At 44.6% G+C, this 71,403-nt stretch overlaps 4 protein-coding genes across 4 annotated transcripts; 1 reads left to right on the forward strand and 3 right to left on the reverse strand.

Moving 5' to 3' along the window:
- Positions 1-4,924: 4,924 nt before the first annotated feature.
- On the forward strand, positions 4,925-8,894 carry LOC310781661 (G2/mitotic-specific cyclin-B2-like; the record flags this gene model as incomplete). Its single annotated transcript, XM_083642260.1, has 9 exons — positions 4,925-5,008; positions 6,144-6,224; positions 6,691-6,816; positions 7,363-7,536; positions 7,682-7,840; positions 7,924-8,157; positions 8,284-8,424; positions 8,533-8,643; positions 8,781-8,894. 9 exons carry the CDS (start codon positions 4,925-4,927, stop codon positions 8,892-8,894), a joined length of 1,224 nt encoding a protein of 407 aa, XP_083498386.1.
- Positions 8,895-12,684: 3,790 nt separating this feature from the next.
- Positions 12,685-40,795, reverse strand: rif1 (replication timing regulatory factor 1). Its single transcript, XM_083641645.1, has 34 exons — positions 40,678-40,795; positions 40,466-40,544; positions 40,239-40,335; positions 39,996-40,126; positions 39,764-39,858; positions 39,007-39,196; positions 38,727-38,819; positions 36,676-36,814; positions 34,723-34,874; positions 34,239-34,326; positions 33,917-34,093; positions 31,708-31,818; positions 31,213-31,275; positions 30,355-30,458; positions 28,444-28,530; positions 27,882-27,955; positions 27,483-27,663; positions 26,993-27,100; positions 26,672-26,821; positions 25,849-25,948; positions 25,306-25,601; positions 24,269-24,471; positions 23,538-23,631; positions 22,112-22,246; positions 21,649-21,794; positions 21,446-21,535; positions 21,253-21,307; positions 15,102-18,356; positions 14,839-14,970; positions 14,567-14,653; positions 14,313-14,428; positions 14,013-14,166; positions 13,774-13,903; positions 12,685-13,637 (listed from the first exon to the last, which is right to left on the reverse strand). The coding sequence occupies exons 1-34, from the start codon at positions 40,791-40,793 to the stop codon at positions 13,360-13,362; spliced, it is 7,506 nt and encodes a 2,501-aa protein (XP_083497771.1). The 5' UTR covers positions 40,794-40,795; the 3' UTR covers positions 12,685-13,359.
- Positions 40,796-45,852: 5,057 nt separating this feature from the next.
- On the reverse strand, positions 45,853-58,759 carry tnfaip6 (tumor necrosis factor, alpha-induced protein 6). The gene is made up of 6 exons (XM_083642169.1): positions 58,614-58,759; positions 54,956-55,093; positions 53,730-53,891; positions 48,150-48,381; positions 47,670-47,710; positions 45,853-46,093 (listed from the first exon to the last, which is right to left on the reverse strand). The coding sequence occupies exons 1-6, from the start codon at positions 58,711-58,713 to the stop codon at positions 45,972-45,974; spliced, it is 795 nt and encodes a 264-aa protein (XP_083498295.1). The 5' UTR covers positions 58,714-58,759; the 3' UTR covers positions 45,853-45,971.
- Positions 58,760-63,874: 5,115 nt separating this feature from the next.
- LOC310781663 (uncharacterized protein) lies at positions 63,875-69,865 on the reverse strand (the record flags this gene model as incomplete). Its single annotated transcript, XM_083642262.1, has 6 exons — positions 63,875-65,059; positions 65,880-66,148; positions 66,283-66,396; positions 67,878-68,059; positions 69,332-69,495; positions 69,860-69,865. The coding sequence occupies 6 exons, from the start codon at positions 69,863-69,865 to the stop codon at positions 65,048-65,050; spliced, it is 747 nt and encodes a 248-aa protein (XP_083498388.1). The 3' UTR covers positions 63,875-65,047.
- Between the last annotated feature and the right edge of the window lie 1,538 nt (positions 69,866-71,403).

Genomic DNA, 71,403 nt, shown 5'->3' on the forward strand with positions numbered 1-71,403 from the left:
TTAGGGGGTCGCCCGCTTTTCTCGTTAGTCAGCACGTCGTCTGAGTATATATATATTTTATATGTTTGTCTGGTGGGCAGTCTTTGTGCAGGTGGTAAATGGTGTGCATGGAGCCGAGGAAGCTCATGGTGGTAAAGCTGGTGGAGATGTTTGTTGGAGGAGGAGCCGGTCAGAGGGGACCAGTAAGACTGAGGAGGGGCGTGACAAGGCAGGGCCGTCAGTAGCACCGTTTCTCCTCTTTCTGTGTAGACTATGCTACCCTACAAGAGTCCCGTCTCCGTACATAGACTTGCCTGTGACTCTGACTCCCAAGCCGTCTAAATCAGTGATACAGACGTATTTACAAGTGTCACAGAAACATTTCAAAGCCACATATTGAGAAGGGTTCATCGCTTCTCGACGTCGGAGTTAGAAAGCTCGACGCTGCTCATAAATGCCTCTTCATCTGAAGTCTGTGCTGGTGATATTTTTTCCAGGTTAGAGCTCTCAGCCGTCACAGCGCCACTCTGGCCAAAGGCTCGGTAAAAAATATCACCAGTACAGACTTCAGATGAAAAGAGGCATTTATGAGCAGCGTCGAGCTTTCTAACCCCGACGTCGAGAAGCTATGAACTCTTCTTCTCAATATGTGGCTTTGAAATGTTTCTGTGACACTTGTAAATACGTCTGTATCGCTGATTTAGATGGCTTGGGAGTCAGAGTGACAGGCAAGTCTATGTACGGAGACTCTTGTAGGGTAGCAGTCTACACAGAAAGGAGAAACGGTGCTACTGACGGCCCTGCCTTGTCACGCCCCTCCTCAGTCTTACTGGTCCCCTCTGACCGGCTCCTCCTCCAACAAACATCTCCACCAGCTTTACCACCATGAGCTTCCTCAGCTCCATGCAAAGCCACCTTGACTAACACCATTTACCACCTGCACAAAGACTGCCCACCAGACAAACATAAAATATATATATACACACACACACACGACGTGCTGACGAATGAGAAAAGCAGACGAGCACCCAATTATGTTAGGAACCGGCCTCGGGGAACGGGACCGCAACACAAAAGTGCCCCCACTCTTCCCACTCCCAAGGATGATCAGCCAAACCACCATCACAAGTTCACAAGTAGCAGGTTTAGTTTCAGAGCACAGCATGGCCCCAACACAACTAACCAATCAAACTAATCCCCAACCTTAAATTTACCTAAGAAAAGAAAATGATGGATTAAATAAGAGACACAGCTCTTACCTATAAGCTCCTACAAAATAAACATGAGAAAATGTTACAAAAAACTAAAGGGCTTCTCCCCCTACTTTCTGCTACTTGGGTAAGTGTTATTTACAGTGTACAAAAGTGTAGATCTGGAAGGTAACTATTTACAGTTTAGACTGCACAGGTCTACCAAGATAAAGACACATCTTAATAAAGTTCTGCAGAACTACTAAAGTAGGTCTACACACAGTTCCTACCTGACAGAACACAGCAGTCAGCACAGCAGCCATCATCGTTGGGAATGAGGAGAGCAAGGGGCGACAGGATGGCATCAGCTGGCTTAAATGCTCTCCACCAGCCAATCAGCCAGCAGCAATCTGACACCTGACCAGGCCAATTAGGATGAACACCACCTGCATCTCATTTCTCAATCACACACACACAGAGGAGGAAAGGAATGATGAACACATGAGAGAAATATACAAGGACTGAATGTGAACATTAGCTTCTGTAGCTAATTGAGTTTATAATGACTCAGAGCTTGGGACACCTTGTATATTAGCCTGTATTATCCCATACATGTAAAAAGCAGCTGTGATGGCAAAAATTAGGCTTACAACATATACAGTATATAAAATATGTGACTGTGTGTGTGTTTTGTACATGATTAGTTCATTAACTATGGGCTTAATTATAAATGAGTTCTGACTGAACGTTACTATAAAGCACACATGGGCAACATACTGTGTGGCGGGTCCACACACTGGCGGGTCCACTGTGTGGCGGGCCCTGTGTGGCGGGTATGTGTTAGAGGGTACACACAGGAAAATACTGTCACAGAGGACTAAGAGATGATTTACCATCTAAGGCTTAGATGGTAAATCATCTCTTAGTCCTCTGTGAAAGCGCAAGTTTGAAGTCGATCCAACAAACGGTTCTCGAGATATGCGAAGAAAATACATACAAACAGTCCTGGAATAAGTACAAATTGCATGAAATGCTGCACTGCACACCATCCCGAGCAGCACACTCCCCAAGTTTGAAGTCGATCGGACGAATGGTTCTCAAGATAAACCACTTTTTGTGTGGCCAGTAGGTGGCGCAATGCCAAATTGCACGGAATTCAGCTCCCTGCACTCCCTTGAGTCCCCCTAAGCCCACTCCCCAAAGTTGAAGTCGATCGGACGAACGGTTCTTGAGATAAACAGCATTCTTTATGTTGCCAGTAGGTGGCGCTATGCCGATTTGCACGAAAACAGGGCACTGCACTGCACAATAGGGCACACTCCCAACCCTACTTACTCAGGATGGGGGTTCCCGGAAGTGGCGTGGCCAAAAGAAGATTGTTACGCCTATTTCCACTTTTATTCAAATACAAATAACTTTGCTGCCTCAAAAAGGACAGATGAAAGTTCAGTCTGTGCACATCCCAGGTTAGAACTCACAACCTCTCTCTCTGAAGGCAGCTGACATACACAGTGAACCACAAAGGCACTGTCACTGATGCTGTATTTCTCTTTTGAAGTGACTGCCTATAGGTCAAAGGATATATTTTAGCTTTTAGTCAATTTAGAAATAGTTAAGTAGCTATTCTGCACTACTGAGTACTTTGAGTCTAAAGCATGGATTAAAAACTACTGGCACTACTCAGTAGTCTAAAGCATGGATTAAAACCTCTATAAAAAAAACAGTCAACATTTTTTACACTGTTGACTGAGGCCCCTAGTAGTGATTAGTTTGGGTGTGTGGTTGAAAAACAGATTAAAAACTATCAAAAGGAACACACACACACACACACACACACACACACACACACACACACACACACACACACACACACACACACACACACCTGCCAGTTCCATCAAGCCTAAACAAACACATATTTAAACCAACAAATACATAAATAAAAGTGGATGTTTAAGAACATGAGATAGTATAGGAGGGAAATCTTTTAATTTGACATGGTGCAAAAGAAGAGGTGAGAGGTTACTGTATTTGGCCCATGTAATTTGATATCAGCAGTGCGCCCTCGCCCGGGAGGAAAGTGTTACTGCATTGGACGAGGAGACAACGGTGATGTATGCAGCTGCAGAATATCATCAAAATGCTATAAAAACGCATAAATCGAGATCTTGGAGCCCACGCATGAAGCCCATAACCGACGGTTTGAGACATGCAAACAAACCGTCCGGCCGCTCAACAGCATCCTTCTTCCCTCGGGACAGCAGCATCTTGGGTAGCAGCAGTGCGACGCACAGCACCACACACATCCCCAGCGTCACTTTCTGATGCCAGGCTGCTCTGTTAGGTCACAGCTACAGCCTCCTCCTTGATGGCGCAGGCCAGCTTTATTTTCAGTGAAGCTATTAAAACCTCTTAAATGGCCCCGTGACGCCGGCGTTACGTTTCAGATGTTTCGCACAGTTCATTCATCATTCATTCACTCATAACGTGCTGAATCCTGATCTCATGACTCGTCATGGTTTTTTGGATCAGATAAACACAGCGGAGGATATAGCCGTCCATGTACAAAGAGTGCAGACAATGTTGAATGAGTTCTATGGGGAAAATAGAGAGGTCATAGAGCAAGATATCGGAACATGGACAGCGCTCTGACATCCGGTAACAGTCAAAGTAAGCAGCACCTGAGAGCAGAGAGCTGTTTCACTGTGGTTCTGAAATGACTGCTGACTTGAACATGTTTAATGTTGATGATTGTTGATTTGATGTTGAATAAGCATATCATTTTGTTATAGATTGCTACTGACTATTTTACAAAAAATAAAACCATGGCAGAAACGGTTTTTGCCTTTGAACACAGGCGTGTTTCTGGGGTGGCAATTTGAGTCAGTTGCAAGGGCGGGTTCTCTGCCCAATACCTTGATGGAGAGTCTGCTCTCTCCAGGGGCCCCAGTTCTACCCCAGGGGTGCACTGTCTATATCTACGCCCCTGTGCGCTCTCTCTGTCGCTCTCTCTCCCAATTTTCAATTCAAAGAGGCTTTATTGGCACAACCATAGTGAATTACAGTGTTGCCAAAGCACATAGTACAAGTAGCCTACTACAAACATGGGAAAATACAGTTTTAAACATAAAAACAATAAAACATACTGCAACAGAGTTCAAAAACAGCAACCAACCACTATTGATAGGTGTGTGTGTGTGTGTGTGTGTGTGTGTGTGTGTGTGTGTGTGTGTGTGTGTGTGTGTGTGTGTGTGTGTGTGTGTGTGTGTGTGTGTGTGTGTGTGTGTGTGTGTGTGTGTGTGTGTGTGTGTGTGTGTGTGCGTGTGTATAGTAGTCTGTCTAAACTTCTGGACAGTATGGATAGGACGGAGTCTTAAGACCAGCAGTTCAAAAACCACCAAAACGCACACAAAACCGCCCAAAAACAAATACAGATATATGGGAACAAGTTGCCATGTAAACCCGCACGCACAATGCACCCCAAACCAACCTAATTGGGCGGAAATCCCGCCAATCTGGCAACCCTGTGGGTAGCCGGATTTTCCCGGGGTCAAGTGAGTTTGAATTTGAGGGTCGGCCTCTGTGATTGGCTTAGCTACTTGAGTTAAGTTACAGTGAGAGGCTTGACGCAGTCATTGATCACCAGGCATTCAAACTGAGCGGACGCTCCAACGAATCGTTATCACCCTTTGCCAAAGTCTGCAGTGTAGTGAGCACATTCACTTACTCCCATCGCTTTGCTATCATCAGCAGCAATGTACGCTGGACTCATCAACCCACTATGGAGACCACGACCACCAGTCAAGCCAGCCTATCGACGCTGCCTGCAGTACCCCGACGTGAGTTTTACAGTGCTTAGAACAAGCACAGCAGGCCATCTTTGCATACCTACATCAGTCGTTGCCGTTACAGAGTGGACGCTTTCAACTCGTTTGAAACTAGGGCAGTTAGCGACACTACGCTTGTTGTTGAACTCACCTAGCTATAGCTAAACTAATCTAACTCGTCTAGCTAGCTAAACCCAAGTCCGTATTTTTCGTCCGAAATTGTGTTTAAAAATAACAGTCTAGAGAAGCGGCCGAGCGAGAGTCCGCCGTAGACTGAGCGGAGGAGAGGCAGCGCCGCGGCTCTCTCCACCTTGGCCGCGCTCTGTTGCCTCTCCCCGGCGAGCGGTGCACAGCGCCGGTGTTGTCATGCCGAGTTTTGCACCCCGCCACCGCCAAATGCATCCCCATCTCACGGGAGCGTATTGTAATGATTTATACGGAAACTTAACTGTTTACAAATGATATAATTGTCGGTAGACGTGATCTCAAGGCCAGGGGTCTGTCCTGGCTCATGGAGACCGACTTTGATGCATAAAATCCGCATCGAGGTGACTTCCATGCTTGGGGCTCTCTTCTGGCTCATGGAGGCCGAGTTTGTTGCTTAAAATCCGGCTACAGGTGACCTCGATGCCTGGGGTCTTTCCTAGCTTTATGGAGGGGGAGGCAAGTCTCGGCGGTTTGTACCTGCCGAGACTTGCATCCCTGTTTTTAAGTTAAAACAGCCCCAAAATGTGGTGGGGATGCAATTCTCGGCGGGGGTGCAAAACTCGGCATGACACCGGCTTGGTGAAGGTGAGCACAAAGGCGGAGTAGCAGTGTCAGTTGGATGTTACCATCCACGACACGACCTGTCGTCTGCTTCAGTCCACATCACCGCTGCTGCACACCAGCCACTGCTGCCTGGCTGTCTGTCATGTTGTCATGTGGATGCATGACGAATATTTGTCTCGTATTGACAAATCAGATCCTGTGCGTGACGATTTATTTCCGGATGACTGATTAAAAAAACGAAGGAAAAACGAATAGGAAAAAAGCTGACTGTGCGCAAACCATGCATGTAGGATATTTAGGTGCAAACTCCACTGTGTAATGTAGCCTCTGGTCAGCTAGCCTTTGCTTAATCCCTGCTTTGTTTTATAACTTCCAGACTCCAATCTCGCAGGAGGACTTGGAGGACTTTGATAAGTTCTTGAAGACGCTCCCCTCCCCAGGACCGATCATACTGACTGTGAGTATATGACTCAGAGATATTTACATATTCCAATGAAAACATTAGCAGATGTTAGCTAAACTCTTTCTTGCTAGCACCGGCTAGCACAGCATGATGTAGCCTACATTGTACATCATACAACAGTGGTTCTCAACCTGGGGTCTGGGGACCACCATGGCTCATCAGGGAGTTCCAGGGCGTCCCCAGCAAATTGATGTAGAAGAATGACTACTAGGCTATTTTGTTATCTCTATATCTAAATAGAGATATTTTTATGCAAATCTAAGAATAAAAATAGTATTAGTGTAATATTAGCTACTTTCATGTATTTTATTTTGAGTGATTTAAATTTATTTAGGCTAAATTAACTTATGTATGGCCTCTCTGTGTATAGGCTACTATGGATGTATGTAGCCTACATGTAAAAAGTATAAATGGAGTGGAGTTGTTTGTCATTGTCTATGCTGCTGTTTTTCCTCATCAGAGACGGGCTGTGCCTGTGGTCCCCTCCATCAGCTCATCTGGGCCCCCTAAACAGGCCATGAAGAGACGCAGGGATGACTCAGCTGACCAACCTGAACCTGCTCAGAAGAAAGCTCGCAAAAGCCAGGTAGAGAACACACACACAGAGACACTGCAGGAAATAGGCCACACCCCTCGCTGGGGAAAGCTCTCCATACACCAGCGTAATTTTCCTTGAATTAAACATGGATAAAAGCTGTTGTGTGGTGGGCTGCGCAGACAACAAATGTAAAATTAAAGTTTTTTGACACTCCTGAGCAAAACAGGAAAGCCATTGAGAAGAAAAATGTGGAGCTAGGCTGCAAGGAGAGAGGACTGAGCCAGTTCCTCTATAAAACAGATGAGTTGCGTTCATGTGTGATGAGTTTCAGGATATGTTGCTCTGTATTGACTGCCAGTAGGCTAACAAGGTGCAAAAGTAATGTGAAATCTCACTGAATTGTTATCTAACATAATATATGAGAGTTAATTTGGCATCAATCCATACAATCAGTCAGTCACACTAGTCTGAAAAGCATATTGCATTTCTCATATACCGTAATATGGTATGTGTGTAGAACAGCTGTCACATCCTCCTTACAGTGTTTATAAACAGCCTGACTGAGTGACAATCAATTGAACTGTGTTCCTTCAGCAGCCTGGACAGGAGGAGGAGACTGATGAAGCCATGATGATGGAGGAGGAGGAGGAGGAAACGTGCCCGGCTTTCTCAGAGGAGGAGGAGGACATTGATGAGTGGGATGGGGACTTCCCAGAGCTCTGCTCTGAATATGTAAAAGACATATATGCCTATCTGTACCTCCTTGAGGTAATACATGTTCTTTATTTGCCCTTACTATGCTTTTGATTGATTCATTAATATAATAATAATTACAATTATATTAAAAAAAAAATCTGTAGCTGGTATGCTCGAGTGTGTATTTGATATGACAAGGTGTTCTGTGTCTCCACAGGCGCAGCAGGCAGTGCGACCCGACTACCTGCAGGGGTACAAAATCACAGGACAGATGCGAGCTCGTCTCATCGATTGGATGATCCGGGTTCACTCACGTTCCCCACTGGTGCAGGAGACACTGTACCTCTCCATCGCCATCTTGGACCGTTTTCTCCAGGTACAAACTTGTTTTAAATGTTATCTTGTTCATCTTCTGTGAACTAGCAGCTTAGCTAACACTCTTCTTATTATGTGCTGCAGGTCCAGGAGGTGCCTCGTAGCAAGCTGCAGCTAGTTGGCGTCACTGCCTTGTTTCTGGCCTCAAAGTATGAGGAGATCTGGAGTCCAGGGGTTGGAGGATTTGCCAGCAGCACAAAAAGATGCACAAAGGCCCAGATTCTGGAAATGGAGCAGGTGATCCTAAGGAGCCTCAATTTCGACTTGGGACGCCCTACGCCACTGGACTTCTTCAGGAGGGCTTCAAAGGTTGCAAGCGTGAGTATATATATATGCCAACTGCCTACATATGTCTACATATTATTATGTCTATATATTTGTCTACTGTCTTCATGTAGTTGATGTCATCAAGGCTATCAAAGTGACCGTCTTCTGTCTGTCTAGTCCTATTTAGAGACAGACAGGTTGGCCGAGTACCTGATGGAGGTGACGCTGATCGACTACAACATGGTCCAGTACCGTCCCTCTGAGGTTGCCGCTGCTGCCCTCTGTCTCTCCCAGCGCCTGCTGGATGGACTCTCCTGGGTGAGTTGACTGAGGTCTATAGGCCTACAGATGGATTCAAAGGTTAACTGAAGAAAGTCAACAGGAGTTCATCAGGCAAATGACAGTACTCTGATCTCTCTGTTGCAGTCTCCTCTACAACAGTGCCACTCCAGGTATAGTGAGGCCCACCTCAGGCCCATCATGCAGCTCATTGCTAAAAATGTGGTGAAGATGAATGAGGGCAAAACCAAGTACCTGGTGAGTTGGTTTCCTAACAGTGAAGTCTCAATAAGATTAATGTTGTTTTTAGCATGAGCTAATAATACCTTGTGTTAGCATGAGCTAATAATACCTTGTGTTAGCATGAGCTAATAATACCTTGTGTTTCCCTCCAGGCTGTGAAGAGGAAGTACGGCAGCAACAAGTTGATGCAGATCAGCCGTCATCCTGAACTCCGGTCTGAAGTCATGAAGAACATGGCTGCTAATCAAAAACCACTTCGCCCGTAGTTGCGGTCCTCCCCAGGAGCCCCCCCCAGGAGTCCCCCCAAGACGGCGAGCGATCCTGAGCGAGCGGATCCTGGCACGTGGACGCGCTTCTAGAAAGACGTGACGACTGTAGGCTTCAGAAATGGCACGGCTCCACTACCGCTCAAGCTATCAGGCTGGCCCTTTAGCTTGAGCGGTTAAGGTGTTGAGCAGTGCATGGTCTGTGCCAGAGGTCCCGAGTTCGTAGCCGGCCTAACGCTACAATAGTGGTTTTAAAGTGTAATAATAACACTCTTTCATGGAACAGATACACGTACTGCATCTCATCCAGAATGTACAATACTTGTAGAACCATGAAGTTGCACTGTAACAAATCCATTTGGGAAGAGAAGTCCCATCATGACCCTTGACACAGTACTAGTAGGATCCTCAAAGTACAGCATTTACACTATGTAAACTATCTTGTACTGCACAGTCATTTTTGCCAGTCAGTATACACGATTAATGTTGCAATAGATATATAACATAATCATCTACCTTTTCGACCGGTTTCAACTGTAGAGATCTAGTGAAGTTCAACATCACTTGTCATTGAGTAAGAACATCGCCATTACCAGTGGATTGTTTTTGATGTTGGAATATTTGTTCTCAAATGCTCTTACTTTTTTCTTGACGTTGTTTTCTGTCTCTTCTTTGGTGCCTGTTTTAAGATGTGTCTAATTCGATCATCATTTGCTGAAAAGAAAGCGGTACAATAAATGGTGTATTGAAGTAATGTAATTTCTTTCAGACATGCCTGTGCAACGGTTTTGACATTTTCGTTAACAAGGGCTTATGTTTGAATAGGCTTGAATTGTAGTCTGACATTGACAATATATTTTGCCTAGAGCTGAGCTCTTTCTGTTGTTTGAGAGAGACAATGTAATGTTTGCTATGAATGTAAATGCATATTTTTTCCAAATTTTGTAATACCATAGTTCTATTTATGAAAGGTGTTGTGTTGGACTTGTACTCGTCATTGCCATGCACAAAAGGAAAAGTATTTCGTGAAACAGCCGAATGTATCTTTTGGCGTATGTCTGCTGTGCTGTTACCATTTGGTCAATCCTGTGATTGAGTGGGATTTCAAATGCGCTCCACATCATAGCAGTTAGGCTGTAACATGGAACATGTCTTCATATCGCCTTAGTATTCCACTGCATACTTGAAAAGAGGTTAGAATACCTGCGTGTTTACATTAGTGTCTTATCAGTTTCTTGTGATTTACCGTGTGCACCACTTGATTCACGAGAACAACCACATCAATGTAAATGTTGTCACTTAATATTCATGTATGGAGTATCAAAGCCATAGGCAGGAGTGGCGATCTTATTATAAATGTGTACAATATGTCGACACGCACGCGGGAAAAATGTGTTGTGTGTATTTTCTCAATGTTGAATGCACGTATTTTTAAGGCATAGAAATAAATGTGTTTTGTACTAAAAAAAAAAAACCCAATGCTCTTTTTGATACATTTATTTAAGTTATTCAGTGTTTTAACTGGGAGTACTTGCCTTGACAGACAACTCCTTCAGCCAATGCGGCATCACCAAATCCAATCCAAACGGTGAAAATGTGTTTTCAGCTGAGAAACTCAGCTACTATACCTACTTCAGGCCTACTTCAGGCCTACTTCACCTACTTCAGGCCTACTTCACCTACTTCAGGCCTACTTCACCTCATTGTGCGGATCTTTGCGCTTGGCCAGCCAAACTGACGAACACGTGCAACATGTGAAAAAGAGATTATGCTTGGATATTATAGCTGTTTCTGCATGTGTGTCTTCTGTGTTGTCATGCACCAAAGAAAAACATGAATTGCAGTATCGGTATCAGTTGGATTTCTCGAGTGAAAAGCGAAAGGTTAGAGACTTCTATAAGTCTTTTAAGCACCTGCAGGTGGAAGCGGTGACCAACAAAGAGTTCCAAATGTATTCCAAATGTATCAAAAATAAGTCACAACAGACAGGTGTCATGACATTTATTCAATTAAAATCTATGTAAATTTAGATTTTCAAAATACAATAAATGCAATGAATAATAAATACTGGCTTTCAGGTGAAAACTGTAAACACACACCTGTGACCACAATGTAGCAACTGAAAAAAAGACACATTGGCAGCAGCAGTAGGATTTTGATCGACGTTGAACTGCACTTGTCTTGACTGTAGTACCCTTTCTAGACCAGCAGCTGGCCCCGTTGATTACTTTAAACCTCATGTGTTTGACCTGCGCTGTCCTTCCTGACCCTGTGGCTCATACTATCACTGTCTGTAACACACTGACCATGTTTCAAAATGAGAGTGATGTGCAAATCAAACAACTCCAACCACCCCAAAAATAGTCTTCTTTGTTTCAGAATTATGGACTTTAATATGTTTCTCATTGCTATGGTGCCCTATATCATTTTTCTGATGGGTTTTTCAGATTCAAAGGATGTGAAGGGTCCTGTTGGGATGTGAAGGGATCCTGTTGATTTGCTCCTGGTTTGTGTGGTGTCCAGCTCCGCCACGGCCACCAGCGGTCACTGGCGGTTCTGTGTAATCTTGCCGGCTGTATTAACTATTGTGAGCTTGCATTTTGCTCCTAGCCCCTAAATCTCCGTAGCAGCAGGTGCTGTGTAGGAATTTAATACTTCCCATAGACTACTGTAAACCATCCTCAGGACTTCTTTGCTCACATCAAAGCTACTTAATTTCCTTTAGAAGGAACAATCTGCATCGCCTTCTTAAAAATCTAGTCTGAAGTGTTCATTAAAATTTTAATTAAATAAATATCTACAGCTTGGCCATCAATTGTAATTGGCTCATTGGTTGCCCACATTGGTTGTACAGAGACTCTTTGAGGGTGGTCAGATAAAAAGTCTTGCACAGTGCAAGTTGTCCATTGGTATCCAGTTTAAAAAAGTCGACTTAATAAAATGTCAGTCCTGATCATATTCAAATCTGAACTCAAATCAACAAATACAATTCTGGCATAAGCCTCGGGATGCTGGATGTGTTTGTTAGCATCCTCAGTACCTCTCCGTGCTTTATAGGCAAATTGGAGGTTGTCTCTAGCTGACCATGGGGAGATGTTAGGCACCCCACTATAACCCTCTCCGTGCACGTGCATAAGATACTGGTAAGAGAGCAATGGGTCTGAAGGCATTACCCAGAGTCAGATGATGACGCTGATTCTCATTCTGATTAAGATCAAGTGAGGAAGGGCAACTCTTTTCAGGCACTGGACTGATTGTGGATCTCTTCCATGAAAGGGGCCACAACATATGAATAATAATTAATAATGAATAAGGGCACCCTGCAATGGCTCTACTTCTGAGACCATCTGGGCCCGGAGCTTTGTGTGGCCTTATCTTAGCGAGACTGCCTGCTATCTCCCCTTCAGTAAGGCCATAAGGCCTTCAGTCATGTACATAAGCCAGGACACAGGACAGGATTATAGAGGGGCAGAATTTAACTGGGGTCAGGAATGAAATGGAATCCCACGGTCAGTTCCAAAAACATACCAGTTATTTGGCTGCTGGGTGTGCAGAGAGCAGCATACCTGTTCAACTGGATAATAACTTATTTTCCCTGGAGTATAAAAAAAAAAAATCAGGTACAGCTGGTTACCCTCAACATAGAAAGTTTCATCCACATTTTAATATGAGCACTAGTCATAAAAACTGGCCACTTAATAAAACCCACCCCTCTTAATCCATTAAGCCCATAACAATCCATATAATTTTCATTCTTTTATTGAAATACTCAAAAGCATGAACAGTGCGGAGACGGTCCACTACATCTATGTTTTGTGACATTTAAAACAAAATACAAAGGACATAAAAATGAGATGATGGAAAGGGACTACAGACCAACAGCAGCAAAATAAATCCTACAAAATATACAAGAGTGAAAGTTGTATTGTAAACATGGCTGCCTAGAAATAGCCACAATACTGGTAGCAATGAAGTGACAGAGGTTTGTCTATGTACAAAAGAAAAGAATGCAAGGATCAAAGAACATGGGCAGAACAAATTGTTACATTTCTCCTTTAGATACATTCGTACTCGTTTATTCCAAAGACTACAGGTATGTAAAAAAAAGTGCCATCAATCTCCTGGCTATCACTTGTTAAAAGTACATTTCTTCTCCGGACAACTGAAAAAGTGAGATTGTGATTCCCTTTCATGGTTGCTGCAAAACAACTACCGGTAAGTCACACCCCCCCCCCAAAAAAGGTAATCGGATAGGAGAAAATGCCAAAAATTAATCCGTTAAAACCTTAAAATAACTTTTAAAAGCTGTCGATTAGACCAGTCTTTTAATCGACAAGGTGGATATAAGCAATTTGGCAACAATTCATCTCAAATGGATGCAACAGTCTGGTCGTTTTATGTGCCTGTTAACACCTCTATAACAGTCTGATCCCGCGGAGAGGCGGTGCTGAAGCAGCGGTCTCCATCAGGGTTGGCCCTCTGTGTGGCAGAGACGCGTCTGCAGCTCCACCACCACGCTCCTCATCATTCCTCCCAGCCGGTCGTGCAGCTGAAGCAGCTGCTGTGGCGAGCAGCTGTTCAGTTCCAGCGGCGTCATCCTGGAGGTCAGCGCCTCCACCGCCACCAGCAGCCCCCGGTGGGCCGGCTGGCCCTCGGGTCCCCGTTCACCGGGCTGCGCGCCCGAGCCGTCCTGCTCTGGCCTCCTGGCATCTAGCGGCACGGGGTCGTCCACCAGCTCTGTGGCTGTGCAGAAGAAAACAGTGTGGTTTACAAAACCAGTTACGGAACAATTAAAGTTGAAACTTGAACTTTAGTAATGAATTCCAAGTTGAACTAGCCTACTGGGCTTTCACCGACAGCAGTTTACTACCAAACCCACCAAGAGGCGCGCCCGGGGACTTGTCCTCCTCGTAATGGTTCTGAGGAGCGATGGTCTCCTCCAGTTCTGAAGTCATCTTTTCCATCTCATCAAAACTCTTCAACTCATCGCCGCCTCCTCGTCCTTTGTGCTACAGATCAACAGTTCATAGGTCAGATACAAATCATTGGTCATTTATAGTAACCCCTCGGCTTACTTAAACGCTTGTATGTCGAACGTATGTATTTCCAGTGTCATACCTGTTGTTCATGATACGTTTTAAGTGCCTTCTTGACATTGGAGATCTTTGGGGAGCGAATCGGCAGAGTCTTGATGTCACTGGGAGTAAGAGCACTGAGGTCACCCACTGTTTTGATGTTCTTGGCTCGCACCAACTGCCCAAAACCACGATTCCTACAAGGAGAGTTGATAAGGAAAAATGGATGCACATGCACATAGTGAGGGAATGAGTTATCTGGCTTTCTGATTGAGGCTTTGTGTCAATTTTTTAAAATATAAACATCGTCTGACAAAACGCATCAACCATGTGCTGTGCTCACCACACGTTGGAGGTGATCTGAGGCAGCACAGCCTCCACGGGTGTAGAGCAGCCAACCAGAGCGGGGTAGACACAGTCTTTGGGGATCGGCCTCGGCTCTTGGCTCATTTCTGATATCTGGAAATCAAGTGTATGGAATGCATTTAGGGTTGCATCTACCATTAGGGCTTGAAAAATAAGCCAACAGTGAACCAAAACTGCACAAATGATTTAAGTATCACCGAGTGATGGTATTGCTCAAAGCTGCTTGCGTACCAGGCATTTCTTGGAGCTCTTGGAGCCAGGGCTGCGAAGACTTCTTGGACTTAGTATGAGCAGGCCCTTTGTTGGAGTAGTAATATACTGCAGAGCAGAGCAGAAGGTAGTCAAGTTAAACCAGAGCAGGTAATGTGCTAGAAAAAGTTGACAGTACATCTGGATCTGGAAAATATGGCAACTATCAACATTTGACCAAACAGTATTGTGTCCCGTTTAAATGCATAGAATAACAGTTAAGCTTCAATATAAACATCAGGCCTCACTTATACCTTAGGCTGTGGGATGCTGCTTGTGAGTCTGGACCTTTTTGGGGAGCTTGTTCTGATGACAGGGCTGCGACGGTCAATGTCATCTGCCAGCTCCTGGTGATGGATTGGGTTAGCAAAAGACACGCGCCTGGACTGCAAAACAAAAGGAGGTTAAGGTTACTTTCAACAACCCAATGAACAACTTCCTCCCAGTTCACATTTGTATCATGGAACCTATGTTTTTGAAATACATTTCAGACAAGCAGTTTTTGTGCATCATCTACCTGGACAAGAGGGGAGGGGGTCTCCTCCTCGAGTGGTCTCTTCTGGCCCTTCTTAAGAATACTGGTAGAGGGGGAGGCTGAAGGAGACCAAGTCCCTCTACACCCGCTGGGGCTATGACCAACATCTGGCTCCATAACAGCCTCCAGGTCTTTCTGTTTCACTGGAGAATCCTGAAAATCATATTTACTGGTGGTCTCTGAAGACACTGGGGCATCACAAACAGCAGTCTGTGGAACATCTGCATCTGTACCAACTGGATCGGTCTCAGTGTTGACTATTTGAGTTTCTTCTTCATCTTCACACGCCTTATCATGGGTAGTGTCTTTTTCTCCAGCCTCTTGAAGAGGCGCAATGTCTTTACACTCTCCCTGTACTTCACACTCCTGCACACTGGCTTTGGTGTCCTGGCTTTCTGATTTGCACATTTTGATAGTGGCAAAAACCTCGTCTTCTTCTGGAAGTTCATCTAAGGCACTTGGACACTCTAGCTGGTTTTGTCCAGCAGAGGTAACACAACTATCTTCAACTATGTCCTCCATTAGAGCATTGGAAGGCTCTGGATGGTCTGAATCTGCATCCACGTTGGAGGGTTCTGGATGATCTGAATCAGCATCCACCATTTGTTTTTCAGAAACAACAGTCTGAGTCACTTCTACAGCTTTCTCCTCTGAAGACTCATAGACCTGCAGACTCAGTCTCTCTGTTGTTTCACCGGAGGGTGTCGGTGTGTCTGCAGAGGAGCCACTGGCCACAGGAGGGGAGGAAGAATTAACTGGTTCAGTGGGCACATGGTTATCTGATATGGAGTTAGCCACAGCAGACAACACAGGCAACTCACAGGGCAACTTTTCCCCAAGCGGTTCAGCACTAATCCCATCAGAATCCAGGCTTTCAGGAGGCTGCGCGTCTACAATGTCACTTTCTTGCGAAGCAGTATGATCAATGATTGACTTTGCTTGAGAGTCCCTTTGTCCTTGCTCCCTCTTGCAAGGCGACATACATTTGCTCTCCAGCTCCTGGTCAAGTTTGGATGGAGAAGGCTTTGTATTTTCAGTCTCAACTTTTACCAGACCAACGGGCTCCAAGGCTATAATAGGATCAACCTTTACCTCCATATTGGTTTCTTCCTCACTTTGCACCTTGATATTTGAATCTTGACTTTTCACTGAATCCTCTTTTAGAGTTTCGGTTTCTACGGGTTTGCTGGTAGGTGTACTTTGTAGGTCTGCCTCCTTGGCAATGTCCTCATCAACTTTGCATTCTCCTGATCCAAGAGTGAGTGGACTTGGAAGAGGCTGCACACGTTTCCTCCCTCTCCTTTTGGGCATAGCAACATCCTCTCTGATCTCTGAGCTATCAGACTCTGAGGTCTCCAGTAAGGCCTGGGATGATGTCCGTCTTGAATACCTGCTGCTCCTGCTTTGGGACGATTCTGTTGATCCTGCTGTATCTAATGACTGGGAGCTCTCCGGGGTTAATCTAGGACTATTCCTGGACTTTGACTGCTCATCTTCTACCTTGCTCTTTCTAGCCCTGCTTCCAACTTTGCCCTCGGTTTGAGTGACAACTGGCGGCGTTGCCCGAGAACTAGTCCTCGTCTGTGTTTCTGTTGAATCATTACTTTCAGTTGTGTCTTCAGAGGATGCCTTGCTTCTTCTCCTTAATCTACTGTCAGAAGCTGGAGGTGTGATCACCTGAGAGTCATCTTGGCTAAGTTTATCATCTGTACCACCTCTTCTCTTGCGTTTGTCTTTGATCAGCTCGTCTGATTCACTTACTAATTTGCATCTTCGGCTTGGTCGGCCTTGGGATTGGCTATCAGTTTGAGAAGGAGTGCCCATCTGAGAATCGCTCTGGCTTGGCTCAACCTCATCCTTTTTGGTCTGCTCCTCGAGCTCAAACTCCTCTGACTGACCAAGTACCCTGCTGCTCCTCCTGCCTGGCCTGACCTGTGATTGGTTTTGTGACTGTGACTCTGTGGTCCCCTGCAAGGCAGTTTGACTAGACTCTTCCTTCTGAGGCTGAATCTTTTGCTTGGGTTTGCTTTCCTCATCAGTCTCCACTGCCAAGTTGCACCGTCGAGTGCGTCTACTCTGGGACTGGCTATCATTATCAGATTGCGAGTCATTTTGGCTGACTTCCCTGGTGCTTCTCCTCTTACGTCCATCTTTGCCAGGCAGCTCTGGTGAGCCGCCCAGCAGCGGCTCCTGTGAGCTGCTGTACAGTTTGGTCTTCCTGTGTACTCGACCCTGGGGACCGCTTTGACTCGACTCACCCTTGTCCCTCTGAGACCTTGTTCTTAGCGTGACACTTTCTTCCTCAGCAGCATGCTTACTTCTGGTATTGGGTTTGTCCTGTGTGTGCCCGTCCGCTGGGCTTGTCTTTTGTACCTCACTTTTAAGCTCCTCTCCAGTACGTCTCCTTTTATTCGGTTTGTATTTGTCCTCCCATTCAGTAGGGTCTTCTCCAGGGAGCAGAGGTCTGACCCTTTGGCGTCCAGACCGTCTCGGGTCACCCGGAGAGCTCTCGGAGTCCGGGGAGGAGTCCTCTCCGGGGCTGGAGGATTTCATTTCTTCTGATGTAGAAGCTTTCTGGGTCCCCTTCTTTCCCTCCACATCAGTCTGGGTGTCTGGGATAACATCATCCTCTATCCCGTCACTGGGCAGTCGCTCAGTGAGCTTAACCTTAGGCTCACTTTTCTCCTCAGAGTCCATCTTAGCCACCTGAGAGGACTCTGGGGCAATAGTCACAGAGTACTGTGATTTAATTTGCTCCGTCTCATCGGATTGGGAAACCTGTGGGTTTGTACCAGTGGTCGTCTGGGAGGCCTGAGGGGAGGGGGTCTTGGTGGTGTCTTGGCTATTGGAAGTCTTTGAGAGGGGACCTGTGAACTTGGACATATCGCCGGGACTGGCAGGCTTGCCCTCAGCATACTTCTCCAGAGTAATAAAGGACTGGCGACGGCTGTTGGATTTCTGAGGAGTGCCAGAGACCAAATCTGAAGAGCCAGAAATGTTGGGGCTGGTGCTTTCTTTAGGTTCCATTTCCAAGTCCTCTGCTCCAACATCACAATTGACATCGTCCTCCATAGAGGCATCTGCTGACTCTGGTATTATCTCCTCCTGCTTGTCATCTCCTAGATCTTTGGCCATGTTTTCTGCAGCTTTTGGGTTAGCATATTCTTGAGTCTCGTCTTGAGTCTCCTTTGTTAGAATTTCATCTTCTTGCTCAATTTCCATGTCTTCCTGGGGCGCCTGAAGGAAAAAATGCATACAACGGATTCAGACTACAGATATGAACAGAAATAATTTAGAAAGCTTTGACATTTGCCATACATGTTCAAGCACACAAATGCTGTGGCAATTGAATTCAGTAGTGAACAGATAAAAGACACACTTTCATTATGAGACAACCACATACATTTATCCATTTATATAATTTATACGCACATTTATGATACATGGGTGGGCATTGTTGTGAGGCCCAGAACCTTCACTGGCCTCAAATTGGACCACTTCGGTCCTGGGCCCTATGTTGCAAAATGCAAACCCAGGACAACCACCTCGTAGGAGAATGATTGGCCTCATTCCTGCTTCCACATGTCTGCTTTAAGGAGAACAATGTAAATATTATGCTATAGTAAAGTTTGCAACTTTCTACCTTGGTTTTGCAGCGAAACGTATATTATGAAAAATGCAGTGAACGTCACTTCCTGCTTCAGCACTGTACCAGAGATTTTCTTCCGCAATTTATTTTCCCATTGACATTTCGTAAAATGCTTATAAAAAATGCTTATAACAAGTTCTACTTGGTCAAACCAAACGGTTCAGCTATATTTAGAATTGGGATAGACCATAGAACATTTCACTTGGACCAAAACTTAAAAAAAAAAAATCGAAAAAAGATTTTCTTTAAACCCGCATTTTTTTAACGTTTTGGTCCGAGTGAAATGTTATGCGATCTCTCCTGTTTGGTTGAACCGTTTGGTTTGAACGAGTAAAACTGTTTTTACAAGCATTTTACGAAATGTATTAATGCGATATGCTGGCTCAATCACATTGATCAGGTCGTGAAAACCGTTGCTCTCAACAATAGTTGTGGGCAGCATATCCGTCTCGATCAGTTTGCAGATCGCCTGGGTAATCCTGTCTGCTCGTTGGGCTGCTGTAACAGTGAAGTGATGTTGATGAGTAAATTGTGTGATTTCACTCGGATTTCAATGACTAGAAGTTATCCCAAGGAGAGAATGTAGTGCATACACTTGGTAATAGCTTTCACTCTGTCCTGTTATCTCCCCATCTGTATTATATTATACTCGCACTGTTCGCGTCAGCTGCGTCGAGTCACATTTTCGAGGAGCTGCTGGCGCACACCTCGGCGCATTTGACACAGAAGTATATCAAGTCTTTAAGGCTTAGTCCTTCGCGCGGCCGACCCAGGTTCGAATCTAACCCGTGGTCCTTGGCCGCATGTCATCCCCTCTCTCCCCACCTTTCTGTCTGCCTACCGTCCTATCAGATGAAGGTAAAATGCCCCAAAGAATTTATCAAAACAAAAGAAAAGAAAAAGGTCCCACACAAAACTTCTACAAAAAGATTTCTACGGCAGCCCCGCCCCCAAAGGCTTTCAGTTTTCTGTCTCCTAAAATAGTTAGATTGCACGTGATTGCTGCCATGTAGTGAAATCCATAGAGAGCCACAGGGATGACGTATTTTTGTAGGCTGAATGCGGAAGTCCCGAACTTCCTGGTTCAACACTGTTTCTGTCTATGGGATTTTTGAATGGGTTTTTGGCGCGATGCTTCAAATAAGGTCTCTGGGCAACGCAAGTTTAATCAAACGCGAACCAAGGTTCAGCGGGATAATCTTCACACATGAGGACCACTTTCATGAGTTTTGAAGCGTAAATGCGAGCCCTAGAGGTAAAAAGCTCATGCTAAGCTAATCCAGAACTACACACTGTCGCATAGGCTTCCACGTCACGTCAGCACTCAACCTGGACTTTTGTTGATGTGTGCACTGATTACCCCGGGCTGAACGGGGCTGAACCAGGTGAGGGAAAGAGAATTTCCGTGTTCGTCCTTTGAGTGATGACGTTATTGACGTATATATCCCCATCGACTCAAAAGTGTAGTCCCATTTAGCCGTTTGCTAGCTAGCCGCCCTTTTAATGGCACATAAAAGCTTCAAAACTCATAAAAGTGGTCTTCATGTGTGAAGATGATGTTACTACCATCTGGTTCGCGTTTGATTAAGCCAGCGTTGCCCAGAGAGCTTATTAGAAGCATCGCGCCAAAAACCAATTCAAAACTCCCATAGGCGAAAACTGTGTTGAACCAGGGCTGTTAGCATCGATGATTTCCGGACTCGTTACTGCGGCTCTCTATTCTTTCAGCACCTTTGATACCAAATAAAAAAATAAAAAGAATCAATCAAAATTCTACCTGATCAATTATCGATAATCAATGCCCCTCCCTAGTCACTTTTGAGGGGGGGGAATAGAATAATGCTGTCTTGGGCTGTGCAGAGCAGCATAAATGGTTAGAGAAGTATAATAGTATACAAGTATATTAGTATAAACGCATCACATACCATGTCTTCAGACAAAAAAAAATTCTATGTGTTGTACTATAATAACCCATAACATACTGTTAACTAAATTTAACATAAGCCTACATTGTTTACTAATGTTCCAAATAAAAATAAAATACATTTTGTTCAATGTCTTTTTCCCCAGAGGTGTGTAATACCTTGAAACCGTGGTATTTTTTGCCTACGTTTATCATACTGTCAAAATCTCATACCGGCCTATGCCTACCTCCGGGTCAAGGAGTTTTAAAATGAGTTAACATAGTAATTTATTAACAGTTAAACTCCACAACCTCAACAACATAATATTAAAGTCATGAAATCACTCCTTTATTGGTTTTATAATATAAGTTCCATCATTCATTTGTACACAAAGTTGCACTGAATTATGCTCGAGAAAATTAAATAATCCTCGTTCAAACAGTTTGAGGGCAAATGGGACAAAGCCAGTTCTGGTGGGATCCTGAGTAATATAATATTATAATAATATAATGTAATATAATATAATTATATAATAATATAATGTTGCGTTTGTAGCTTGCAATGGGGGGGTGAGCATTACCTTGGCAGGAGCCTCCGTTGCAACACTGTCAGCTTGTTCTGTTGGCAATTTGTCCCTGGGAAAAGAAAACGAAAAACACGCGGTTCGCGGTCTTAAGGGATACACACACAAATGCTGCATCAGGTATCGATGGGTTAATCTATCAAAGCTGCTTCATGGCAGAACAGTGATTTATCTTCTTTCTGGTACTTACATAGAATCGTCTTGGCTCTGTGTGTACTGGGAGAAAACAGTGGTATCTAAAGAAGCATCCAGGTTGTTGTACATGGCAGGGATGTCAACCCTGTGCCAAACAAAGAAAAAGATTATTTCCGAATGACACGGACTATGTGAACATTCCAAAAGTACTAATTGCATTTTAATCAAATCAAAAAATGGAAAAGGAACAAATCTGACCTTTTAGTCCTCTTGACCTCCTTCTGGTGCTCTGTCAGAACTCTCTCCTTGGTCTCCGGAGGAATGAAGACAAAGTCTATGGAGGCTTCTTCCTCCAAAACCTCTCTGCGGGGAGGCTTAGGAGAACTACTAAAGTCCAGCTTTGTCTGTAGAGGGAAACAAGAGATAGCAGTTGTGCCATTGCAGGGTGATGCTGGATTAACAAAAAATGTACTTGCTGTAAAACACCTCATACATGGGAAGTCCCAAAAGAGCTTTCCTATTCTGATTTAACACTCGTCTCTACTAAACACAACCCGCATCGTGCTCTAGTTTCCAAAATAAAATATGGGGGAGGGGGGGAAGTCACACAGTGCTCATATTAAAGTAACTAAAGAAATAGATAGGCGAGCAGTTTTTGGGTGCATCTGGAACTTGAACACAGGCCTGGCAGCATGGTGGGTGAGCAGACACAAAGCCTTACAGAGACAGAGACTCTTGGGGTGCTCTTGGGGGTCCTATCCTTCAGCTCCGCGGACCTGCCCAGCAGCGAGTCCCTGTTCCCCACAGATGACAGCAGCACTCCGCTCAGCTTGGTCTCTAGCTGGGAACTCTCACTCTACAAACAAACGAGATGGACCACAGCTAAGAGCACGGAGACAGAAGTGGTGACACCGTGAAAACACTTTCAGCTTGAACACAGTTATTAACTTGACGCCACAAATCCCAAAGTTAACTCATTGAGTGCCAGCCACTTTTGGAGAACGGACGCTCCCAGTGCCAGAGTTTCAGAGCTTTTTTCAGTGATTTCTCGAGGCCCACAGAATATTGTGTGATATTACTATATTATTATGTAAACAATGAACACGCAAAAAGAACGATGAGACTCTTTTCTATCATCAGCAAAAACAGGTTTATTGATATCATTTTCCGTTCTTTAGTTATCAGCCAGAGAAGATAGCTTGATTTAACAAAAAAAGAGCAGTTTTTTTCTAGAAGCTGAGATAATGGCCCTTTTGTGAAATTAAACATTTCAAACACATCACTGACTCTGAAGCTAATTTTCTGATGTAGTCACACCTCAAAAATAATTTCCTTCAATAAAACAGTGAAGGCCAGGGAATTTTGTTTGGCAGAATAATATTTTTAGCTGCAACCAGCAGCGCTGGCCCCTGCGTGCGCTGCTGGTTGCAGCTTCTTGCTGATCTTGATTTGCTGCTGGTGGGCATCGGATATTCTGGCTTGCGTTTGCCAACCCTGTCCTGCTGCCTGGGTCTGTCTGGGTCAGTGTTGTGTGCTGCTCTGCGTGCCCCCCCCCCCCCCCGCCCGCCCCGCCTCAACTGCACACTCCTCCTTATGGGAGGTGGCTCTCTGCAGAGTTTGCTCTGCACTGTGAAGGGGTGCGCGTCGGCGACATCCAGCTTTTTCCGCGTGTGTTTGTCACCGGCTACTACTGTATGCTTCCAGTTGAGAATAATAACGGCTGATCATGCGAATGGGCTGTCGGCGACAGCCTGTCGCAGCGGACATGGAGGAGCTCAATTGTGGGAGCAGATTGGCTGCTGCCTGCTGCATGCACATCTAACGTTAAAACGCTTCATGCATATCGATGCATACGGATGCGATGCGATTTCCGTTTCCCCAACGACTTATTCTCTGTTTTTCTCTGCCTTTCTGTTAACCTGGAGAGCACTGTCGCCACCTAAGGGTTCTGTAAAATAGGTTATAGACCTCCAATAGCTATAATATTTGTACAGGAGAGGCAGAAGGCTTTGATCGACGCCCCACCGTCAAAAAACGCAATTGACGAACATGTCCGTCCTTGGCACTCTACGTTACTATTTGAAATGACGAACATGTCCGTCCATGGCACTCAATGAGTTAAATGCAGGGAGTTCAGAGCAACTCACTGAAGCCTGTCCGCTGAGCTCATCAGGAACACTGCAGGCCTCAAAGCCAGGTAGGATGATGGGTGTCTTCTGCTTCACCTGGCTCAGTATTGGTCTGTGTGAAGAAAATGACATCATTTTGAGATTCAAATATATACCCCAATTTAATTGGCTATAACACGGTCCATTATCGCCCCTTCCCTCGGTCTCGCCTGCCCTATTGGTGCACGCAGGTGTGTCTGTTGCTCACTAAATGTTATTGCATCAGTGATGTCACAATGCCTCCTTGTGTGTGGCCTCATTATATCACTGATGACATCATCAGTGTGTGTCCCCCTATGACAGATCAGTCTTGTCACAATGCCTCCTTGTGTGTGTGTGACATCACTGATCAGTCTTGTCACAATGCCTCCTTGTGTGTGTGCCCTTATGACATCACTGATGACATCATCACTGATGACATCACATCATTAGCTAATTAGCCTAATTAGAAAATCCGGCTCCGTCACGTCACCCGCACGGTTGCCCTTTACACACCCTGAAGGTTTCAGCCCGATCCAATGTAAAAAGGTGGCCGAACACAACTTGAAACAAAGTCAACATACTAAATTTTATATAAATTTGGATGTTATGAAAAATGCATCTGCTGCTGCATTCCCATTGCAGCAGTACGTAGTCATGTCAAACTATTCATTGTTTTCAATTTGTCAAATTATGGATGATCAACCTTCCAAAAAGGAAAACATTCTCACATGAGCTCATCTGGGTAAGTGAGGCTGACTGAGTTGGCAAAGGTGGAGTTCCAGAACTGAGTGAGTGAAGTGCGGAGCTGCTTGTTCTTGTGAGGAAACAAGACGCAAAGCAGAGGGGAAAGCAGAGCCAGGAGTTCATCGTCGTAGGCCAAAGTAGAGCGGGTCTGTAGGCAGCCTAGCACCTCCCCTAGGAGCTTCTCCAGCTAAAGAGGACAGAAGGAAAAGACATCCGTTGCTTGTGAGATTGCTTGTGTTTATTTAAATATTCATACCCTGACTGAAAACCACCACTCAGACTGCTACTCATGTCACTTAAGCTGCGTTCACACAGACCTATTAAAGTTTTTCGCTGGCATCGAGTTTACATACAAAGTCAATGCAAACGAGTGATTGAGCGTATATTCGCCCCGGAGAAAAATCGCTGGGCGTCCGAAACAGAGCGATAGGGAGAAAATTCGCTCATCGCCCGAGATGAAATATCCCAACTCGAGCGAAATTACGCTGGCATCAGTCGCTCGCTGTTCAACGCTGATTGGCTGCCGTGTGAGAGAGTGAGTCAAGGATCACACTGGCTTGGAACAAACTGCTGGTTTGTTGTGTGGCAACAAACCGCATTGACAGCTCATTGACAGGCTGACAGCTGACATGAAGTGAAGTCTGTACTACCGGTATAGAGCTCACGTTAGGGGCACGCTGATAGGTTTAGCTTGTAAACAACTACGGTGGCTCGTAGTGGACAAATATCATGACATTGCGTAACGTTATAGCCCCCAGATGTCCGTCAATTATTGTGCCTGTTGACGAGCGATTTAAACAGAGCAACAGAGCGATTCCAAAGGGTTGAAACGAGCGACAGAGAGAAAAATAAATATCTCGGTGTGAACACAGCTTTAGCAAAAGATTCACATTTAATTATTATTATCAGCTAAATATAAGATTTATTCAACATTTGCCCAGGCTTGCCAGGCACAACGCAACGCTTACTGCGCTGAAACGGAAAGATCTGCAGCAGCAAAATGCGATAAAGGTCAACACACCTTGGCCACAAGCTGCGAGGAGAATTTGGGCACCTCACTGGCAGCTTCTTTGTAGAAGAGGGTGAGAGGTTGAGTCAGAGAAGCCAGGGCCTCCTGGACGGCGGTAGCGAGGAGCAGGTTGGTGAACAGAGCAGACAGGATGGAGACCAGGGCCAGTGCTGTGGCCTCGCAGAAAGCCTTGGGACCCTCCGCAGCTAGAAACACCTCTAAGCACTGCAACAGGAGGGACTGGAAGCTGCACAGGTTCCCCAGGGCCTTGTTCTTCTTACGCATCCAATTGAGTGGCGTGTGAGGTGCTGGAGGAAACCAAGGTAACTACAGTCATTCTCCAATTCATGCTCCAAATGGTTATTGCAGTATTTATTTTTTAGGACACCTACACAAAAATGTATAAAAAGGCAACCAAATGGTATAGACACAAGCAGCCACTCTCGAGCTAACTGAAGACTCAATACTGAGATATTAAGAGATAATAAAATACGGAACATATCAGGATTATGTGCATTTTATGCACACTGAAGTAATAAGCTAAACCCTCCTTACATTTCAACTTCTGCTGAAACTGTGGTGTGTAGGGAGAGAAGTCCACGCACTCCACCATCACTTGTAGGATACAGGCAACAGCATCCAACGTTGAAGGAACCTGGAGAAGATCAATCAGTAAGTCGAACCAAGCTCGTCTTCAGTAGGCAACAAACGCATACCTTTATGATGTATATGTTTTAGACATAAGATGGACCCCAACAACACTTTGGTTTTTAGCTTGAAAAACAGCTGTGGACTGTTCTGGGAGCGAGAGCCCTTATGTTGTGAACTATAAAACTTGTATGGTGACATTGTTCCGTTTAAATCAATCAATCAATATTCACACACCAAATTCAAAGGACCCAACAAGCCAACACGGCATAGTTTGAGACATGGACCAGGGTTACTTACGGTTACAACACAGAGTTTTTATAATGAAAACTAGTAGAAGCTCACAGACAATTGAAGAGAGAGGCTTGAATGTGTGAACACTTATCAATTGTGCTGTGTTAGTTCCAATTGTAAATGACAGAAACCCACCGACTCAAAATATTTTGTTTTCACTTGCTGAAAGCTGAAGGCAGAGCGAAACTTAATGGAGGTGGCCCCCTCGTAACTCTCTACGCAGGAAAAAGCCTAAATTCAAGCACTCTCAATGACCCAGGTCTATCTTCAAAAACTGTTGATGCATTGCTTTTTATTTTTCAAATTCACAAACTTTCAAGGATTTCAAGGACCCTTGGGACCCCTGGCTTAGTAAGCCCTGTTTTTGAAAAGTTGCTATACAAAAAAAGATTATAGTTATCGGTGTGTTGGCAGTTCCTCCCTTTCCTCTCCTCACCATTAGGGCCTCTCTGTCCAGGGCGGCGGCCATCTTTGTGCACAGCTCCTCGCAGCAGATGTTCTCCTCGGCTGTGACCACCAGGGCCGAGCAGCGGGCAAACGCCTTGTACAGCTTGGACCATGTAGTCAGCATGGACTTCTGGGTCGTCTGTTGAAGACAGCATTCAGAATAAGGCAATCCACACTCACAAGAGGAAACGGGGGTTAGGAGCTATGGGGGTTAGGAGCTGCGGGGTTGGCTCATGGCCTTAGCAGGAGAAATTGTAACATGGTCTGTTAACAATAAAGAAAATTATGTAAAAACAGAAAATACACATACCTGCTGCAGTGGTGTTCCAGGTAGGAGGTGTGTGACTGGGAACATCAGGGCAGAGTGCACAGCGCTGAAGTTGTGCTCCAGGGCGTCGCCTTGGTTCACTTCATTAGTCTGCAAGAAAAAGGATTCCAGAATTTACCGTATATGGGCTGGACTAGTGTCCTCTAGAGAGAGAGAGTGGCGTCAGCGGAGGACCAAAATGCGAGACTCAATGACCCATTCCTGGCTGTTGATTGGCTAATCAACAGCCAGGAATGGGTCTCACGCTACTTTTGCATGCTAAAATAAAGCTGATAATGTACAATTTGATTCAAGGGATGAAAAACCCTTTCAAAGTACAACACAAACAATAGTTATCCCCATCGCACTTCATTTTCATCATAAAGCCACGCTCTGGGCATCCATCAATGATGAATTTATTGTTCACTTAGTTACCCAAATTTTTTAAAAGGTAAGACTGACACAGTGAGTCAAGACTGCTGCCACCATGTACCTGTGTGATGGTTTCAGTGAGCGGGTTGACCATCACACTCCACATCCTCCACAGCTGCTCCTTGTTCCCCAGGGAGGCGGCACTGCGTCTGACAGCACTCAGCACCGCCTCGGCGAACGCCAGGGGGGACGTGGGGCCCGACAGGCCACAGCCCACCAGGATGTGGAGGCACTGGAAGAACCTGGACACAGACACACAAGGCAACATATCATTAAAAGCATATGACATTTCAAATAAAATGGTTGAAAATCCATTCAGTCACCAATACAAGAAAATATACTTTTGTATTGCTTAAAATGGGCTTTGAGGAGCAAGTTCTGTGGTATACTGACCAAGAAGCCAAACCCCCAAACCCTGGTGTATTCTATTCTAACCGACAGAAAGGTTATTCAGACCCACCGCTCATCCTCCACATAGGCAGCGAGCATGCTGCTGTCGTAGAAGAGAATGATGAGGAACAGAGCCGGCGTTCCCTGGGTAAGGAGGAGAAAGATTTAGCAACCCTGTGAGAGCATTTACACACACACACACAGATAAAACAGCAGAGAAACCATTTCATTCAGACATCTTGGATACGTCACTGTTTGTTGTATACAAACAGTGACGTATCCAAGATGTCTGCTCTTGCTCCTTCCCCACCTCCTATACCCTCCAACATCTCCCATTCCCTCCTCACCCCATCACTCTCTCACATTCCCCCTGCTCTTCCCTCTGCTCTCTCTTCATTTCTATATTTTCTATATTATCAATTGTTCAAATGTTATCTTTATTCTGTATATTCTTGTTACTGTTGTGTCAGCTAGAATCAGCTAGACATACTTTCTGTGAAGCCCTCTGAGACATGCTTGTGAATTAGGGCTATATAAATAAACTTGACTTGACTATACTGTACTGTATACCGGTGCAAAATCAACAACAAGATCTGAGAAAGAGATAAAACAGCAGAACAAGAGGCACTCACATTTAGCACATCCATCTTGCCCACTTGGTAGGAGGCAGAGCCAAGGACCCTCTGGGGAATGCCTGTCACTGTGGTCTCAAACAGACCCTGAAGTAAGAGAGACAGACAGTACAGACATGTTTAAGTACAGACATGTTTAAGAGAGACAGACAGTAGACATGTTTAAGTACAGACATGTTTAAGAGAGACAGACAGTACAGACATGTTTAAGCATTTAGCTGATGCTCTTCTACAGACCCTGAAGTAAGAGAGACAGACAGCACAGACATGTTTAAACATTTAGCTGATGCTCTTCTACAGACCCTGAAGTAAGAGAGACAGACAGTACAGACATGTTTAAACATTTAGCTGATGCTCTTCTACAGACCCTGAAGTAAGAGAGACAGACAGCACAGACATGTTTAAACATTTAGCTGATGCTCTTCTACAGACCCTGAAGTAAGAGAGACAGACAGTACAGACATGTTTAAGAGAGACAGACAGTACAGACATGTTTAAACATTTAGCTGATGCTCTTCTACAGACCCTGAAGTAAGAGAGACAGACAGCACAGACATGTTTAAGAGAGACAGACAGTACAGACATGTTTAAACATTTAGCTGATGCTCTTCTCCAGAACAACTGACACAAACTGCAGGAGAGGAATATGTTTCAATTAATAAATCACCGAAGGAGCAAAGCTTCTACACACCTAAAAATAACAACAGGTGCGTCGGAGGAGGGGAAACCCGAATGGATCAAAAGAAAATAACTCCTGCACACAAATGCAAAAGGCTTTATTTAAACAGAAAAGAATTAGGTCTTAGGACCGAAACGTTATTCTTTTCTGTTGAAATACAACTTTTTGCATTTGGAGACAGAGTCTGCGGGAGTTATTTTCTTTTAATTAATAAATCACAGCAACCAATAGTAAAGATGTCAAGGACCCTGACTAAGGTTATTCATAAACTACAACCAACAACTAAACGAGGGGTACCCAAACTTTTTTAGGATGAGAGCTACTTACAAAAAATAAAACTAGTCGCAAGACTGGTGCGACAGCAACTGGACATTTTCAGTAATGTAGGGGGGGGGGGGGGGGGGACTAGTTGCAGCGTGCCCTAGGCCCTAGGGCAGGGGTGGGCAACTATTTTTTATGGGGGGCCACATGAGAAACCCAGATTGCTGCCGGGGGCTGAACAAATATTGTCATGCCGTAACCCATGGATGGGCAACTTTGATGATAGAGAGGGCCACAAAAAATGTCCTCGCTACCAGGTTTTGCTGAGGGCCGAACGGCGCCAGCGCAACAAATTTTGGGCATTTGAAGCCAGGTTTAGAGGAATAACTCATTTTAAATTAACAGTTGTGATGTCATTATTCAGTCTTAACCATCAAGCACCTGCTCTCAGGGCTTGAAATTAACTTTTTTGACCACCTGCCAATATGGCTGCTAGATTTTAAAGTTACCAGCCAATTAAAATTTCCACTAGCCAAAATGTTTTTCTTGAAATAAACCAGAATATGAGTGGGTTAATTTAAACATAAGTATCAGTAAGTGGGCCGGGATTCTCAAAGCCTGTGTTGAGGGTCACACAAACAAAAATGCACTCTTGAAGCTAAATAAATCCAAAACCAATGAGTTAATTATTTAAATTTCTACTTCAATGTAGCCTTTTAGTTATAAAGATTATTGAAAGATATTCCATATTCCAGACTGAAATGCTATAACAGAAGTGGAGTATTGGCCAGAATGACATGAACATTTGGACACTTATTCAGTGGGTATCTTGCATGTTGCGTTCAGGTGCACTGTAAAAAAAAAAAGAAATTGTATTTTGCCCATGTGTGCCCTAGGGGTACTTGAACAGCTTGCAGAGCTTTGAGACCTGTATCAGATCAGCGGTAGAGCTTTTTAGACCGGGGTCTTACCAGGACTCTGTCTGCAGGGAGCTCTTCTGAGGAGACGATGCTCTGCAGAGCCTGGAGCATCAGGGTCAGCACTTCACAGCCCTGGCGATCCTTCTTGCTGCCAGCTGGCGGCGCCACAGGAGGGGAACAGAAACACAAGTCAAACAAGTTGTGAGTAGAAGAGAAATGGGCTCAAATTGGCTTGACAGTTGTATGGAAACGTGGCTGATGATGGTTAGAGGGTCATCATCGGGGACACGCCCCTCAGAGTTTCTCCTCGTCACGGCAGTCCAGAGCGCCGAGGCTCTGAACGCTCCGACTTAAACTGACGACACTGACAGTGGGCGGGCGTGGAGAAGGCAGGAGTCTCACTGGCCCTCCTCCAGACTGACAGGGCCCAGACCCAATCACTGTGCTCTATGTGGAGCTCCTGGGCGGGACCCACAACTTGAAGAGCCCACCCCTGTGGCTGCTGCCACAATACATTTAACAAGGAATCTATTAAGCACCCATTCACACAAAGCTCTCAAAAGTCATTGCCAGGGGTTCCAGATAAGTGAGGAGGAATTAAATCAGAGTAAAATTTGGTGTAATTTCCAATACAGCAAAACATATCCCAATTAGTATAAGAATGACTATTCTTATCATAGGGTTCTCTCATGTACATGTAAATCTTCCCATGTGGTCTGTGGTGAAAAACTCAAATGTCCTGTTTTATTTATCCTGTAGCACGAATCTGGAACAAATGAGCATGACATGGGGTCGTGGGTTTGCAAATGAAGTAAGCCTTTCAGTGGATTACCGCCAGCCATGACAAATGAAGTAAACCTTTTCAATGTGTTACCGCCAGCCATGACAGAATAACACGCCAGCACTTACCAGACTCGATTGTTGAGCTGACAGAGATGACAAGGCTCTTCCATAGAAGAGTCAGGAGGGAGTCTGTATGGAGGAGAGGGAATCATGAGTCACTTCAGGGAAAACGTAACACCAACACACTTGCCTGACCTTAAATAACTACTTTACTCCCGCCAAGGAACTCCCAGACCCTGCGCTTAATCAACACCGATTTCCAGTGTGTATGTGGGGGGGGGGGATGGTTTCCATTTCAGAAGTGAACCCTGAGCACTTGCGCAAACAGCCTGGCCGCCTGCAGTGTATGTTTGACAATAGCACAGTCTTACTCAACATGGATAACAATCATCTCCATTCTACCAGATGCTGACTGGTGGTGGGAGAGGAGGATATTCTATTCAACTGTGTGGAAAACTACAAAGCTTAGACTGGCCCTGAGGAGGAGAGAAATCCCATTTCCACTGCAGTGTGACGGCTGACGTTCCATCCAATGAAGACAAGCTGTGAGATGTACCGTACCTGGAGCCTCTTTTCCGACGCTGATGAAGCCGTCTCTGACAGTGGAGATGAGGAAAGCTGCGTGTTTGGTGAATGAGGAGGTCGCAGACAGGAAGGGGTGGGTCAGGGGCTCTGGGGAGGAAAAGCAAATCCCGATCATACAGAATATCGAGCCTCGTTGTGCCTCGCACGACAAAAGTGAGGCGGAATTAGGCCTTTACAATGAAATGTGTGATATTTAAACTGCAGAGAACAGACTTGTACCCGACATTATGCGCTATGCGCTGTGCAGCGGTTGAGCTGTTGACCAATCGGCGGCGTCGGGTGGTTCTTTGCCTCCACGTCGTGCAGTAAAATTGTTTAACGCACACCTAGTCGTTGATTATCCCTTACTTGAACTTCTTGAAGTATGGAACAGCCCCAAATAAGCCATTCTAACGGATAGTTCCTGTCCTTGATTATGATTGGCTGAGCAGCGTTCGAAGCCTTTGTTAAAAATACTCTATAAAACACACGCGTGTGACCGCATCACAGTATTAGTGCGCCAAACAGCGTCTGTGTTGCTTGGCAACCATTCAGCTAAAATCACAGCTGCAGCAGGACCACATTGCTTGGCTTGGCGAACGATTATTTGTTGATCAATATTGAATTTTGTTGTTGTTGCTGAAACCCTACCAGGTAAGCTATATGTATTAACTAGGGCTTGGTATCGAGTTTCGATACTTACTTGGCACCGAAATGAAAACATCGATAGTAAGGGGTATCGAAGCCTCCCTTGTCAATCGATACCAATTTTTGATACCAAAACAAAACAGCGTCATTGAGCCTATAAGCATGCGACATGCTTGCACACCACGCTCTAATACGGCTGGTGATTGGCTGTCATGTAGAGGCATGCAGGAAAAGTTACACCCACTTTAGCCAGTGTGTGTTTGTTGTGAGGCAGGCAGCGTGCGGTGCGGAGACAGAAGTGGAACTAGCAAGCTAGTCTAACAAGCTATAGTCCTATCCTGGAGTACCATATGGCGAAGATGATGAAAAGCAGGGAAAGAAACAGAAACAACAAGGACTGGTTTCCACAGACAAGAGAAATAATCGAGAGGTGGGTCAGCTTACTTAGCGCAAGTTGTTGTTGATGTTAGTGGTTATCAGAGCCCTCAGTCTGACAGTCTGGCTGTGAGTTGTAGCTAGGCATTAGATTGTTTAATTAATTGGCGCCCTAACGTTATGCGCAAGCGGGCATTGTGTATTTTTAGCAACTCGTTAACAAACGCTGATGTCATGAGTTTGTTGATTGTAAATGCGATTCACTTTGTGCCATTAAGGCTATATTGATAGGCTAGTCAATGCTCAACTATTGTCTTCCATGCATGAAGTGGAGCTGTCTCGTCAGTTTTGACAAGAATGACGTTCTGTTGCAGTAGTGAGCATTAAACACTGATCTGCAACGCTAGCGTTAGATGTTCAATTAATTCGTGTTAACGTTATATGCAAGCGGGCAGTTATCGCCTATTATGTATTTTTAGCAACTCGTTAACAAACGCTGATGTCATGATAGTTTGTTGAATATAAATGGGATTCACTTTGTGCCATTAATGCTATATTGATAGGCTAGTCAATGCTCAACTATTGTCTTCCATGCATGAAGTGGAGCTGTCTCGTCAGTTTGGACAAGAATAGCGTTCTGTTGCATCAGTGACTGATTTGCAACTCTCCGTTTTGCACTGAAAACTAGTGCACTGATTTATTTGTTTTACATTTCTTTCCTTTGTAGTACTCCAATATTTTTTTGTAAGCACAGCAATAAGTTTAGACAACTTAAAGTTATGTTAAATACAGTAGGTTTTATTTTTTTCTGCTGTAAAACTTGAAAAAAAAAACCCAAAAGATTTGTATCATAATTGTCAATGTGTAATGCAGTTTTATTTTTGTTCAAATGGATTTTTCTAAAAATTGGTATCGAAAAAAGTATTGTTCAGGAACCGGTATCGAAATCAAAGTATCGAAACGGTATCGATATCGAAAAATTTGGAACGATACCCAGCCCTACTATTAACAGTGTTATAAAAGCAATAAGCCCCGTGAGGCCGTGATTTACAGTGATCTTACAACGCCTAATGGCCTTTCTTAGCTTCGGGGCTAACGCCTGTTAGCCGTTGTAAAATCACGGTTTCTTGCTTAAATAAGAAGTATCAAGTTCAAGATCAGCCTGCGCCAAAGAAGCTCTCACCGAGACTCAGGGGGATTTTGTTCCTGGCTGCCGTGGCAACGACCTCTGGCCCTAAAAGGTAGTGTAGCAACATCTCCAGGCCCAGCACCTGGATGGAGGGGTAGGTCTGGGAGGACTGCAAGGTGGTGTTCAGGCTCATACGCCGCACACTATCCGGGCTGCTGAAGGCTGCGGGACCTGGAGGAGGAGCGAGAAAACACACTTTCCATTTTCTGTTCATTCTAGGATTACTCCAATCCAACATCAGGGCATCTTAAATGGTTAGTGCCTCAGATAAGGCTTGATTGGTTCATAGTGACAGGTGGGGGCGTGTATGAAGTACCAGTCTTCGGGGTGCTGGACGTGGCCGCACCGTTTGGACTGGTGGAGGAGTCGAAGCAAAGCATGCACTGGAGCAGAGGAATAGAAACCTGCAGAGATACAAAAACAGTGTTGACTCTCACACAGCACTGCTGTACAAACTGAAATAATGTACGTTATCCAATACATAACTGTCACCAAATTAATTTAACATGACCTGGGATTTAATTTAAGACCAATTTAGCAACCAAAACAATAAAGAAACAAAAGCTGGCAAAACAGCTTGCTTCCAATTGAACATGGCTAATGGACACTTGGAAATTACATTTTAGGGGCACAATGTGCAATTGTGTTTATTAAAGCAGATGTGCTTAAGAAAATATATAATATTGTATTAGACCCGTCTTGTATTAATCCAAGAGTGGATCAATCTTAAATCTAGATCATTTAATTTTGTGTCAGTGTCTCACATGTAAGTACCGTACACACAGAGAGGCATGTCTAACCTGTTCAAAATTGGGTGCCAGATGGGGCCCCAGCCGCACCACCAGGTACCACCAGACCTCCACCTTGGTGAGGAGCAGGACCTCAGTCCGCACGCTGATGGAGCTGAGCGGCTGCATCAGCAACTTCATACGCTTGGCACTGGACAGGATCTCTGCAGGAGCCATGGTCGGACACATTAGACAATATTACATGGAAGTAAATCGCCAGCCAAGCTGACCGTAAGACACTATACAATGTTTCCCACAGGATTTTGAGTATTTGTGGTCGGGGCCCGCAGACCCCCTAGGGGGTTGCGGGGGCATGCCCCCCCGCGAGATTTTTTTAAACATTTTAAAGTAAAATGCATGAATTTGGTGTACTTTGAGAAAGCTTAAGAGCAAAATTAAAAGGCTAGATCTATGAAGAACATGTCATCATTACTGTGCTGTGGGTTTACAATGACAAACTAAATTTCTCCCTATAGGTCAGGGATACTCAACTTGCTTTGCCACTTTCGTGAAATGATAGAAGGCGAGGGGCCAGTTAACTCATTGAGTGCCAGCCACTTTTGGAGAACGGACGCTCCCAGTGCCAGAGTTTCAGAGCGTTTTCAGTGATTTCTCGAGGCCCACAGAATATTGTGTGATATTACTATGTAAACACCGAACACGCACAAAGAACGATGAGACTCTCTTCTATCATCTGCAAAAAAAAGTTTATTGATCCCATTTTCCGTTCTTTAGTTATGAGCCGGAGAAGATAGGCTGTTTTGAGCAAAAAGACACTTTTCAAATTAGAAGCTGAGTTATTCCGCCTTTTGTGAAATGCAGCATTTCAAGCACATTCACTGAGTCTGAAGATAATATTTTCTGATGTAGGGACGTGGTGTAGTTGTGTGGTGCCTGCGTGCCCCACCCCCCTCTCCCCCCCCTCAGCTGCAAACTCCTCCCCACACTAACACACAGCCTAACACGCACCCAGTCTATTTTCGGAGCGCTCCGTTTTTTTGCGCCGGCTCCCAGCGCGACACGGAAATGCCAAACCGGACTGCAGGGAAAGGTTTGGCCCTTCGGCGTCGGGTGCTGCCTTTCTGGCGGCTAATCGTGTGAAGAAACTATGCAGACAGACAGACAGAGGCAGAGGGGCTCAGTTGTGTGCGCGGATTGACTGCTGTTCGCAGCCAACATCAGCTGCAGTCAGAGCCATCTATATGGCTCTGGCTGCAGCATGAGCGGTTTCTCTTTGATCACGGGGGTTTTTCCTGCTGTTTTCCGGACCTTTCTGTAATCTGGAGAGCACTGTCGCCACCTAATGGGTCGGTAAAATAGGTTATACACATTCAACATGCCCCAAAATTTTACAGGAGATGGATCTGGCTTTGATCCACGTCCCACCGTCAAAAAACGCAATTGACGACAATCGTCGTCATTGGCACTCTACGTCACTAAAGCAATTGACGACGATTGTCGTCATTGGCACTCAATGAGTTAATAAACAAACAATATCAATTTTTCTGTAGCGGATTGTAGGTTTTTGGGGTGTCAGCCGGAGTTTAGGCTGACAAAGTTGTGCACACTGGATAGTTAGTTAGGTTAAGTTAGTTAGGTTAAGTACATACATAAGTGCCTGGGTAGCGAGCAGATGGCGGTATTTGACAATTTAGCAGCTAAATCATAGATTATTGAAAGATATTCCATATTCCAGACTGAAATGCTATAACAGAAGTATTGGCCAGAATGACATGAACATTTATTGGACACTTATTCAGCGGATATCTTGCATGTTGCGTTCAGGTGCACTGTAAAAAAAAAAAAAAAAAAAAAAAAAAAAACATATTTTTGTGGCGGTCCAAATCCTTTTGTGGCGGTCCAAATCCTTTTGTGGCGGCTCGCCACAAATCCCTTTATGTATGGGAAACACTGCTATATACTTACATGTTTGGGAGAAACTGTGCCAGTCAGTCAGTTACTCACCTAGATTGAGGGCAAAGTTGTCGATGAGGCTCTTCCAGGCAATGAAGGCGATCTTCTTGATGTTAGGAGAGGGGCTGCGGAAGCCAAGTTCCTCTAGATGCAGCAAGGAGTTGATGAAAGGACCTCCTCTATGGAGCAGCTGTGTAAGAAGTACAGAGGTTTTTAGGGCACGTTCACAGCAAGCATGTTTGGAATGGTTTGCTTGAACTCTGAAGCGCTCGCCCCCCCCCCCCCTATATTCCTATGCTCCTTATAATGTTTATATTTTTCCCTACCTGTGTGTGAGTAACTGTAACATGACTCAATTTCCCCTCGGGGATCAATAAAGTTTTTCTGATTCTGATCTGATCTCTGGTAGCATCAAGTAACTGCACCAAGATGCCTCAAAATGCTTGTTTCCATGCTGTGGTGCGGTGCTATAATTAAATATTACCATAGTAATTTCATTGAATCACTTAGTTGCTTAGTTAAATGACGCTGGTGTATGGGAGTGAATGGAGAGCTTTCCCCCCGTGATGGGCGTGGCCTATTTCATGCAGTGTCTCTATGATCAATAGCACAGTAAGTCACCTCCCTGCTGCAAGTTACTTTCACTTTCAGCTGCCTCTCCATATTTGGCATTTCCACATTGTCCCTTCCTGACTGTGTAAATACAATGGTCACTTCGTCAGCTTTGCCACTTCGTCAGCCACCCTGATAAGGTCACCTGGAGAACAGCTTTGAAGCGGCTGGCACAGACAGACCAACACTGACATACTTTCACACTCCCAAACTTGGCTTTCAATTGAGCAGAGAAACCAGTACAACTTGCCTGTTTGCAATGCAAACATATAAAAACCTACAAAAGGACAACTCTGTCACCTTTGTCCATTTCATTCAAATAAATTTGTCATTAGATGGCTCATCAGGAGCGAGAAGATAATCATACCAACTACAGTAAAATGACCCCAAAGATACCAAGGTCGGTCAAGGCCAAAAACCTCTCGCCACAAGAACAGCTTCTTCCCAGCTGCCATCGGCCTCATCAACAATGCCCGAAAGCCCCCTCTACCAGGGGCTATACCATCCCCCTCCACCAGGGGCTATACCATCCCCCTCTACCAGGGGCTATACCATCCCCCTCTACCAGGGGCTATACCATCCCCCTCCACCAGGGGCTATACCATCCCCCTCCACCAGGGGCTATACCCTCCCCCTCCACCAGGGGCTATACCATCCCCCTCTACCAGGGGCTATACCATCCCCCTCTACCAGGGGCTATACCAGGGGCTATACCATCCCCCTCTACCAGGGGCTATACCATCCCCCTCCCACTAGCCCATGAACACAACTGAATCCCCCTCACTGACATGAGCCCAAAGAAGGTAAATTAGAGCAAAGAGTGCAAAGTCCATCAGCTTAAATTACAAGGACTGGAATCAGATTTGTGTCGACTCCCCAGTGCCCACCGCTGCCAAAACCCTGTGTAATAATGACCCCCTATTTGTGAGTCCAAGTTTTTTTTTTTTTTTGCATGTTTTTCATGTTCCTATCTGGAGGAAACCCAGGGGAGCACGGGGAGAACATGCAAACTCCGCGCAGAAAGGCCCTTTTGACGAGCCCACCTGGGCCGTAGGCACTGAGGACATGGGGATGGGGACACACCCTCAGCGTCCCAGGCAGGAATCGAACCCGGGACCTGTCGTGACTCGTGTTGTGACTTTTGTTTACAAGCTCTGGTTCACTTGTAACTGGGCAGGGTGAACCATACAAACCAAATACAAGAGTGCATTTAAGTCAACATTTCCACTATGCTTCAGACCAAAGGAAACAAAACTATACACATGATCGCGTCCCTCAAGATTCTTCATTGATATCTTCATGATTTCAATTGGTGAAACCTCATCTACAGCCATGTAAAGCCTGCTCTTTTCCAAGAGACGCATTCAATCCAGTGCATGATATTTCAGAGCTGCGACATGCACACAGGTAGGACATACCTTCAGAGCTGTGACATGCACACAGGTAGGACATACCTTCAGAGCTGTGACATGCACACAGGTTGGACATACCTTCCCCAGCAGTCTAACGAATAAGGGCCAGAGCTTCAGGACATTTGCTTCGTTCTTGGACTTGAAAAGCTTCTGCAGCTCGGGGATCAGTTTCTGTGGAGCCAAACACAAAAGCCTGTCAGCAGGGTTTCTGCACGCTAGATTCTAAAATCCATTTTTCCACAAGATGGTCATTTGACTGGATGTCGAGATTTCACTGTTCAATATGACATTTAATTTTTGCACGTTGTTACACACACACACACACACACACACACACACACACACACACGGTACTCACTGAGGACATCATGGGTTCAATGATGGCCGCTACATCCGTCTGCTTCTCCAGGAGGAGTGGCATGCCCATCTCCATGGCTGCTGCAGCCCGTAGGCGCACTTTGGGGGCGGAGTGGACCACCAGGGGAATGACCAGCTTGGCCCACCGTACTGCCCCGTCACCCATCTGGGCCGGCACCTGCTCCAGCAGCCTGGAAAAGGTCAGGAAAAGAGAGCATTTAGATCAGGACAGAGCATTGCTAATATCTGCTTATGTACACTAAATAAAGTACTGACATGGCTTGAGTGGTCTCCATTAACTAAACATTAAAAATCAAAGATTAAAGGAACATTTGATACACAATTCTGTACCATTTAGCACTTTGGAATCAACTATGTGGATGATAAAAATCATACTTTTAACATATATGCAAACTACTATCCGTCAAGCAGACACTCTGTCATCATTTAAACATGCCCTCAAAACCCACCTTTTCACCCTTGCTTTCAACCCATGAACTCCGTCCTCTCTCACCTTTTATTTATTTTCTTCTCTATTCTTAAGTTATGGTATTATATTGTTTTGTATTGTGAAGCGTCTTTGAGCATTTGGAAAAGCGCTATATAAATCCGATGTATTATTATTATTACTAACCAGATTCAAGTAGGTCTTGATTCCATGTCCTGTTTGTAATTATCAATATTGACATCTGAAGTGAAAATGATCACCCCAGGTGAAATACAGCACGACAGTTCATATTGCAGTCGAGTCCGTTTACCTCATGATAACGTTCAAGGCCTCGTGCTCCATGACAACAGACTGGACGTCCTCTCTAGTCCACACATTCTCCAGAGTGTTCAATACAATCGATGTCTGGGTGGGGGAGGCAACATGGATCAAATACAGCTGCGATATGATGCCCCTCACCCCCCCACGCCCCCTTCCTCATGCATGCTGCCCCAGCTTTACACACGTTACATTTAGGGGCCCTTTCACGTCTGGACACTTACTTTTTTGGCAATTATCTCTGGAGGGAAGCTCTGTTTGGAAATGACCCACAATGCTCTGGTGCACGTGTTCTTATCCGTCGACTTCACCACTAAGGAACAAAGTGCTGATAATATATCTCCGGCAAAGTTTTCTGGAAAACATAAAAGAGACAGAGAGACAAATTATGTGACCAAAGTGTAATTCAAATTAAACGCCATCAAGTCATATGTGAAATTATGTATAAAACATGTGAATGTCTGTACCAGGGACTCCAGAGACAACGTGACTGTGGTACACACAAAACCCTAACGCTTGCAGGGCGGCTTGACTCAGCTCAGCATTTGGACCGATGATGTGTGTCTGGAGACAAAGTGAGACAAAAGAAATGTGTTTCATATTGTGAGATGAGTGAGCCTGAATTAGCACCGTGAGTTTGGGAGATTTAGAGTTTCCCCCAAATTTACATGATTTATCCATGATGACCACTCACCATGATGGTTTTACCCAGGCGGGAAAAGTGCTTTACAACTGCAGGGAGGAAGTGGCGGCCTTCGTCTCCACTGAGCCGACTGCAAAGGCAAAAAAACAAAGAATGTCTGTCTCACTCGTATATATACCCCCGTTGTGTTTAAATGCCTTAAAGAGAGACCAAACTCTGCCAGCAGCTCTGACATGTCCAGAGGATGACTGGTGGTGACCTACTTGGCGATGGTGAGGTAGACGTCCGTCTGCTCCGACGGTCCGGCTGCACTGTCCTCCAGAGACTCCAGCAGAGGGAGGAGGCTGGAGCTGCTCGGAGGCTCCGCCGTCGCCATCATTCTTACTCACCTCCTCACAGCCTTGAAAAAAGGAGGCACAGAGAAAGAGGGAGGTGGTTTTAAGGCGGGAAGGGAGAGAGGAAGACATGAGAGAGAGTAGAGAGATAATATTAACAGGTTGCCACTTTTCCACAGACAAAATTCGAAAACTTCTCCATTACTTTTCAAGGACCCAGAATATACTTTCCATGACCCTTCGCGACCTTAATACATATAATTTACATTGTAGCACCGTGCCCTTCTCCCCAAAGCTCTTTCCAGACATGCAGTGACATATTTGGGGATTTTTTTTATAAAGATATTTTTAACAATAGCCAAAAACTGTGTGAATTCAAAAACTTTTCCAGGCCTGGAAAAGTTTTTCAAATCCCATACATTTTCCAGGAATTTAATGACCATGGGAATTGGGAACCCTTTATTAAGACTAAGATGAAGGGAGGAGGAGGTCGGATCAGGTGGTCTGGTCCTCAAGCGCAAAGATAGACAAATGGCTGGGGAAAGAAATGCTAGGTGAAGAAAGCAGGTGCAGACCCTTCTGTCTCACCACTATGTGATAGGTGTCAGGTGTTAGAGGGTACACTGTCACATGCTTTTTGGTTTTGCTCTTCACTATCCGGATTCTGGGCCAAAATATTTGACTGGTACAAGGCTTATAAAATAACCCTTCAGCCGAAGGCGTAGGTTGCCATCTTCGGCTGTTCTGAATCTTCTCTGCTCCTCCCTACGGCTGTGCAGCAATCTCTGACAGGGGACGACTGTCGCCAAGAGACTTATTCTGAAGGAGTGGAAGTCCCACTCTCAACCTTCTTTTCAACTCTGGCTGGCGGACATGATTTCGGTTGTTTGTATGGAGACCTGAGGTTCCTGAGGACCAACTCGCACCTTAGGCGGCTGGTAGCACCATATTGTAATGTTGGTATGTTTTTTGTGTTTTTTTGTGTGCGTCTTAAGTTTGTTTTGCTTCTGTTCTGAAAATTGAAAATGAAATATTGGAAAAAAAAAGCAGGTGCAGGATTGCACTTATGAGCTGGTGACATGCAGCATGCCTGATAGCCACTCTCCAATATGTGTGAAAGAGGTGGAATAGGCTGCTTCATAGCTCTGTGTCACCACTACAGCATTGTCTTTACAGATGTAAATAATAAGGTTGGTATATATGAACTCTAATAGAGTTCATATTCTGTGATCGTCAAAAGTCCAACAACCACCAATATAAACAAAAACCAATGGCATTTTCAGAAGTGCTCTTTTCTTTTTTCAGAAAATAACCTATTGTGACAGTTTAAATTCGTTGAAACAGGGATGCAAACTCATGGAGAGTGAAAAAGGTGACAGATACCAGCACAGACATAAAACCACTCAGAAATCCTTCACTTAAGTGTCTTTTTTGGGATGAAAAAGGTGACTGTCACCCAAAGGTGACTAGTTTGCATAAGATGCACACTGAATTTAGCTTTGAGACATTATGTCAAGCTAAAGAAAAGAGAGAGAGCGAGGGGGAGAGAGAAAGAAAGTGGGCACTGGGCAGACAGTTTAAAGGTTGTGGCTGAGTCAAGTGACTCTACAGCCTTCGTTTAAACGAGCCTGCATACGCTGGTTACCCCACTGGTTTGAATTGAGTCTGTCAATGTGTGTGAAGGAATGGTAGGATTGTCTGTTAAATGTAGACAAGTAGAGCAGAGGCCGGTGAAACAGCAGGCTGAAGAGGTGAATGCTACCGAGGTGATCAGTCCTCCTCAGCAACTTGATCTCCGCCGCCCATAACAACCAAAACAAGTCTGAACCGTGAGTGTGTGCGGTAGTGACTAACCGTTAGTGCTGGCAGTGGCATGTGCCATTTGTCAGGTTAATTTCGGACTAACGTTACCAGCGCACACAAGACAACTTGTGTATCATCATAATAACACATCAAACCAAGCACATCTGGCTTGCTTTGAGCCATGCGTTAGCAGGACGCCTGCTAGCTGCAGCATGTTAGCTAGCTAGCACTAGCAGGGCCAGTCTCTGCATCCACACAGCAGCACACGTATGCTAACAGTGTTAGCAGCTAGCTAACTCACTAGCTCCTTTAATATCAGCTCGTCCCTCCGTGGCAGTGTGTTATTTACAGTAGACTTAACGTTTGCTAGAGATACAAACATTTATTCCATACCCTCGCCTGACACTCGATCATTCCCGCAACTAACGCTACTAGCCCCTTTCGGGACTTGTGTCGTAACTGAAGAACTTGCACAAAAAGAAGCCTCCACCGCTGCCTGGCCCCCTCCTCTCCTCACCTCGGTGTTCTGGACAAAAAGCAGTAGGCAGCAAGTAGAAGTTTCACAGCAACTCCAGCAAATAGACCCCCGGGGCGGCCGTCTCTAGTTTAGCTGGGCGAGGGTCGAAATTCTTTCAGTCGTATTAAGTGTTGATGTTGATCAATTTTCGCTTCCCTCTCTGTTGCTCATGAGATGCTGCCCCGCGAAATCCTGATGCGCGCGCCAAACTACCACGCCGACGTACAAACTCACCTCTGACCCTGCATACGTCACACTAAAGGACGGCCCATTTAGCCTTATTTATAAGGGGGAAATGTTGACAATCAATAATAATCATCATCATCATCATCATGTAAGTTTAGCACTAAATCCTCCTATCAATTACATTTTCTGATGATATGGCATTCAGTATGTTGCATGTATGTATGTGTTTTTATGTAGGCCTATTCATGGATGGTTCTAATCTGCACATTTTTTGCTGATTTATTTTGTTTTTAATTTTATGTAAAGCACTTTGAACTGCTTTTGCATGAGATGGTAGTATACAAACAGTGAATTGATTTGCAGCATCAATCTTGCTTGCCATCTGCTGTGTGCTACACTGTTGTGAACTGTTTTACTGTGATTATTAAGTTAAGTTAAGTTAAGTTATCCTTTATTTATCCCCTTGGGGAAATTCATCCTCTGCATTTGACCCATCCTCTACTAGGAACCTTCCTAGAACTAGGAGCAGTGGGCAGCCACTGTGCAGCGCCCGGGGACCAACTCCAGTTCTTTTGCCAGTGCCTTGGTCAGGGGCACTGACAGGCGTATCAACCCTAACATACATGTCTTTGATGGTGGGAGGAAACCGGAGCACCCGGAGAAAACCCACACGGACACGGGGAGAACATGCAAACTCCACACAGAAAGGACCTGGGACGGACCGGGGTTCGAACCCGGGACCTTCTTGCTGTGAGGCAACAGTGTTAACCACTGAGCCACCGTGCCGTCCGATTTTTTTATTTATATTTTTTATATTTTATTATGCCTGTTTCTGTGCTCCATAGGCTAAAAGGTTTGGGTATCTGAACACAATGAAAGATGCACAGACAAGGCAGAGAACGGAAAGCTGAGACATACGAGAGACAGAAAAACCACGTATGCAGAGACAGGGGGAAAAAGGATGGTCAGGTAAACATAATAAAAAAATAAATGTGAACAAATACAGTCTCTAGAGGAAATGTGGAGCTTGGCTCATGAACCTGCAGAAGCTTTAGTCTGCTTTCACATTTACATTCATTCAGAAGGTAAGGAGGGTGAGCAAGATGCTGCTGGGTGTCTTGCAATGACTCCAACATGTGGAATTCAAACAGTTCCTCTATAGCAGGGGTTTTCAAAGTCTGAGACTGTGGGCCTCCCTCATACAAATCTTGGAAAAAGGCACCTCCCGCCGCTGCTGGTGGTTAACACTGTTGCCTCACAGCAAGAAGGTCCCGGGTTCGAATCCCGGTCCGTCCCAGGTCCTTTCAGTGTGGAGTTTGCATGTTCTCCCCGTGTTCATGTGGGTTTCCTCCGGGTGCTCCGGTTTCCTCCCACCATCAAAAGACATGTATGTTAGGGTTAATACTCCTGTCAGTGCCCCTGACCAAGGCAATGGCAGAAGAACTGGAGTTGGTCCCCGGGCGCTGCACTGCGGCTGCCCACTGCTCCTAGTTCTAGGAAGGTTCCTAGTATAGAGGATGGGTCAAATGCAGAGGATGAATTTCCCCATGGGGATAAATAAAGGATAACTTAAACTTAACTTAAACTATTTTGTATCGTTTTCTAGCTGGACATAATATCAATTCGGATGTGTTTTATTATGGCTGTCCCGGAGAATAGAAGTGAGCCATCAGTGCATTAATAGCCTACTTATCAGCGTTTTGATTGGCTGTTGGATGAAACAGAGATTAAGAGATAGCCTGGTATTGCTGTTTGACAGACTCCAGACTCCAACAAATACATAAAACAAATCTGTCTGAAGGCATTTATTTGTTTGACTCTGGGGAAGTGGAGATTAGACTAGACTCAGGCCAGACTGGTGTCCTTCAGAAACACGACCTGAAATGATCCCCAATTGATGAAGGGGAAGTGTGCAGAGCAAGAAGACGGAGATAAAAGCAGAACAAGATGTTTGGTGCGGTGCATCAGCCTCTTTTCTGGAGACAATGTGATTGACAACCTCCAGAGAGAAGGGAGGACTCAGACACCTGAAGGATGCAGGACAGAGGAGACATTTCTATGTCCTGGGATGTTCTTCCATAAGCCAAAGCTGAATTTGTCCGGCCGTGGAAACAGTTCCAGGTTATCCTACTCAAGTACTGGTACTTTGCTGATATTTTACTTGAGTAGAAGTCAAATTAGGCTACTGATCTAAAAGTATTTTCCATGCAATTTAAAACGGACAAGGCCAGATCGTTCAGACTAAATCATTTTGATTTGAAACTTAATAAAGTGCATGAACAAAGAAAAGTATTGCATTAATCTAACCCTTGATCTTCAATCTATACAGTCACAAAATGCCATCCAGCCTTCCAGGTGTCTTCCAGGTTGTGACAATTTTCTATAATGTATTTGTGTGCAAATGTAAAAGTAAATCATAATTAAGTCAACATATTTAATTTTTCCACTTATTCTAATTTGCTAAATCTAGAGTATAGCCTATTAGATGTAATGGCCATAATAATTATTATAATTTTATTTTCTGTAAATTCGCATGTGGCCAACAAATTACTATGTACAGCAAACTACGTAGAAAAAAAGTGCAACACAACTTAATAACCGTTGTTTATTTTAACATAATTATTTTATCAGCTATAAAGATGAATTAACCACACAAGGTAACCAATGACATCATAAATACAGAAACAGAAATACATCAGTGTGTTAAATGATTGGGTCAGTGACAATGTTGAGTGTCATTCTGTGAGCAGAGCGATGGGTTAAAGGCGATGTATTGTAACTGGAAGCCTCCCGCTGTCACCGAGGCATCAGAGATGAACTTCAGTGTCATCACGTTTCCTGCAGGGGAAAACAATGGTGATTTGGTTGTTCCCATACAGTACATTTCATTTCAACTTTATTGCTATGCATTTCTCTAATCCAGTGATCCATACGTGTGCTAGAATAATGTTTCCTAATTTTAAAAATCCCAAATGAACCCTATACTGATTTGGTTACAATCCCAATTTACATCATTAGTGGATCTCAAATGCTAAAAAAGTGTTCTTTTAACAGACACAGCTTCAGATGATTCTTCCAGAGTGATGGCAGCATCTTACACATAACGCATGTATCTGTTGTAGAATGGAATTTAACAGCCAAAAGGTCAACAGTGAACCACTTGAAGAAAACTACTTGAGATCAAAAACTGAGCCAGGAGTCGTTAGAAAAGTTGTCTTAAATGATGTATTAACACAGGGGTTTTCAAAGTGGGAGGCGGGCCTCCCCAGGGGGGCTCCAAGCAGTTTCAGGGGAGGCTCAGTGAATGGAAGTGAAAAAATATGACATTAGTTATTAAAAGGAGATCTCATAGAATAGCCTAAATGTGTGTGATTTGGTTGAAGAGATAGTTCAGAGATCAGAAGTAGTTTGGGGGAATTTGACAGTTTTTCCCACTTTCCCAGAGTCAGAAACTAATAAATGCCTTCAGACAGAAACATGGTATGTATTTGGTGTAGTCTGAAGTACAGTATGTCAAACAGTAATATCAGGCTATCTTGGCTCAATTGTTGAGTGTCTCTGGGATCAAACAACATGATCATGTTCCCATAGGCATCCAGGAATTGAGCGAGGGGGGCACCTTTTCCCAAGCTTTGTCTGGGGGGAGGCCCACAGTCTCAGACTTTGCAAACCCCTTGTATTAACATATATCTTGGCCAAGAGATGCACTCTTGTATATTCATGAATGGATACATAGGCTTACATGCAATGAACAGAAAGTGAAAGATACTTATAGGGCACACATCAGCTTACGCCTGTTTTGACGTACATTTTGAAGGCAACTCTGTAGAGTCAACCTATGTTATTCTGGCCCTGTACAGGGCACAGTGGGAGATAGAGAGGAACTGTCTGTGTATGTATCTACAATAACTATGTGTAACTGAAATGTAAATGTACAGTATATGAATACATTAAGTACTGATTGTCTAAATAAAGGCTAATGTGATTTAAATTTTACATATCAGCATCTCTCGATGTCTCTGTTTCATTTTCCTCGGACACTGTCGGCCTGACAGCGTTCATATTTGGCACGGGTACCAGCAGGGGCCCCGAGCAGACGGTGACAGGGCCGGACTTTTGAATTAGGTAATTCATTTGGTGATTATGGTCGACTAAATAGGCAAAAATGACTAATTAGTGGCCAAAATGAGTGAACACAGGTTCAGCACCATGGAGAGCTCCATTCCTTAGCCACTAATGAGGCACACCTCAGAGGAGAAGTGGACTAATGAAAGCCCTCTGGGGAGAGATAGGAGAAGCTGCATGCCAACTCTGGGAGCGCGGCCTGACTAAAAATACCCCGTTATTGTGTGTTCTAATGGGTATCAGAACTGGTCATCACAAAAAAACTACTAAGAATAAGAGGACATCTCACCTGATGATATGATGTCGTCTGGTAAATAATCACCACAGAACCTGCAAACAAACAGACTCACGGTGAACACAGGATAACAGTGAGGAGAAGATTATTTTTGACAAAATGTTATTATTCTATTCTGAAGAAAGAAGTAGGGCGTGCACATCCGTTTGAAGGAGGTCAGGTGCAGGACAAAAGGCAAATAAACCGCACACTGAAATTTGTCAGCTCCCAGGTCAGTTTATTTTAACGTTTCGACCGAACTGTCTTCATCAGAAAAAGAAAAAAAAAAAAATATATATATATATATATATCTATTCTGACCTCAGTTGGCACCAGCATGGAGGTCCAGTGGAGAACAAATCAATCATTTCACACTCCTATTCATTTATTAAACCTGAAGGAGCAGGTCACCCAGAATCCCTCACTTGGGCAAAAAAAAACAAAAAAAAACATTTAGGTCACGCTTGAGCGAACAAATGAGCAGCGACCCCTGACCTGCCAGCGAAGCCAGAGACGTCGTCGTAGCTGTCGTACACCTCCAGGTAGTCCGCCAGACAGGACGTGTCTTCCTCCACGTCAAACTCCAGGAATTGGAGGCGCAGCCTCTGGCCGTAGCGCACGCGGATGTGCCAGTAGCAGATCTGCTCGTCCTCGTACTCCTCGGGGAAGCCGGGAGACTGGATGATCTTCTGCTGCTCGGTCAGCACCCCACCGCCACACTCCTTGGCTGTGGAATACACGAGTGACATCCAGTGATGAGAGAAAAGCTATTCTCGAACTTTTTTTTTAAAGGTCACGTACCAGCTCAGTGGCCTTGTGGTCTGAGTGTCCGCCCTGAGACTGGGAGGTCGTGAGTTCGATCCCCGGCCGAGTCATACCAAAGACTATAAAAATGGGACCCATTTGCCTCCCTGCTTGGCGCTCAGCATCAAAGGGTTGGAATTGGGGGGTTAAATCACCATGTGATTCCCGAGCGCGCCGCTCACCGCTCCCCCAGGGGATGGGTCAAATGCGGAGAACAAATTTCACACATTGTGTGACAATCAGTGGGACTTTACCTTTACCTTTACGTTTGATCCCTTATGATCATTTGCTTCATCACTTCACAATCTATAGAACATCTTTCATGATCATTTATTGACTTTAGTCTTATTTTTGTTGCAGTACTGACCAGAACTAGCCAATTAGATAGGCTACTTGTATATATTTTCTTTGTTCTACTTTGTACCGGTTCATCTTTCATTCCCTGATGCAAGTTATAACTGTTGCTTTTGGGGCTGCCTCTTGCAGGAAACTAGAGGGCAGTCAGTAGAGTGCATACCTCCACCAACCTTTTTACCAAGTTTCCTGGTGTTACGTGAACCCGTTTGGAACTTAGGTGCCTTTTTGTGATTGACTATGAACATTACCACGCCCCCTTTTTCCTAGTGGGCGTGGAAAGTTAATCAGTCCTTGGCCCATGACCTACTTGTCTACAAAGGTTTGTGGTGTTAGTGAATCTGTTTGGAAGTGCCTTTTTGTGATTGGATACGGTCATTGCCACGCCCCCTTTTGGCTAGTGGATGTGGAAAGTTAACCAATTCTTCCTTGGCCCATAACCTAATCCATTTGGAAGTTAGGCACCTTTTTGTGATTGAACACACCCAAAACAGACAGAGAAACAAACAGACAGACAGACAGACAGAGAAACAGACAGACAGACAGACAGACAGACAGACAGAGAAACAAACAGACATAGAAACAGACAGACAGACAGACAGACAGAGAAACAAACAGACATAGAAACAGACAGACAGACAGACAGACAGAGAAACAAACAGACATAGAAACAGACAGACAGACAGACAGACAGAGAAACAGACAGACAGACAGACAGACAGACAGAGAAACAGACAGACGGACCGACGGACCGACAGACAAAGAAACAGACAGACAGACAGAGAGACAGACAGAGAAACAGGGGCGAAAACATAACCTCCTGGCCAACTCCTGGCGGAGGTACAATTCGAGTGGTAGAAAGAAAATCCCTTTGTTAAGTGGAGGAAATCAACAACACATGTTGAGACTGGTGACAATGACAACAAAAGCCTTTTCCTATTTGCTGGGGGGGGGGAGGATACTGTATGTAATTAGAAGTTGCTACATCACTTCTCATGTGTTTCTTATATTCAAACCATTAGATTAACATCAAACACTGGGTTGAATTTCAGCCTAATTTTCTCTTTTAGATCATGAAATAGCCTGTAGAGTCATATGAATGAGTGAATTAAACAGGGACTCAATGACCAAAGTGTAAGGAGCAGCAGAGGAACCATTGGATGGTGGACTTCCATTTTGATGCCTCATGTATGGCATTTTGGCTGATTCCATCTTGGATCTCGACACGAGACCAGGGGTTTCCCACAGAGCACGGCCTGCTATTGGTCTGTGATCGGCGAGCTGTGTGATCAGTGGACAAGCGACCTGTCAATCACGCCCCAAAACGTACTCTGCAACTACAACATAGTCTGAAACTAGCGATTGAGACCATAAACGCATTAGGAAAGTGTTTACTGAGGCCATAGATCAAGTGAGAAGCAGGCTCATTTTCCCATTGACTTCCATACAATCAGACTTCTTTTTTGGAGCCAGTGGAGTGGGCCCCTGCAGAACATTCGAAATAATGCAGGTTTCAGACACTTCCGCTTTGGCTTCAATTTTCACAAACGGAGCTACCCTCTTGTATGCAACACATTTACGTGTGATGAATTCTTTTACACTTTAGAATAGGGGATGCAGAAAGAGAGCCTTCTAAATGAATTGTAAATTATTTACACATGCCGCACACTGTAGCTCCTATTTGCTAGTTTTATTACAAAAGGGGTAATAAAACTAGCCCACGCGAGCTACTCTCTTTCACCGTTTTAAATTATTGACACATCTCACTACAATAATAAGGCGAGGAGTTCCGTGGTGTCACAGTTCGTTAATATGATGGTTACCCCTGGTTACCACTGTCATGTGATTTATGACGTCGCGTGAGGCTGTCATTGGGAAAGTGGGAGTTGACTTGAGGAGTGTAATCTATATGACGTGGCCATAGGCTGCGGGGCGCTCTCTCTGCCAGTCTGAACAAGGAGGACATGTTCTCTCTACCACTCCGGTTCTCTATACTCTTTATTCCTTTATTTTCACGTACATGTATGGGTGTGAGTGTGTGTGTGATACTTATTTCTACTATTTCTATTAGTTTAGACTCTAAACAAGGGGTGGGCAACTATTTTTCATGGGGGGCCACATGAGAAACCCAGATTGTTGCCGGGGGCCGAACAAATATTGTCATGCCGTAACCCATGGATGGGCAATTTTGATGATAGAGTGCCACAAAAAAAAATCTCGTTACCAGATTTTGCTGAGGGCCGAACGGCGCCCGCACGAAAAATTTGGGGCATTTGAAGCCAGGTTTAGAGGAATAACTCATTTTTAATCAATGGTTGTGATGTCATTATTTAGTCTTAACCACCAATATTTGATCCTTTTCTCACTCACTCCTATGTCACCACCTGTTCTCCCTGCAAGGCTTGAAATTAACTTTTTGGACCACCAGCCAATATGGCTGCTAGATTTTAAAGTTACCAGCAAATTAGAATTTCCACTAGCCGAAATGTTTTTCTTGAAATAAACCAGAATATGAGTGGGTTAATTTAAGCATAAGTATCAGTAAGTGGCCCGGGATTCTCAAAGCCTGACTGTTTTGAGGGTCACACAAGAACAAAAATGCACTCTTGAAGCTAAATAAATCCAAAACCAACGAGTTAATTATTTAAATGTTTACTTCAATGTAGAACAGTTATTTCTTACACATGAGATTAGTTTTAGCCTTTTAGTCATAAAGATTATTGAAAGATATTCCATATTCCAGACTGAAATGCTATAACAGAAGTGGAGTATTGGCCAGAATGACATGAACATTTGGAAACGTATTCAGCGGGTATCTTGCACGTTGTATTTAGGTGCATTGTAAAAAAAACATTTTTTTTTTTTATTATGTTGCCCATGTGTGCTCTAAACTAATGAATGGAAGTTGGTTGTAGCTAGCTTCCACACCCCAGCTTGAGCTGTCCCGTGAAGCTGTCTGGGCCCTATGCTGTATGCCGGTTAAGTCAAACTCCCTTTTTGGCTAACTGTCCATCTGACAGCCTTGTGGTTATTTCGTTCTGCCGTGGCGTGTTTGCAGGTCCGGTTCATCTAGACACGAGCCTATCTCTTTTTAGAGCCGAACCCGTGACACGTGGCGTCGGCGACCTCGAGGGCGAACCAATGCTGCCAGTTGAGCGGGCGAACAGGTGAAGTCTTCTTCAATACAACACGATGTTCATTTAGTAAATGATGGTCCCATTGTGAGTAAAATAGACTATAAAGCAGGCTATGCTTTGGGGCGTGATTGACGGGTCGCCTGTCCATTGATCGCACAGCTTGCCGATCATGGACCAATAGCAGGCCGAGCTGTGGCTCTGTGGGGAACCTGACACCAAACCTCTTTAAAAGTTCCATAGGTGGTTTAGTTGGAATTGCAAAATGTTGCTTTGGAATGTATCTGGTTTTATGGGGGGCAGACAGGGAAGTCTTTCACTCCAGCTGGGACTTTGGTGAGTCATTCAGTGGTGGGGCTACAACAGTAGGCTACATCACCCCTTAAGGCCTAAACATGGTCGTCCGTCAGAGCCTCGCCCCGCCCTCCCCGTATGACGGCGGGTGGAGTGCCGTCCTACGGGGAGGGGGCGCCGTCGGCTGACGGGGGCTGCTCGAAAATGTGACTCAGCGCCGACGATACGTGCGTGACGTCAGCTGCACGAGAGTTGTGACTGGCCGTTGCCTTGGCTCATCGTCGTAAAGTCGCCTTTCAAAGCATGACGTTAGATTATAACGAACTACTTGTGTGGCTTAGCCTTCCCAAATGTTGAGGGTCGTTTTTTTGAATTTAATACATAGAATTGGGAACGTTACATTCAATTTCATTCAGACTGCCTGGCACACAATCTCCGCCATTTTCACACGGAGCTTCCACAGGAGGAGGGAGGGTGGGAGGAGGGAGGGCGTAGTGGCGTCCGAGCATGTAGGGCTCGCTGGCGCCACCAGACGGCGAGACGGCTCCAATTCGAGGCGGACGGACGACCATGTTTAGGCCTTAACTCATAGGTCAGCCCATGATTGGTTATCAATACTCCCTCTCAGGTCTTATCTGGACCAATGCTTTCACCTCCTCCAGTTTATTCCTGGTCTGTCTTTGATCACTCACAGGGCGGGACTGAGATTGTGGTTTTGAATCTAGACACAAAAATGCCTTGTCTCCTAGTGTGGTCACCATCCTGTACTGGTCTAGGGTGGTCCCATCCTGTACTGGTCTAGTGTGGTCCCATCCTGTACTGGTCTAGTGTGGTCACCATCCTGTACTGGTCTAGTGTGGTCACCATCCTGTACTGGTCTAGTGTGGTCACCATCCTGTACTGGTCTAGTGTGGTCCCAACCTGTACTGGTCTAGTGTGGTCCCATTCAGTACTGGTCTAGTGTGGTCCCATCCTGTACTGGTCTAGTGTGGTCCCATCCTGTACTGATCTAGTGTGGTCCCATCCAGTACTGGTCTAGTGTGGTCCCATTCAGTACTGGTCTAGTGTGGTCCCATTCAGTACTGGTCTAGTGTGGTCCCATCCTGTACTGGTCTAGTGTGGTCCCATCCTGTACTGGTCTAGTGTGGTCCCATCCTGTACTGGTCTAGTGTGGTCCCATCCTGTACTGGTCTAGTGTGGTCCCATCCTGTACTGGTCTAGTGTGGTCCCATTCAGTACTGGTCCCATGTCGCCCCTCAGCTTTAACTTCAAGCAGCAGTGATGACAACATCCTTAGAGGGTCTGTGGAAGCACACACTTGTGTATCTTCCTGAACCTATGGCCTAACCTCACCCTCTGGGACCGGACTAACGTCTCTGAGATGCAACCACAGCCACCTAGTCATCACATATGCTCATGGGTCATTTAAATTCACCACCCAAATGTGCTCACGCTGGTATGTATCACGCTGTGTCATGCGTATACTCACAGTCTGGGTTATAGCAGTAGACATCCCATCTCTCACTTTTGTTTATCCTGTATCCGTAGTCGACGATGCCAACTTTGCCAAAACCGCAGTTGGCGCCGGGTTTGACGATGGGGTAGCCGACTCGCCCTTTGTCAAACCATCCGGCTGCGCACACATGGAAACCTGCACAAGATATTGAATAGAAGCACAAATATGGTCAATTTTGCGCAACGATAACGGTTACAGTCATTGATAATGCTCTCATGAACGAACAACGGCAGAAAACCTTCCCAACTCTGTCAGCAGGGGAGCCACACATTTAAATATTTAAATGGCAGGATACGGGCCTTCTGGTGACCATTACAAGAACTTTCTCGCTGGACAGGATGGGGATACGGGTCGGGTGGGGGGGGCTGCATAATGAACTTCTGTGTCGGAGAGCCTAGAGTTACAATCAGCAGACCACAGTTAGGAGAGTGGAGATAAAAGCGGGGGGACCTCCTAGGAAGACTGCCATGGGGAAACTCAGCTGGAACCACTGACAAGAGGGGTGGGGGGTGGGGGGGTCCCGGGGTGGGGGGGAGTCCCGGTACCAGAGCCAGTAACTGGATTCAATCTCTGTGCCATGGGAACAATAACACCACCCGCCCAAGCAGGTGTTAACAGGCTTTTACTATACTGGCTTAACATCTGACATGGAGTCATGCAACAGCAGTTGCGGGAAGAAGTGCTTCACTCAGCGCTTTCCCAATAACCTTTACCCTGCTGGATTCTCCACCCTTTCCAAGCATTCTGCTGGGTGGAAAGATGAAGTGCTAATGATCTTATCTTAGAGAGCCGTCTTTTCGAATGCGCACTCGAAGGACACACTCGTTTAAGAATGGCAGGGGAAACGGGCCCCCATGTTTGATTCCTGCTGTCATGGGAGAAAGGCAAGGTAAACAAACGCCTTTCGCGACTCAGTTACCAAACGACTGGATCGTGTAAACTGTTGGTAATATAATGTGCTTAGACAAACTAGGAAACAGCATCAGTCAATGGGTTAAACAGCACTTCTTGCTCCGTTGGGAACTATGGCAGTTGATACTGACACAATCCCAATGGAGGCTCTACATGTGAGTTATGGTGTCTGTCTTGTGGTCCGTGTGCTTTTCCCCTGAGTAAATGATCCTTGTGATGAGCTCCGCATGTGTGTGTGTGTGTGTGCGTATTGTGTATTGTGTATGTGAGTGTGTGTTGCTGCAGACCTATTTGACGGGCGGCCTCCAGTTGTTGGTAAGTGGCCAGCGCTCCCCCCTCGTACTTGCAGACAGCTTTGGCCTCTTTATAGGTCAGCTGGTATCTCCCTTTGCGTGATTCCCTGTGGTAGACTCCAGCTGCTTGCTCTGTCAGAGGGAGACAGACGACCAAAAAAGAACTTTTGTCAGTCAACACGCCATCTGCAGGGCCGCTTTCGTCGCATGGGGTTTCCCGTGGGAAGAAGAAGACAAATATGGCATGGCACAGTCCGTGTTTTTTTATATATATTTTTTTTAATTTTATTTAAAATTTTAACAACATATGAACAAAACAAACAGACATAGGAAAGGAAAACAAAGAAAAACATACATACATATCATATCGACACTTATCATAATGTGGTGCTTCCGTCCATATAGGGTGCTTATGTCCTCGTAAGAGATGTTGTGCGAGGCGTCCAACAGGAACCAGCCAGGCAAGTCACCCACCACCCCTAACCTCATCATCGAGGTAGGCTAGAAACGGGTTAGAACTTTTTAAGTGAGTTGATTCTGAGTCTCTCCATCCTTATAACAGAGATCATGTCTGTCAACCACAATTGGAAAGAAGGTGAAGAGGGGGACTTCCATTCTTTCAGAATTAGTTTTTTTACACGTTGCAACAAGTTATCCCCAGTGTCAGAGACTGTTGCACAGCTACAGGGAAGCCCAGAGAGGTCTCCGAGCAGGCGAAGATGGCGAGTTCTGCCTCCGGCTGAAGGGTTATTTTGTAGGCCTTAAGAGTACCAGTCAAATATTTTGGCCCAGAATCCAGTCAGTGAAGGGCAGAACCAGAAGGCATGAGACAGAGTGCCCTCTGACACCTGTCACACAGTGGTGAGACAGAAGGGTAGTTGTTGTGCAACTCATACTTAGAATAGTGCAGACGGTGATCAACTTTAAATTGGATGAGCTGGTGTCTACTATTAACTGAGCAGAGTTGTATCACAGACATGCCCCTATCCCATATAATGACAGATAAGTCAATGCCAAGTTCGCAAACTGATCTTGACCACCTTAGCCTCCTGGTATGGTACTAGGGGCCCCACGTAAGACGTCACTTAGGGCCCCAAAATGTTCAGAAACGGCTATCTGCATCTAAAACCATGAGAAAGCTGACAGTCTGCCAGTGCCTGTGAGGTGCAGCCAGCAACTCCAGTGATTTGTATCTGAGCAACCTGATACACCTCGACTTTATTTCATTTCACAAGGTTCCAGAGAATATCCAACGGGACCAAAAGGCAAGCAAGTGAGAATGCTTCCAGGCTGTCATCTGTCAACCAGTGTCCTGTGCTTGGAAGGCGAAGGCCAGCTCACAGTTTGACATTGCTCTGCTTCTGGAGCTTTGGCAGCACTCGGTCACATCCCTGCATGACCCTCTCCATGGAGAGTCCTCTGCTGATCCTGTTTTGCTATTACACACGCATGCATGACTCTGCAAGGCAGAAAACACTGAACTAACCTCGAGTCATTATTTTGATCTTGTTAACCCCGTTCATTTGAAGTGTTTCGTCATCGACTGTTGTGTGACTCACTACAGCAACCAACGTTTTGTTTTCATCCATATCATTTTATTTCTGCACAGTATGCATTCTGCTCCGCTCCACATCATTACTGTTCACACCAATTAGCTCCTGAAACAATGGTCGGGGTGTGTGTTTTTTTCAGACGTGTAGGAACAAACTTGCTGAGTCAGAAAAACACAGTCTGCCATACCTCAGATTTGGCCAACCTTGAAGAGAAACTATGTAGGTACTGGTCTGGTAGGCTATTAGAGGGGGGAGGGAATGGCATGATACAGTATGAAACATGTTTGCGTGTCCCAGGGGCATTAGCGGGCAAGCCAAACCCATTAGCAATACTACTCTATTAGTGAAATAGGCTATAGCGTGTTTGGCTTTCACTCTCACCTCATAAAGGTATACTGAGCATGGGGTTTATGAAGTGAGCGTCAGTGGCGCATGTTATGGGGAAAATGAAAGACAAATGGCAATTAGGCTATAGATTTGAAGAATTGAAAGAAGAGTTGTTTTCACAAGAACAGCTAGGAAATAGAGATGGAGTGAACTGTCTTCATTTGACTGTATTCCTGTTGTGTTGAGTCTGTTTAGACAATGCATTTTGGAAAGGCCACAGATGAAGTCACTTCCCCATGTTTACATGCTGGCCTCCGTCAGGTCATAAACATGCTCCCCTGCTGCTGGGCAGAGTTGCATTATAGGCCTATTAGGACTGATCCATACTAGCCTCATTCATGCCATTCCTCACAGGGGCCCTCTATTCTGCACAAGCAAAGTTATATAGCTTACCACAGTCAATGAGTAGCCTAAACTACTTATACATAGATGGTCATTTTACATCCTTTGATCTACTGAAGAGGAAGTTTGAGTTGCCTCGCACGCACTGACTCAGATACCGGCAAATCAGAAATTATGTTAGATCCAAGATTCGTACCTTTGAAGCGCTTCCAAATGAACGTGCTTTTTTCGACGTTTTGCTGAGCCCTCCTCACTCCAGGCATCTCATCTCCAGATTTGTTTGTCTGTTTGACAACTACAACACGGCCTCTACTGAGAGGATTAGAGAAGCGTGGCAGGCAGAACTTGGTAATGATTTATCTGACATCTTATGGGAAAGGAGTCTGTCTGTGGTACAACTCTGCTCAGTTAATAGCAGACACCAGTTGATCCAATTTAAAGTCACTCACCGTCTTCACTATTCCAAGCATAAACGACACAGGATATTCCCTTCTGTCTCACCACTGTGTGACAGGTGTCAGAGGGCACACTATATCATGCCTTCTGGTTCTGCCCTTCACTAATTCTGCACCAAAATATTCGACTGGTACTCCAAGGCCTACAAAATGATCCTTCAACCGGAGGCAGAACTCGCCATCTTCGGCTGCTCGGAGACCTCTTTGAACTTCCCTACAACTGTGCAACAGTCTCTGACACAGGGGACAGCTGTTGCCAAAAAACTAATTCTGAAGGAATGGAAGTCTTCCTCTTCACCCTCTTTCCAACTGTGGTTGATGGACATGACCTCTGTTATACGCATGAAGAGACTTAGGTTCATGAGGACCAATTCACTCACAAAGTTTTCAACCATTTGGGACCATATTGAATATTGGGGGGGAAATTAGTAGCCTAAACTGATGTAACAAGATTGCAGTAATCAGATATTAATACAAACATAGCGGTGTCACTCAATATCTGTCGAAAGGGAAAAGGGCATTTAAATAGGCCTAGAGATGACAAGATAGCCAACAGATAGGCTGCCTAGTGCCTACTAACATTGAAATTGTGCTTGACAATTTTATAGAACAAACTGTTGATTTAACTGCAGATGATATTGATTTCTTAGAAAAGTAAAACAAGAATAATTCAAAGTAATGAGATTACGTTGGTGTTCAACTGGTTAAATTGAACAGCAATCTTGATTGCATTTGGAATAGTAGCCTATTTCTTTACAGCCTCATCACATCGTATCAAGAAAACGTTAATGACATGTCCTCAACCGACCCAACATGCAAACCTAAAATTCACAACAGAAGGTAAAACTGCATGTGGTACAGACTAAAAGACAATTTGTCTGAACATCAGGGAGGCTACATCAAAGCGCTTCTTACCCAGCCAGATTGAATTGTGAAATATTCCATTCTTGAAACCCCACGCGTGCGCCTCTTTAAACAGGAACACAATTGCGCATAGGACAGCGAAGACGCGCATGCTGCAGCCCTCAGTGCGCAGCTGCTCAACAACCCAGATGTTAACCAGGCGCTCATCTGCTCATGCCTTTATATACTGAGGAGGACTGCTGCCGTACACGTTGCTGTGCTGTGCCGCTCCCCAGCAGAGTCTAGCGTTGCTCAACACAGGGAATTACGGGGACCCGTCATTCCTGGAAAAGGGCGTCGTGACAAACTCCATGCGTGAGGTCGGGTGTTTCCAGATGTGAAGCGTCTCCCACCGTTTCTGGTGCCTCGCTCGGAGTGAACACAAGTGAGCTGAAATGTTCTGCACTGACGACCAAAGTACCATCAAGGGAAGAGTTGTAGTTCCCCGAGGGGGTCCCAGTAATCCAAATTACAGCAATTTCACAGTTATTTTTCACTCACCTATGCATGCTAGGACATTGAGGGCTGCTGCTGTGTTGAGTGGCACTTACAGCTGTATAATTCTATACCAATGCATAGAACAGCAGACTGATTGACTGATTCTGTGGATCAAATTGGAGGTTGTCATGTTAAAGTAGGCTATGGGACTTACACTATATTGTGACTTTTTGTGACAGATAATGAGGTAATGTGTATCCACAAACACAGGAAAAAATGAAATATTATAGACTATATTCCATGATGGCCTGAAAATTGATATTTATATCTCTCAAAATCACAGGTTAAAGTGAGAGGGCACACATATCAATTGGCATTTGGTAAAATGGTCCTGAATTGGTTCCAGATCTGAGAGGAAATGAGCTGTACCTTCTTAATTCTCAAGTGCGCCTCTCCCATTTAAACCCACATATGGAAACTCTGCCTCAGACACAGTAATTGTCATATATATTACAGTTGCATTTTAATAGGAAATGCATCATCATTTCCATGTGCCCAAAAGCTACAGAAGAGCTAATTGCTCACAGCTTTGAGTGAGTATATGATAATGAATCAATAAATATTATTTATCCCGCTGACAGTGTGAGAATGAAAACTATGTTAAATGTGAAAACAAACATGGAAAGACAGAGTAAAGTTGACAGAACTCATACCAGTGCAGTTGTTTATTGGATTTAACAGTGATTCAACCCAAATGCAACAGCTGTATTATTACTTATTATAAAACGGCTCTCTCAAATCAAGCAATCTGATTGGTTCACAGCCATTGTATAATTCCAATAACCCACTCCAATAACCCATGGCCATGGGTTATTGAGTTGCCATGGCAACTCTCTTACTAAAAGCCTTTGGTTACCTCAAAAAAAACAAATGGCGGAGACAGCTGTCAGATCCTTGTGAATCGATCTTCGCTTATAACTTTACTAATACTTCGCAGAAAATTATGTTTTGTACAAGAATAGATGCGGGCTAATGTCTTCTTTGCAAAAAAAAGGCTGTTAACCCCGCATTTAACCCCGTAACGTTAGTTGGTGTCGGGCTTTGCAGAAAGCACTCAGCTTCTCAGCAAGCACCGCTGAGGATGCAGCGCTGCGCTCGAGCTGCCTGACGGCTTTCCAGAAAGCTCTCAGCTTCTCAGCAAGCGCCAGGATTGGCCAATGTCAACTTCAGTCTCCAGAACGATCCAATCAAATCACCCGCACGTTCTTGCGGTCCCGCCTTACAGTAGTGTTTCAACTGACTCTATCAGAATACCATGCCAGTCGGACTTATAGTATTATTATTATTATATTATTATACTTGGAAACCGTTTTATAAAAGCAATATAGCACTCGAGCTGCGTGGTGTTGTGGAATATATCCCGCTGATAAGCTGTTATCCCACGAGGCCGCAAACAGCTTATCAGCGGGATATATTCGCCACAACACACTTGCTCTCATGCTATATTGCTTAATTATTATGGCTCAATTTGGTTTGGACCAAAATGCAGATACAGACACAAAAGTAGTGAAGAGAAAAGGGGCAACACTGCGAGGCAAGTGACCGCAGAGGACCGATCAGGTCCCGAAGCTGGTCGTGTTGACCCACGAGCCCTGATATGCGAGAGTGTGTCTGAATCTGGCCAACATGGGCCCAGATTGTTCCGTTATGGCTCGGTTATTTTGGACCCAAATGCAGACACAGACGTAGTTAAAAAGTTAAAATAGTTTTATTGCAACCCGGTGAAGACAAAGGGAATAGAGATGGGAAGATGGATGACAGCTGAAACTTAGCCTTGTGGCGTGGGAGTGTTTGTGATTCAGGCTGAGCAGACAAGCAGGCAGACAGGCTGAAGGGCTTACAGGCCGCGCACACCAACAAACAATGACTACTAACAGAGAGAGAGAGACCAGCTGGAAGCAGGGACACAAGGGAAGAGATACAGGGCACACCGAGAGACACAAGGCAAAACCAGAGTGGCCCCATGACACATATAAGATTTTGGATATGAAGTAATGCAACTTAAAAGTAATTGATCATGGTAGGCTATATGCAGGAATCCTGAAGTTAAACTCAATACCTTTTAAGACTTTTTCAAGACCTCAATGCCACTTTCGTCACATCCGCGATAGGGGTGTAAATCACAAGTTTCATCACGATACACTAGTACAGTGGTTCTCAAATGGGGGTCCGGGGACCCCCAGGGGTCCTTGGGGGGTTCCAGGGGGTCCCCATCCAAAAGGGGGGTAATTTATTTTTGCTATAATTCCATTCATAAGTAACACAATGACTATTTTGGCCATGGGTTTTATACACTTTCTGTAATAAAACATCTAAAGCATCAATCTTATTATCATATGGGGGACCGTGGGACAAAATCCTATCAAATGGGGGTCCGTGGTCTAATCTTTGTCAGTTTAGGGGTCCCTCATGTGAAACAATTTGAGAACCACTGCACTAGTATATAGATTATTTGGATACGATACGATATTTGCTGATATCACAATTCACAAAGTCTGCCAGTGCCACAATAAGATATCAATTCAATTCAGGGGTCTCGATATGGGACGATATCATACTCATTTAACACCATCAGCACAATAGCTACAAAATGTAATACTTCTCAAATGGCGATTAAGACTTTTTAATACTTTTTAAGGGCCTTAATTTTCCCTAAATTGATCGATCAACTTTCAATGCTTTTCAAGACTCCGGCGGATACCCTGTTGATTGATTGATTGTATTATGGATATAAAATACAACAAAACCCAAGGGGACATGTAAAAGTGTGAACACTTATTTCCAACATGGACCCTGGTCTTATAAAAACAGGACACACAGTTAACACATGAACAATGTAGAACAATCAAGAATAAAAAGAACAAGAGATACAATCAATGCAAGTAAACGATGTAACATTTCTTTATGCACAATTATGACTGATTTTTAGGATTGTATTTCAAAAGTAACCCCAGTAACCCTGAATGTTATTGTGCCTGCTGGACCTCAGGTTAGCTTAATTCAGTTTGGTGCTAGTGGAAGATCCTACTCTGTTTGATCTTCATCTACAGTTCTGACCTCTGGAGCACTTCCCTGAGTGAGGCAGCATGTGGTCAGTGATTAGCCTACTGCACTGCAATTACGTCCTCCCCACACATGTCAAACAGGTTCCTGGAGCTGTCCAGACTCTTCTCAGGCCGTGTGTGGCCGCTGTGAAGCAGAACAGGCGCAGATGGAGACGGGTATGGAGGGATGGATGATGGAAAGAGGGGAGAAGGGAGAGAGAGGGATAATGGGGTCTTTGTTCCTGGGCTGTTTTTTACTGTATTGCCCGCTGGCGACCACTTCCATGACTTCACATCCTGCCACTGGCACGTGCCAAACTACAACAAACACACATCTCGTCATCACGTCTGATCAAAGCGCTCTTTGCAGTCGAAACACGAGTTCCTAGAACAACATCCACGACCCATAGCTTGCATTTGTTGCTGCTTAGTTACTTCAGTTTCCCTCTAGAAGACTCGACAAGGTTCAGGATGGCTATGCTGACTTGAAACCATTTCGAATGGGACATTTTCTTCTGGAAATAATAGGTTATTCACTGTGTAGAATATAAGGAATTGTTTCTTGTGTTGTCATAAGAGAAAATGACAAACCCTACAATATATTACCCATTATGGAAAAATAGCTGAAAAACCAGGCGAAAGGCTAACAGTATTATTATTATGATTACAGTATTATGATTAGGAGTTATTAAGTTACGCCTAACCTCTAAGGATTAGCCAGCCAACTGCTAAAACAGAAGATGCAAATTCCACACAGAAAGGACCTGGCTGATACAGACCAGGTTTCGAACCTGGGACCTTCTTGCTGTGAGGCCACAGTGCCATCTTGTTTTTATTGTGGAGTATTGTGGATTCTTTCCAGAAAAATTCTCAATGAAATGAAGCCAAATTAATTTGTGTCTAGTGAGCAAATGAACCAAAAAGAATGATGGGGAGAACCTTAGGAGATCTAGGGGGAAACAACATATCTATAAACTGCTATCCTGTATGCTTGGTGAGTCGATCCCTTTCAGTTCAATTGGGCTGGCTGCTGAATGTCACTAGTGTTAAGAAGGTGTTCCATTAGTAGTCTCTCAAAGGGGTTTTGCTCATAATTTGTTCTCACCTCATTTTGCTTTGTTTTAACAGGATCTCATTCTTCCAAAAACCGGCATGGGAACAGAGGGTGGACAAGCAACAGCTGACATTATTTCCTGCCATGCAGTGCCATGAGGAACAACCATAGCATACAATTTTTTTTTTTTTTTTTCATAGCCAGTGTGAGGGGATATGCCTCAGACTGAAAGGGGAGGAAAGTCCTTCTGATCAAGGACACTGATAGCCTGGGTAAACCCAGCCCCCAGTGACCTGCTCTCGGACCTGTTCGCAGTCACAAGTGACTGGGAACTCTGAGAGCAGGTCACGTGGGGGCTGGGTTTACCCAGGCTAGGACACTGAAGTCCTGACCCCTCCACAGCTGCTGAACACTGCCAGAGCTCCACCAGAACCACTGCTATCACCATCTGCAGCCGTACCACCCAGCCGAGTGTCCCATCAAAAAGAAAACCGTGAAACACTGGATTTTCCTAGGGAATACCCAGAACAGCAAACACAAAAAAGGCAAACGGAGCCAGAGGACCGGGAAGAGAGGAGAGAACAGAAAAGACAAGAGCAAATAGAAAAATCAATCCTGACAATGAGATGGATAAAGACTTTATTTATTTATTGAGAATTCTGCTAATAGCGGAAAAAAATGTTAACAGTCTCCTGGCTGAAGCCGCAGCCCCCCTGCATAACACAATGGAGAGAACGGGTAAAGAATGTCTTTACCATGGAAAAAATAACAGCAAGATTACAGATGAAAGTAGAAAAGTTTGATGTAAGATGGGCTCCAATAATACTTAAAGCAGTAGAGAAGGAGCCAGCACTCAAAGAAGTCCTTTTGAGGGGTTTTTTATTCCTGTTGCACCACAACGTACGCGTTTCAGCGATAGTCTTCGTCAGCGCTGACGAAGGCTATCGCTGAAACGCGTACGTTGTGGTTGCAACAGGAATAAAAAAACCCTCAAAAGGACTTCTTTGAGTGCTGGCTCCTGCTCTACTGCTTTAAGAAACTCTTGTGCCGTGCACCTAAGACTTTAATTATCCGGTGAGTGTGCGGGCTGATAGCTCCCCAGCTATATCTGCTCCAATAATACTTGCAATGTCTGACCTGTAATCACCTCTTCTTTTCTTTTTTCTTAATTTCTTTTCTGCACATTTTTCTTTTATTTATAAACATATAATGATGATTACGGTTAAATCAGAACATGTTTAGACAAATGATACAGTGAATAACAAATGTCAAAGATTACATGTATGCAATTCAAACTGTTTGTCTTATTTGTGAAATTAAAAAAAATAAGTAAAAAAAAAAAAAATCTATCTCATTTGGCAAAATTATTGAAAAAACGAATTGACTTAGTTTTGTGTTTTTGTAAGCCATGTACCGGTAGTTTATTTGGTATTCAATGCGTTGGATCTTCATTTTCACCACTGCTTTTTCACCACTGTCACTGTTGCTTCACTTGTTTTAAAAGGAAAAAAAAGTACAACCTAAATGATTCTGCTGAAATGCATGAACAAAAATACCATTGCATGAAAACGAGGCTGATGTGTGCACACCGCTTGTTTCCCTGAAGTCCACATGCTCTTGTGGTTCTGGAGGAGGACCAGTGTCTTCTGGCAGAATCTCCTCCTCCGTGGTATTTCCTACAATGTGTCACATAGGCTATATTGTGCAGGACGGCACAAAGCAGGGATGACCCCAAAAACCTGTGTCCACCGCCAGGTGGCGTCCCTGCCTCCTCTCTCCAACAGGCAGGTTTAGAGCTGTAGGCTGGACAGGTCTGCTGCCGCAGTGTCGCAGGCACAGTCCATCAGCCATCAATCAGCTACCTGAGACAGGAGAGACAGCAAGTTAGACAGAGGAACAAATCTTTGCGGTTTGCAAGACCACACGTAACAAACCGCCAGAGGTTTGACTCCAAAGGCCCGCTCAATCACACAACGGCCGGCCGTCTCACAAGGCCATTGTTTTGGTATGGCAAGATATCGCTCACCCCATACCTTGGCTTCTAGCCAAATTTGAGAGAGAGAGAGGAAGAGATCGGCACCTAGTTAACGAGCAGACCGTCTATAAACCTGAAGTATGCGTTAAGGACATAGCTGTGAGTGCGACACTTATGTTGTGAATAATTCTGCCTGGACAGATCTCCTTACTTAGGCTACATATTTGATATTTGACCAATTTATGTTGTTCGTTTAGCATAACTGACTTGCAGACGGTCTTTCTAGCTCAATAGCACCCGTTCTGGCCCGCGGGCCGTATGTTTGACACCCCTGCCCTGCTATATATTGTTTTTACTGCTGTGGTGTGTTGGTCATGTTCAACGAAAAATAGGCTAGGCATTAATGTAACTGCTTTGTGGTCGATTCTTAATGTGTAGGCTAAACATTAATATTTTTAGAGGTTAGAGGGTTCCTTGTACAATTTACAGCATTAGTTTTTATGCACAGCCTGTGATGTCCTGTAGTGCTTATCACTAAAAAAAGGAAAAAAGAAAAGAACACTCTATCATTATGAGTCATTGGAAAAAAAACAAAAAACGGTTGTTTACTACTTACATGTCACATAAGTGAATTGTATAGAAACAACTCACCAAAATTGTGATTACACAAAAAATGCCCATGAATTTCACCATGTCCCGAGCCGTACCTTGTTACCATTTTCTGAAATGACACCACTGTATGTGTTGTCAAGAGGTTCTGGAATATCAAAACTGTCCTCGTCTTCATCCTCCTCCTCAACCTCAAGACGAGGCCGCTTGGCTGCTATCTTGACAGGTGTTGTGGAGGGTCGGACAACAACGACATATTGGGTCGTATGGGTTGGAGGACATGACGCAGTTCTCTCGATGGGTGGAAACGTTTCAGGGATGGTGGTGGAGTCAACCCCTACACGTTTCAAAGACACTGTCTGTGTACCTTGGAAGAGCAATAGATACAGTTGTTAGTGGTTGATTAGAGATGATCAGACAAAAAAAAAAAAAAATGCGGGTTACATGCGCTGCAACTAATCCTTACTTTCAATATATGAAATCATCTGCCAGACCACAAACCTTTATTTCTGCCGCGTTGCTGTTTCAATGACACCTGTGTGCCAACTGTTGCGGTCACTGGGCGTCCGTCTGGCAGCCAACATGCACCATTTGGACAGTCTGAGATGGGCTGGCCTAATAACAGAGAAAATATATTTTTAATGCAACCAAATATGTCAAATACTTTAGAATATGTCATCATGAGCAATATGCTGGCCCTGGACAGCAGAAAAGAAGTAACCAAATCAAATACTAAATCACCACAGACTGAGTAATTACTATAGCCTAGTTGTGTTTTCCCTGCAATCCTCCTTTTTCACAGCTAAAATCCAGGAAGTAACACAGGTGCAAGCAAAACATTAATGAGGGCCCAGCACTGGAGCACCCAAATGGATTTGAAGTTGGAAACCCTCATTAATGTTGTGCTTGCACCCGAGTTACTTCCTGCCTTTTAGACACAAAATGGCTGCTGTGAAAAAGGTCAATTAACTTACAATGCTAAGAAGTGACACCTAATACATTGTTCCATTGCAACATCTGCGCACAGCAAAGCCCCCATTTTGGGCTGAAGGAGACACCTCTGATTGGCTGTCATGGTTCTGTGCTGTTGTCCCATTGGCCAAGGAGGCGTTTTTTTCCAGACAAAATAGCTTGTTGGGTCACGTACTGTACGAAACTGACCCTTAATGATGGATTGACGTCAAATGTATGTACAGTTGGCATCAGTTGGGATCAGTTTAGTTGCTAAACCAGCTTTGTACTGTCCCTCATAACAGTCTGAGGTAAAGTGGTTAGCACACATTTTCTATCCTCCGATGCAAACCGAAATTTGTATGGGTTTTTGCACCGAAAAAGTTGGTGTAGGGTTGTCAAAGGTATCGAAAAGTATCAATACTAAAAATTTGAAACGGATACAATACTCATTTGCAACAGGTATCGATAGTATCGACAAGTATCAATACTAAAAATCTGAAACGGATACAATACTCATTTGCAACAGTTTCAACACCAGCGGGGGGCGAGTACCCGGACAGCTGAAACGCTACTCGAGTACTACCCCGAGTACTCGCTCCCATCCCTAGTATCGTGACATCCGTAAGTTGGCGGCATGTCTAGCTCTAACTTTGGACATGTTGCAGACTCTAGTGATTTTCGCAAAGGATAAACCAATATGGTGCCCACAGCAAGAGCAGACAGGAGTGGGAGCGGTTGTGTGGGCATTATGCAAATAGCTCGCAGTCTTATGTAACAGCAGGAGCCCACTGAAAACCACTTGGCGTGTGTTCTAATACTGCATTCCACTGTACTCGGAGCTCTGGAAAAGACAAACTCCGACACAGAAAAGTGCAATGGAACAGTCAATCAAGTCGGAATTCCGAGTCGGAAACTCAGGCAACATCCACCAAAACCCAAGTTCTCCGAGATAAATGGGCCCTTCAATTGAGGTTGTGTTTATCGTAATCTCTCAAGACAGATTTTCAATTTTGTTTTGTTTTTATTTTAATCATTGATTTCCCAAGATTGTGTTTACCGTGAATATGACATAACTCGTGACGTGTCTTGGGACGTTTTCAGAAAATGGCGCGAGATCATGAGATCAGGTCACACACCCCCACCTGACGAGGCAAACTGCTCCAGGCTTTGGATAGCGCGGTACAGGTCCCTCCCAGTTGCAGATGGTCCACCAGTTCGTCTTCTTCGCTTAGTTCCATCTGCATCGATGATCCAGTCTGTGTTTTCCACTCCTTCAACAGCACTTCCGCCTTCAGCGGTGTCTGTGTCTCGGCCTTCCTCAACTCTGTCAGAGTTAAGGAAGATTTCATTGGCTACTTTCAGTGGTTGAAAATCTCCGCCGCAGGCGTTTTCCAATTCCTTTCGTTTTGCTCTAGCATTAGTGTGCGATGTTGTTATGCCCAGTTTGCTTAGCAGTGTATAAACGGATTGCTTCGCGCCGCCATACTGTAGGACACTACTCACATAATATGCAAAGGCTGATAAGCGGGGTTGCCTTCCTCTCAAAGCTATCGCGGCAGCGGCACAAGTGGCTTGGGGAGACTGGCTGGTGATTTGATCAAATACAGAAAATAGGAATGGTGACAAACGCTGGAGATCCGACAGCAAGTTTGCAAATGAAAATGTCTTCAAATCACGTGCTGACGACTGCCACAGCATAAAACCCATGTTTGGGTTACAAAGTATTTTGCACTCATCCTCTATGAGTTGAAGGATATTTTCCTTGAGATGTCCAAAAATGTCTTTGTGTCTGACTATCAGATTGGCAGCCGTTCTCCAATTTTCCTTTGAGATGTGTTCCACAATGCCCGCTGTGCGTGTGTCACATACTGTCTTTTTACCCCTAATAGTAACCTGAAAGACAAACCATTTGGTTAATTAGTAAGTAATCATTACTGTCACTATGGCTATTTAATGATATGTATCCGAATCAGCTTTATTGGCCAAGTATGTGTTCACATAAAAGGATTTTTACTGTTTTTTGTTGCTCTCAATGTACCGACGCAGAATACAGCTAAAATCAAGGACGACAAACTTTTTTTTATGCTGCTGTACTACTATGTACAGGTATAATTATACAGTAGTATATATTACAACTTGTACATGTAAACAACACTGACATTTGCAGAGAAGACAATAGTAGAATGGTTGAAGCGCGCAGAGATGCTGGAATAAATATGGAATTGTTCATGTTAAATTAGGTTAGATTATATACATGGGGGAGGTGGGTTAAGTTACCTACATGTATACAGTAATATACACAGCATGCTTAGGTTGTAGTTATAATTCAGAATTTGTAGGTACAATGGATGTTTGGTGAATGGTGATACAGGTTTATTGTAACGCTACTAACTACTAACTACTAACTAACTACTAGCGCATTAGCTTGCGCTCGTATGAGCCAGAAGCGCCCGGCTAGCGGGGTAATAACGCTACAGGGATTGTGTTCATCACAAATCTGAATTTGCAGGGCAATCTAATGGAGAGAGTCGAGTCCGTCTATAAAGACTTTAGGCTAATTGAATTTGCAATATTCAGTTTCACAATACGAACTTACCTCCAGCGTACTATGCCGTGCAGGCATCCCAGAAGTAGGCTTCGCCAGCAGGCGACTGAGGCGAGATGGAGTTGCAGTTGGGATTGGGGTGTGCGCTGGGGTCGGTATTGGTGTTGGGGGTTTGGGACGCAGTATATCCCCTGGCGTCGTAGAAGGTGTCGGGTCTAGTACTCTGTCACGTTTCTCTGACCTGGCGGACCCAGCTGCCTCGCCACTGTCGTCAGGTAACGTTAACCGTGTTTCTACGGTTGATGTTTGTGGTTCAGGACTTGTTTCCTTCTCTACTTCTTTCCATCTTCTTAGAATGGCAAGATCGCCTTCTATTCTATCAAGCGCGACAAGGCACGACCTACACATCCGACATGATCTGGAGTTATCGATAGACAACGTTAACCCTAATGGTATTAGGCGTTCGTAAACACTTTTATCGCCTGCTACCTTTTCATTTTTATCAAATATTTTTTTGGTCTTCGTTAAAACGCCTTTTATGCGCAAATGTAGCTTGCAAAAACGGCAAAAATCGCCTACCTCCATGTTTGTTTTACTCTTCGGCGCCAATGTTCGGCGCTGGTCTACTACGTCATATCCGAGTTCTTCTTCTTTCAAGTTTCCGTCAGTGTAGACGCTACTACGCGTATTACTGCCAAAGAGCATGGAAGGAAAGAGACGAAACTCCGGCCATTTTTTGAAACAGAATGCGCCTCGCAGTGGTCAGCTGCGGTAGCGCGGGCCCCTATAATCAGCCTCTCTAAACAGTAACTCAACGGGAGAACACTCTAAATTTCGTGGATTCACATCTTTTCTGGGCGTACTGTAAATCTTGATTGAAGTGGTTTAGTGCAGGGATGTAAAACAACAACCATATTGTGGAAACTAAGCAAAATTTTTCTTTTTTTTCTTTTAGTTTTTTCAAGATAAATAGTAAATGCAAAGGACCCGAGGTTAAAACCACGGCAACGCACTTCTGACGGAGTGGACGACAGCCGCATTAGCTATTTATCTTGAAAAAACTAAACAAAGAAAACGAAAAATTTTGCTTAGTTTCCACAATATGGTTGTTGTTTTACATCCCTGCACTACACCACTTCAATCAAGATTTGCAGTACGCCCGGAAAAGATGTGAATCCCCAAAGTTTAGAGTGTTCTCCCGTTGAGTTACTGTTTAGAGAGGCTGATTATTGGGGCCCGTGCTACCGCAGCTGACCACTGCGAGCCTGTGCGAGGTTCTTTTGGCGCTGTCACGCTTCCAAAAATAAAAAATGGCGGAGGCTGCTGGGCGCTGATGTTGCAATGGGGCAATATGGAGCTTTCAGTTCTTTCCATAAAAGTTCTTTGTTACTGCCCTCCGCAGGACAAGGATATAACTAACTCAAACACACTTCATAATCGGATACATACAACTCTGAATCCTGCAGGAACTGTACAACTGCTTTTGTGATCAGCTGGTGGTTCTTATTATGGCCAAAGAAAGATCTAGAGAAAATTATAAGACCCATCGGTCTGTCAAAGTTTTATAAAATATTTCCCTTTCTGTCTTATAGCTATTTGGCACATTCTAGGAAAGCATGCATAACAGTTTCAGGACATCCACACTCACACAAACCAGTAGGATGTTTTCCCACAATGTGCAAACACCGATTCAACCCCCCAATGCCCGAGCTTCAGTCTGCAAATTTTAAAAGAATCTCTCCGGGTTCCATAGAAATAAGTTAATTTTTGAAATCTGAGGCTGCAAAGAAAAGTAGTGTCTTCATTTGGTCTCCTTTTCCCATAAACCATTCTCTTTCAACACCCTTTTCTATGGAATCAGCTGTTTCATTTTCCTCAATTCCTGGAACCTGATGAAACTTGGCTTCACAGCCTGCACTCTCGATTCTAAACAAAACAAAGTCTCATTGATAAGGTCAGGCTGAGCTTTGATTTACCTCCTCATAAAGCCATCAGAGCAGCAGCTGAATCAGAGCACATGAGAACTTGATTTGGTGTTACGTCATCTGTCCACCACAAAGCCAAAAGAAATAGGCATAGTTCTGTTACAAAGAAAGAGCTTCCATGTCTAATGCGCTGGGGCC

This window comes from Poromitra crassiceps (genome assembly GCF_964638095.1).
Source record: "Poromitra crassiceps genome assembly, chromosome: 8".
Lineage (NCBI taxonomy): Eukaryota > Metazoa > Chordata > Actinopteri > Beryciformes > Melamphaidae > Poromitra > Poromitra crassiceps.

Excerpts from the sequence above, each read along its gene's own strand:
- rif1 (XM_083641645.1), bottom strand. The coding sequence starts at position 40,793 with ATGATGGCGACGGCGGAGCCTCCGAGCAGCTCCAGCCTCCTCCCTCTG. Across the intron at positions 40,336-40,465 it reads GCCTGGGTAAAACCATCATG|ACACACATCATCGGTCCAAA; the intron begins GTGAGTGGTCAT and ends CTTTGTCTCCAG. Across the intron at positions 34,327-34,722 it reads TGGCACCCAATTTTGAACAG|GTTTCTATTCCTCTGCTCCA; the intron begins GTTAGACATGCC and ends GTATCTCTGCAG.
- tnfaip6 (XM_083642169.1), bottom strand. The coding sequence starts at position 58,713 with ATGCGCGTCTTCGCTGTCCTATGCGCAATTGTGTTCCTGTTTAAAGAG. Across the intron at positions 53,892-54,955 it reads GGAGGCCGCCCGTCAAATAG|GTTTCCATGTGTGCGCAGCC; the intron begins GTCTGCAGCAAC and ends TATCTTGTGCAG. Across the intron at positions 46,094-47,669 it reads AGACGACATCATATCATCAG|GAAACGTGATGACACTGAAG; the intron begins GTGAGATGTCCT and ends TTTCCCCTGCAG.